General features: G+C 57.9%; 1 protein-coding gene and 9 non-coding genes across 10 annotated transcripts; 5 read left to right on the forward strand and 5 right to left on the reverse strand.

Moving 5' to 3' along the window:
- The first annotated feature begins 7,034 nt into the window (after positions 1 to 7,034).
- Positions 7,035 to 7,225, forward strand: LOC128897576 (U2 spliceosomal RNA). The gene has a single exon (XR_008462464.1). It is a non-coding gene; the product is annotated as a U2 spliceosomal RNA (small nuclear RNA).
- A 1,443-nt stretch (positions 7,226 to 8,668) lies between these two features.
- Positions 8,669 to 8,859, reverse strand: LOC128897572 (U2 spliceosomal RNA). Its single transcript, XR_008462460.1, has one exon. It is a non-coding gene; the product is annotated as a U2 spliceosomal RNA (small nuclear RNA).
- Positions 8,860 to 11,739: 2,880 nt separating this feature from the next.
- LOC128897583 (U2 spliceosomal RNA) lies at positions 11,740 to 11,930 on the forward strand. The gene has a single exon (XR_008462470.1). It is a non-coding gene; the product is annotated as a U2 spliceosomal RNA (small nuclear RNA).
- A 2,296-nt stretch (positions 11,931 to 14,226) lies between these two features.
- Positions 14,227 to 14,417, reverse strand: LOC128897594 (U2 spliceosomal RNA). The gene has a single exon (XR_008462481.1). It is a non-coding gene; the product is annotated as a U2 spliceosomal RNA (small nuclear RNA).
- Positions 14,418 to 17,074: 2,657 nt separating this feature from the next.
- On the reverse strand, positions 17,075 to 17,265 carry LOC128897575 (U2 spliceosomal RNA). Its single transcript, XR_008462463.1, has one exon. It is a non-coding gene; the product is annotated as a U2 spliceosomal RNA (small nuclear RNA).
- A 7,441-nt stretch (positions 17,266 to 24,706) lies between these two features.
- LOC128897601 (U2 spliceosomal RNA) lies at positions 24,707 to 24,897 on the forward strand. The gene has a single exon (XR_008462488.1). It is a non-coding gene; the product is annotated as a U2 spliceosomal RNA (small nuclear RNA).
- Positions 24,898 to 27,216: 2,319 nt separating this feature from the next.
- LOC128897602 (U2 spliceosomal RNA) lies at positions 27,217 to 27,407 on the reverse strand. The gene has a single exon (XR_008462489.1). It is a non-coding gene; the product is annotated as a U2 spliceosomal RNA (small nuclear RNA).
- Positions 27,408 to 29,968: 2,561 nt separating this feature from the next.
- Positions 29,969 to 30,159, forward strand: LOC128897573 (U2 spliceosomal RNA). Its single transcript, XR_008462461.1, has one exon. It is a non-coding gene; the product is annotated as a U2 spliceosomal RNA (small nuclear RNA).
- A 1,421-nt stretch (positions 30,160 to 31,580) lies between these two features.
- LOC128897574 (U2 spliceosomal RNA) lies at positions 31,581 to 31,771 on the reverse strand. The gene has a single exon (XR_008462462.1). It is a non-coding gene; the product is annotated as a U2 spliceosomal RNA (small nuclear RNA).
- Positions 31,772 to 43,284: 11,513 nt separating this feature from the next.
- Positions 43,285 to 43,610, forward strand: LOC104302711 (60S ribosomal protein L30-like). The gene is given in 2 exon segments (XM_054164991.1): positions 43,285 to 43,447; positions 43,450 to 43,610. Coding segments are annotated over 2 exon segments (324 nt in total).
- The last annotated feature ends 24,853 nt before the right edge of the window (positions 43,611 to 68,463 follow it).

The following is a 68,463-nucleotide window of genomic DNA, read 5'->3' on the forward strand; positions in this document are numbered from 1 at the left end:
TGGAACCTGGATCAGACCAGAAAGAAAGGACACACATCTGAAGGATGGCCAATACCTATTGGATCAGGATGGTATTGGATATGTGGTAAAAATGCTTCTAAGGTATTACCATGTCCTGAGTGGACAAAAAAGCCTCAAAGTTGCTCTGAACCAGACAATGAGGCAGAAGTTAGTAGATCTGGTTCTTTAGGCTTGCCTGAACATGTTTCAGAGCCAGAATGAGCCAGGTGGGCGTGCTTTCGGCCACAGCTGAAAAGAAGGCTTTCTATAGGTTGCAATACCAGGGTTTTACCCTGAGATCTGTGTTGCTACTGGCCAGTATTGCCTCGGGAAATCTGTAAGTACCAGCCCAAAGAGCCAGAGGGGCGTCTGGCAATTCTCCACGCTCTGGAAGGAAGCACAAGCTTCGCTTGGAAGCTGAACTGTGTTTACCCAGACAAGACAACAAGGACCCCTCGCTGTTGTAAAGCCCAGAGGACAGACAGGCATCTTGCCGGGCCGAGAGGCAGACCCCCAGAGGAGCTGAGTCCCCGGGGCAGTTTCGTTTGCCTGGAGCAAGGAGCAAGCACTGCTGCAAAAGGATTACAGCCGAGAAGCCTCCTCTCTACAAAGCTTTCAGCTTTCAGTTAGGAACTGGCTGGAGGGCCGAGCCCAGAGACTGGTGGTGAATGGTGCCACAGCCAGCTGGCAGCCAGTCACCAGTGGCGTCCCCCAGGGATCAGTGCTGGGCCCCATCCTCTTCAACATCTTCATTGATGATATGGATGAGGAGGTTGAGTCAGTCATCAGCAAGTTTGCAGATGACACCAAGTTGGGAACAGATGTTGGTCAGTTAGAGGGTAGAAAGGCTCTGCAGAGGGACCTCGACTGACTGGACAGATGGGCAGAGTCCAATGGCATGGCATTTAACAAGTCCAAGTGCTGGGTGCTGCACTTTGGCCACAGCAACCCCATGCAGAGCTACAGGCTGGGGTCAGAGTGGCTGGAGAGCTGCCAAACAGAGAGGGACCTGGGGGTGCTGATTGACAGCCGCCTAAACATGAGCCAGCAGTGTGCCCAGGTGGCCAAGAGGGCCAATGGCATCCTGGCCTGTATTAGGAATAGTGTGGCCAGCAGGAGCAGGGAGGTCATTGTACCCCTGGACTCTGCATTGGTTAGGCCACACCTTGAGTACTCTGTCCAGTTCTGGGCCCCTCAGTTTCAGAAGGACATCGAGACACTTGAAGGTGTCCAGAGAAGGGCAACCAGGCTGGGGAGAGGCCTTGAGCACAGCCCTGTGAGGAGAGGCTGAGGGAGCTGGGATTGTTTAGTCTGGAGAAGAGAAGGTTCAGGGGTGACCTCATTGCCCTCTACAACTACCTGAAAGGTGGTTGTAGACAGGAAGGGGTTGGTCTCTTCTCCCAGGCAAGCAGCAGCAGAACAAGAGGACACAGTCTCAAGCTGTGCCAGGGGAGGTTTAGACTCGAGGTAAGGAGAAAGTTCTTCACCGAGCGAGTCGTTCGTCATTGGGATGTGCTGCCCAGGGAGGTGGTGGAGTCGTCGTCCCTGGAGGTGTTCAAGGGGAGATTGGACGTGGCACTTGGTGCCATGGTCTAGTTGTGAGGTCTGTTGGGACAGGTTGGACTTGATGATCCTTGGGGTCTCTTCCAACCTTAGTTACTGTGATACTGTGATACTGTGTGATACAAATCCCTCGGGAGCAAATCCTGCCTCAGCAATAAGCTGCAGGCACCAACAGAAAGTGAAACGGCGCTCCTGCAGCTCCCACCCGGTCGACGCCGGTTTTGGTTTCTCTGGATCTTAACGTGTGCCAGGAGGGTACCAGGATCAGTGAGGAATTGCAGTACCTGATTTTTATAAGCATCTCTTGCAGGTCTGTTGCCCTGGGGAATGGAATGCTGGAGTTCCCCTCCCCCCCCCCCCCCCCCCCCCCCGCTGTGGGCAGTCGCCGGCTCCATTGCCGAGGTTCCTTTTCTGTCCAGTTCAAAGCGCTGTTTGTTGTTTCGGGGTTGTATTGTTTAAAGTGTTACTTGTTCCTGCTGGGGGAGGGAGCTGTTCCACCACCCAACACCTCAAACCTGGAAATAGGTTTTAATTAGTGGTAGGGGTTTTTTGGGCAGGATTTTTGTGATTCATAAAATTATTCGTATTTGTATGAATCGCTCTGCTTACTGAACATTAATATTCTCCTTTTTATAGACCTCAGCATAGCCTTAGGATAGCAAGGGAGATGTGCTGTAGGACTGGTCTGTATCCTCCTATCTTTATAGCAAATCAGCCAAGCTGGGGGCAGGAGTTGATCTGCTGGAGGGCAGAGAGGCTCTGCAGAGGGACCTCGACAGGCTGGGCAGATGGGCAGAGGCCAAGGGCAGGAGATTGAACACATCCAAGTGCCAGGGGCTGCACATTGGCCACATCAACCCCAGGCAGTGCTACAGGCTGGGGTCAGAGTGGCTGGAGAGCAGCCAGGCAGAGAGGGACCTGGGGGTGCTGGTCGATGGCAGGCTGAACATGAGCCTGCAGTGTGCCCAGGCAGCCAGGAGGGCCAATGGCATCCTGGCCTGCATCAGGAAGAGTGTGGCCAGCAGGAGCAGGGAGGTCATTCTGCCCCTGTACACTGCACTGGTTAGGCCACACCTTGAGTCCTGTGTCCAGTTCTGGGCCCCTCAGTTTAGGAAGGATGTTGACTTGCTGGAGCGTGTCCAGAGAAGGGCAACAAGGTTGGTGAGGGGTTTGGAGCACAGCCCTGTGAGGAGAGGCTGAGGGAGCTGGGGTTGCTTAGCCTGGAGAAGAGGAGACTCAGGGGTGACCTTATTGCTCTCCACAACTACCTGAAGGGAGGTTGTAGACAGGCAGAGGTTGGTCTCTTCTCCCAGGCAACCAGTACCAGAACAAGAGGACACAGTCTCAGGCTGCACCAGGGGAGGTTTAGGCTGGAGGTTAGGAGGAAGTTTTACACAGAGAGAGTGATTGCCCACTGGAATGGGCTGCCTGAGGAGGTGGTGGGGTCGCTGTCGCTGGGGGTGTTCAGGGCGAGGCTTGACAGGATGCTTGGTGCCATGGTTTAGTTGATTAGGTGGTGTTGGATGATAGGTTGGACACGATGATCTCGAAGGTCTCTTCCAACCTGGTCTATTCTATTCTATTCTATTCTATTCTATTCTATTCTATTCAGCCACAGGAATTACTCAGGAGCATTGTAAGAAGAAGTAAGAGGGGAGCCGACTCCGCTAGTAAGCAGGCATAGCAAGTTTCATGGTTCTGCTAGGCGATTTCTACCTTGGCTTGGGGTTAGGGAACTTGAAAGAGCAATGGTAATTTTGTTCTGCTACAGAACAAGAGGACACAGCCTCAGGCTGCGCCAGGGGAGGTTTAGGCTGGAAGTTAGGAAGAAGTTCTATACAGAGAGACTGGCCATTGGAATGGGCTGCCCGGGGAGGTGGTGGAGTCAGCATCACTGGAGGTGTTCAGGAGGAGACTTGATGGGGTGCTTGGTGCCATGGGTTAGTTGTTTAAGTGGGTTGGACTGGTTGAGGGGTTGGACACGACGATCTTGAAGGTCTCTTCCAACCTGGTTGATGATGATGATGATGATGATGATGATGATGATGATGACGAATGCAAGCACAGATGCAATAAAAGCTCAGCAACTTGGGAGTCAGGAGCCTCTCGAAAATATCGACACAGAATAGGTTAGCTTGAGACTGCTTATATGTTAAGGAAGGGGGAGTATGTGTAGTCATAAATGTCAGCTGTTGGAGTGGTGTCAGTCTGGGGGGCAGGGCCCTGGCAGTGCCAGTTTGGACCCGTCCTGGGTAAAGAAAACGCAGCAGGGCAACATTTTGGGAGCCTCCTGGTCTTCCCTCCCCACTCCACCTGAGGACTCCTCCACTGCCCCCCAATTTGGGGAGCCTGGGGGTGCCCCCCACCATGTCCTGGCCTCCTCTCACCAGTAGCCTTTGTCCCCATGTGGAGGCTCCTGCCCACGAGGCCACCCCAGCCCCAAGCCCTGGGCTCACAGACGAAGCCAGGCCAGGCTCCAAGGTGCCATGTGGCCAAGCCAAGCTGAGTCCAGCAGCAAGCCACTGCTGGACCCCCCTGGACTCTTTCTTGTCACCCCCCCAGCAAGGGTAGCATTCAGGGAGGTGTCCTGCAGCTTGTGCAGGGCTGAGAGCAGCTGAGGAGAGAAAGCAAAGAGAGGGCAGAGAGCAACAAGCAGAGAGCTCAGCACCACCCCAGGCTCCCATCCGGGCCGCCAAGGTGCTGGGCACCCACTAGGCTTGGCTGTGGGGGTGCCACCACTGCCAGCTGGCAGTGTCCAAAGGGCCCTGGGGTGCTGAGGGCAAGCTGGGCACACTGGGCACAGGGCTTGGGCTTCCCGAGGGCAGGGACAAAGCCAGAGCCCAGCGAGGGGACACAGAGACCCTGCCGAGAGCTGCGCCCAGCCCTGTGCCCGAGGGCAGGCAGAGGCAGCCCTGGCACAACACCTGGCACAACCAAGCCCCCACAAAGGGCTCCACCTGCACAGGGGAGGGCACCTGAGCAGAGCTCTTCTGTGCATGGGCACAGCTCTGGCAGAGGCCAGCTCAGCCTGCAGGGGCCCAGCACCAGCAGTGCCCTCTGGGGCACTGCCCCTCACCCAAAGGCAGCTGCAGTGTCCAAGGCCTGCTCTGTGCTGCCCATGCTCCTCAAGGTCCCCCAGGGACACAGTTGGCTCAGTCCTGGCACTCAAGCTGCCAAGCCTCACAGCTGCCCTTGCTTCAGCCCAGCTCAGGCTCCTGGGCCAGCCAGGCCTGCCAGGAACCACCTGCCAAGTGTGGGCACCTCTGCCCAGCCAGCCCCTGCACCCCTGGGCTGCAGCCCCAGCAGCTGCCCACTTGTGCCTCTGAGGCATCCTCCTGCCCGCTCTCAGCAGCTTCAGCTGCACTCTGCAAACACAAAGCCCCTGCAGTCCAGCCTGGGGCCTGCTCCTGCTGCCTCTGCAGCCTGCAGAGCTCTGCCACCGCCAGCCACAGCCTGCCCTGTCCTGCTGGGGCCCAGCCTGTGCCCAGCTGCCCGCCTTGGGCCTCTGCAGCCCAGCCAGGATGGCAGCGGGGAGCTCCTGCACCTTCCAGCAGCTGGGGTGCAGGCCCCAACCCCCACATTAGCCCCCCCGGGACTCCTGGCAGAGGGCTGGGGGATGCCAACCCTGGGCAGGATGGCAAAGGAGCAGCTCTGGCACCAGCCCCGGGCACCCCTAAGCTCAGGCTCAGCACAGCACCCACGCCTGGCACCCCCACGGCACCCAGGGCACAGCCTGGGCTGGGCTCTCCCCCCCGGCCTGGCCCTCAGCCCAGGCGCTGCCCTTTAGCACAGAGCTGCACAGCAGCTGCCAGCACAAAGCCTCCAAACCCCCAGAGCGCCCCCCAGCAGCCACAGCCACACAGAGGTCCCAAGGCCCGCACGGACGCCCCCAGCCCCACTCTCCTCACCCCAGGACCCCCCACTCCAGGCCTTGGCCTTTCTGCTTCACAAACCCAAGCCAGGGTTTGCTGCCCTGCACTTTGCCTGCCTGCAGTCAGGGCCTGCAGCGAGCTGCTCTAACGACTCCTCGGGGAGGCTTGGGCAGGAGCGACCCCCAGCGGGGCCAGTCCATGCTGCAAGGTCCTTCGGGCTTTGCTTCTGACTTAGACTTCGGGAGAGGTCTCCTCAGTCTCCTGGCAGTGCCTGAAGCTCATGCACTGAGCGCCAGGAGCCCTCCGCAGCCGCTTCTGTTTCTGCACTTCCCTTCAGGATGACAAAATGCAGCTGACACAGCTCAGTTTGCAGGGCAAGGGGAGAAGGGTTTATTGCTTCTCAGGTTAGACAAGAGGTGGCAGCACCATCCACTGCACAGACAGCCCCCAGACCCGCACAGATACCCCCCAGACCCTCGCCTAGACCCGCACAGACCCCCCCCAGGCCCGCACAGACCACCCCCGACCCGCACAGACACCCACACAGACCCCCCCCCAGACCCGCTCTCCTCACTCCAGGACTCCCCACTCCAAGCTTCACAGACGTTCTCCACGGCTCCCCCAAGCACCACCAACTCCTAGCACACAAACCAACCCTGCGCACCCCGCTACACCCCGCGGACGCTCCCGGTCCCCCAGCCCCGCACACCTCCCCCCGCAACCCCTCGCCCCTCCGAGCTCCAGGACACAACCCTCTGACCATCCCCCCCCGCGGATCCCCTCCTCAGCCCCACACATTCCCTCACCCCACCTGCAGCCGCCACAAAGGCGACGCGGAGCAGGAGGCCGACCAAGAGCTCAGCGCACACCGAGCTGCCGAGCACCGGCCCCGGCAGGCTCCCGGCGACCACAGGGCGCTGCAAGAGAGGCCCCGGACCGACCGCCCCCGCCTCAGGAGCACACATGGCAGCGGCAGCGGCAGCAGGGCTGCGGCCGGAGAGGAAGGCCCGCCCACAACTGGGCAGCAGCAGCCAATCAGAGCCGCGGGGAGCGCGGCAGCTCCTCCCCCTGGCCGCTGCCGAGGCGCAGCCAGGAGCTGCCCCTGCCGGCCGCGGGCGCCGTGGCTCCTGCCCCGTGGGGAGCGGCAGCGGGGGCGCAGCGCGGGAGAAGCGCCGCAGGGGCGGGCGGGCGAGCGGCAGGCGCCGGCTCCTGAGCTGCGGCGGGGCGGGAGGGGCTGAGGGGGACGGCAGGAGGCGGCTGTGAGCCCTGCCAAGCAGGAGGGTGGACCGGGGGAGGGGCGGGGCCTGCAGCGACAGGGGCGGATCGTGCGATGCCATTGGCCGGGAGGCAGGAGAAGGGCGGGGCGGGGGCGGGGCGCGGGCGGGGTTATGGTAATAAGCGGCGCTCGGCATGGCGGGGTCCCGCGCTCGGGGGCAGGCCGGCGGGGCTGGAACGGAGCTGGGTGTCCGTGAGCCCCAGCGGTGCCGTGCGGGAGCGGCGGGGAGCGGAGCGGGGAGGCGGGTGCGGGCGGCAGGGCGGTGTGCGTGAGGTAGGGGAGGCCCGCGGGGCAGGGCGGCGGTGTGGTGGGGGTGTTTGGGTATCGCTTCTCGGCCTTTTGGCTAAGATCAAGTGTAGTATCTGTTCTTATCAGTTTAATATCTGATACGTCCTCGATGAGAGGACTTTATATTAAACGGATTTTTGGGCGTGGGAGTTGGATCCGGAGCTTGCTCCCTCCGCTTCGCGCATCGTCCTGGTATTGCAGTGCCTCCGGGAACGGTGCACCCCCGAGGGGGACCTCTTTCGGGTTAACAACAGACCTCGACCTTTGCTGTCTTCGTTCTGCTCCTGCTCTGCCCTGCTCTGCTGTGCTCGCTTTCTCAGAGCCTCTGCTCGACAGCCTGCATCTGGGAAGAAGGTTTTACACCTGCTCTCTGTGCCCTGCACAGCAGACAGATTAGAAGGGATTACACGTCTTCATTACATCTCAGAGCCATGAGCCCACAGCCTGACACAGCCCTCGCTCGCTCTCTACCCAGGGCTCTGCTCCCCCCACACTTGCCTCCCTACCACGGATGCTTCCTGGCCCCAAGGTCACACTCTCCTGGCCGTGCCCTTGCTCTCCAGGGGGTAGTAGTTCACAGCTCCAAGGCTGCCCACATCGCTCCATGGCACAGGCCCTACTCTGCATTATTCTTCCAGCCCCAAGTGCTGTGCCTGGCTCTGCCCTTGCAGCTATGAAGTTGCCTGCAAGGCAATTCTCAACCAAAGCAAGGCTCCCCCTGGATCAGGTTTTCCACTACAACCACACAGCCCGTGGCTTGCTCGTAGCAGGGCCCACACCATATCTCCCTGTCTATAAAGAAGAGTTTGAGTGATGTCAAGGATTCTTTGAGAGATATAATGAAGGGTTTAAGGAGGTCTGTGAAGGACTTAAGGATTCTAAAAGGGGTTTGAGAGATTTCAAAGACTAGTTGAGCAAGCTGAAAAAGAGCTGAATGGGAATAAACCAGGCAGGGATTCAGAGCTGTCAGTGAACCAACAAAGGTCCCCGGAGGCGGTGCACCGTTCCCTGAAGGGAGGCTGTAGCCAGGTGGGGGTTGGTCTCTTTTCCCAGGCAAGCAGCACCAGAACAAGAGGACACAGTCTCAAGCTGTGCCAGGGGAGGTTTAGGCTGGAGGTGAGGAGAAAGCTCTGCCCAGAGAGAATTGTTAGCCGTTGGGATGTGCTGCCCAGGGAGGTGGTGGTCACCATCCCTGGAGGTGTTCAAGAGGGGATTGGATGTGGCCCTTGGAGCCATGGTTTGGTAGTCAGGAGGTGTTGGGTGACAGGTTGGACTCGATGATTTTGGAGGTCTTTTCCAAGCTTATTGAGTCTATGATTTATGATTTCTAGGAGGGATTAAGGAAGTTCAGGGAGGATATGAAGGATGTTAGGGAGGGTGAGAGTGATCTAGGGAGGGTTCGAGGTATCTAAGGAGGATTCGAGTGATGTAAAGGTTGTTTGAGGGAGCTAGAGGTGGTGGTGGTGGATTGAAAGGAGCGTTTAAAGGATGTAAAGGAGAGTTGGAGGAGGTCTAGGGAGGGTTCGAGAGATGTAAGGTGTGAAGAAGCTAAAGGAGGACAAAAAGAGAACTGAAGAGAGGGTTGAAAAGCAGAAAGGGCAACTTGAAGCGGAGTAGAGTGAAAGCAGAGAGAGTTGAGCTCTATCGTTACACCGAAAAAGGTCCCCCTAGGGGGTGCACCGTTCCCGGAGGCACTGCAATACCAGGACGATGCGCGGAGCGGAGGGAGCAAGCTCCGGATCCAACTCCCACGCCCAAAAATCCGTTTAATATAAAGTCCTCTCATCGAGGACGTATCAGATATTAAACTGATAAGAACAGATACTACACTTGATCTTAGCCAAAAGGCCGAGAAGCGATACCCAAACACCCACACCACACCACTGCCCTTGCCCAGCGGGCCTCCCCTACCTCACGCACACCGCCCTGCCGCCCGCACCCGCCTCCCCGCTCCGCTCCCCGCCGCTCCCGCACGGCACCGCTGGGGCTCACGGACACCCAGCTCCGTTCCAGCCCCGCCGGCCTGCCCCCGAGCGCGGGACCCCGCCATGCCGAGCGCCGCTTATTACCATAACCCCGCCCGCGCTCCGCACCCGCCCCGCCCTTCTGCTGCCTCCCGGCCAATGGCATCGCACGATCCGCCCCTGTCGCTGCAGGCCCCGCCCCTCCCCCGGCCCCCCCTCCTGCTTGGCAGGGCTCACAGCCGCCTCCTGCTGAATCCAAAACATTGCTTCTCGGGTCTCAGTCTACGAGGGTGGGTTGCAGGGGAATCCTTGCAGTGATTGCTCTCGTCATCGCAGTGTGAATGGGGTTTGTGAGAACAGCTTGCAGGAATACGAGCATGGTCAGGGCACAAGTGATGGCGCCTGTTCTAAGCAATATAACAACGGGGATGTTATAAATGACCGAGCCAATTAAAGTCAATTGAATATGGTGTTAATTGGAAAAGAGCAATGTCAAAGCCGTAAGAGACATGCGAAACAGCGCTGGGTGCTGAAATGCACAACAATGACTTTCTAACTAATATTCTACCCTTCATACTGATGAATAGAAAATTCTCATTAACAGAATAACAGAGTAGATAAGAATTTTCCTTGTTAGCTGAATGCTGGAATGCAGGGAGGGGCAGAGGAGTTGGCAGACAGCCTCTGCATAGATAAGGAATAGCAGGATTTTTCAGTGATTTACTTCTGTTAGTCTTAGACAAGAGGGTCTTTTGCATTAGATAAAGGACACCTGGGTGATATGTATACTTCTGCTGTTTTTAGATAGATAACCTTTGCATAGATAGGAGGCATCTGGACTTTTCTGTGAAGTATTGACATACCACAGATAACTTTCTGTATAAAAGTTTGCCCAAAACTCTCTGAAGACACACAGGCCTTTTGAAATGATTCTACCTGTGTCCGGCGCTGAAATAGAAGCATAATACAAGAAATTTACTGAGTCTCTTGTGTACCTTTCTCTAAGTCACAAGCTCCTGCTCTTGCTTTAATCAAAACCATCTCCTTCACACGAATTCTCATTCCATTTATCACAGGGAGTTGTAGGAAAACAGAAAGTATCTATGGAAGGTTTCAGGACAAGAAAGAACAACAGGCCACTGATACGGGAAGGATGGCTTGATGATAAAGAAGAGGTGACCCTGGTAAACAACCTGAAGTGCAAGACAGGAGGACACTTGCCTTCAACATCAAGTCCAACCTGTCACCCAACACCTCCTGACTACTAAACCATGGCTCCAAGGGCCACATCCAATCCCCTCTTGAACACCTCCAGGGATGGGGACTCCACCACCTCCCTGGGCAGCACATCCCAACGGCTAACAACTCTCTCTGGGAAGAACTTTCTCCTCACCTCCAGCCTAAACCTCCCCTGGCACAGCTTGAGGCTGTGTCCTCTTGTTCTGGTGCTGCTTGCCTGGGAGAAGAGATCAACCCCCAGCCGGCTACAGCCTCCCTTCAGGGAACGGTGCACCGCCTCCGGGGACCTTTGTTGGTTTACCGACAGCTCTGAATCCCTGCCTGGTTTATTCCCATTCAGCTCTTTTTCAGCTTTCTCAATGTGAGAAATTTTGTTGCCTTTAATATTTGGCTTTGGCAGGGACCGTGGGGTTCGGTCGTTGGGCTGATTGGTTCGTGATGGTTTGTACTGTGTGGGGCATTGGGAGAGAAAGGTGAGGCGCCAACAGGTCTAAAGACTGGCCAGGTTAAAAGTGCAGGTTTTGTCTCAGTCCTGATGCAGAGGGGTGGGAGCGTGCTGGGGAATAGATGAATATGTACGTTTTAATGTATTAGTATGTATGTTTGCCGTTTATACAAGTTCAACTCGTGTTGTTGGGGTGCGCCTCTAGCAAACTCGCCCTGCGCCCAGGGCTATGTTGCCTTTATTTTATAATAAACTGGTTATAAATTTCAGCAGTGAGTTCGTTTCTCATATCAAATAGTCTTTGAAATCTCTCAAACCCCTTTTACAATGATTAAGAGTCCGACCAAGGGCTCAGCGCACACCGAGCTGCCGAGCGCCGCTCCCGGCAGGCTCCCGGCGACCACAGGGCGCTGCAAGGGAGGCTCCGGACCGACCGCCCCCGCCTCAGGCGCACACCTGGCAGCGGCAGCGGTAGCAGGGCTGCGGCCGGAGAGGAAGGCCCGCCCACAACTGGGCAGCAGCAACCAATCAGAGCCGCGGGGAGCGCGGCAGCTCCTCCCCCTGGCCGCTGCCGAGGCGCAGCCAGGAGCTGCCCCTGCCGGCCGCGGGCGCCGTGGCTCCTGCCCCGTGGGGAGCGGCAGCGGGGGCGCAGCGCGGGAGAAGCGCCGCAGGGGCGGGCGGGCGAGCGGCAGGCGCCGGCTCCTGAGCTGCGGCGGGGCGGGAGGGGCTGAGGGGGACGGCAGGAGGCGGCTGTGAGCCCTGCCAAGCAGGAGGGGGGGCCGGGGGAGGGGCGGGGCCTGCAGCGACAGGGGCGGATCGTGCGATGCCATTGGCCGGGAGGCAGCAGAAGGGCGGGGCGGGTGCGGAGCGCGGGCGGGGTTATGGTAATAAGCGGCGCTCGGCATGGCGGGGTCCCGCGCTCGGGGGCAGGCCGGCGGGGCTGGAACGGAGCTGGGTGTCCGTGAGCCCCAGCGGTGCCGTGCGGGAGCGGCGGGGAGCGGAGCGGGGAGGCGGGTGCGGGCGGCAGGGCGGTGTGCGTGAGGTAGGGGAGGCCCGCGGGGCAGGGCGGTGGTGTGGTGGAGGAAGTTGTGTATCGCTTCTCGGCCTTTTGGCTAAGATCAAGTGTAGTATCTGTTCTTATCAGTTTAATATCTGATACGTCCTCGATGAGAGGACTTTATATTAAACGGATTTTTGGGCGTGGGAGTTGGATCCGGAGCTTGCTCCCTCCGCTCCGCGCATCGTCCTGGTATTGCAGTGCCTCCGGGAACGGTGCACCCCCTAGGGGGACCTTTTTTGGTGCAACGATAGAGCTCAAGTCTCTCTGCTTTCACTTTTCTGTGCTTCAAGTTGCGGTTTCTGCTTTTCAGCCCTCTCTTCAGTTCTCTCCCATCCTCCTTTAGCCTCTTCACACCTTACATCTCTCGAATCCTTCCTACACCTCCTCCAACTCTCCTTTACATCCTTTAAACGCTCCTTTCAATCCAACACCACCACCTCTAGCTCCCTCAAACAACCTTTACATCACTCGAATCCTCCTTAGATACCTCGAACCCTCCCTAACATCCTTCATATCCTCCCTGAACTTCCTTAATCCCTCCTAGAAATCATAAATCATAGAATCAATAAGCTTGGAAAAGACCTCAAACATCATCGAGTCCAACCTGTCACCCAACACCTCCTGACTACTAAGCCTTGGCTCCAAGGGCCACATCCAATCCCCTCTTGAACACCTCCAGGGAAGGTGACTCCACCACCTCCCTGGGCAGCACATTCCAACGGCTAACAATTCTCTCTGGGAAGAACTTTCTCCTCACCTCCAGCCTAAACCTCCCCTGGCACAGCTTGAGACTGTGTCCTCTTGTTCTGCTGCTGCTTGCCTGGGAGAAGAGACCAACCCCCACCTGGCTACAGCCTCCCTTCAGGGAACGGTGCACCGCCTCCGGGGACCTTTGTTGGTTTACCGACAGCTCTGAATCCCTGCCTGGTTTATTCCCATTCAGCTCTTTTTCAGCTTGCTCAACTAGTCTTTGAAATCTCTCAAACCCCTTTTAGAATCCTTAAGTCCTTCATAGACCTCTCCCTTCTTTATAGCTCTCAAACAATCCCTGACATCACTCAAACTCCTCTTTATGTTTACCAAACTCTCCTTTAGGTCCCTCCAACAACCCTTAGATCCCTCGAACCCTCCTTAGATGCCTCGAAGCCTCCTCGGGTCCCTCAAACCCGCCTTAGCTACTTCCAACCCTCCCAGGCCCTCTGGCGGTGTGCTGGGACGCTGGAAAGATCTTAAGAGAAGTGGAAAGAACCCTGCAACTGCCCCCCCGGAGGGACAGCAGCCAGCAAGCTGGAGGCACTGGGAGGTGCAAATTGCACGCTGCAAATAGATTTCAGTCAGCTTGAGATGGAATATTGGCCACATCTAAACGTGACATCGAGTCTTTGGTTTCCGGTGGGCCGGCAAGCACCGGTGTGGGACCCAGCCGTGTTTGTGTGCATGCCCAACACCCAGGGGGCACTTCTGCATCTGCAGGTAGTGTAACTTTAAAGATCTGCTTCTCATCACACAGTGCTGCTCCAACACCTGGGTTATGGTCTGAGCAGCTGCTGCAGATCAATGTCATTTGGGATGCCACAAGCAGTAAAGCAAAGTCACCCAGGCAAGGTTGGCAGTGGGTGACGAGAGTGGGCAAGTTGCTCTGGTCACAGCTGCCACGAAAGGTGCTGGGCATCATTCTGGGCACAGCTGAGAGCTCCCTTACATGTGCAAATGAGCCTGGCTAGGAAAGCAAGGAAAAGCCCCCAGAGCTATACACCAAGGCCGAGACCTGCAGGGCACTCACAGACCCGTGCAAGGCAAGACCAGGGAGGAAAGGACAAATGACTCCAAGGGGATCAATTGCTTGGTCCTGGCAAGGAGCCTTGAGCCAGAGGAGGATTTGAAATATTGCTGGACTCGTGGGTGACAGCTTAAGGCCATGGACTATCCACAGTGGGGTCTCCATGGCTATAGTCGACGACCTATGGTCTGGGCCCTGCTACAAGAAAGCCACGGGCTGTGTGGTTGTAGTGGAAAACCTGATCCAGGGGGAGCCTTGCTTTGGTTGAGAATTGCCTTGCAGGCTACTTCATAGCTGCAAGGGCAGAGCCAGGCACAGCACTTGGGGCTGGAAGAATAATGCAGAGTAGGGCCTGTGCCATGGAGCGATGTGGGCAGCCTTGGAGCTGTGAACTACTACCCCCTGGAGAGCAAGGGCACGGCCAGGAGAGTGTGACCTTGGGGCCAGGAAGCATCCATGGTAGGGAGGCAAGTGTGGGGGGAGCAGAGCCCTGGGTAGAGAGCGAGCGAGGGCTGTGTCAGGCTGTGGGCTCATGGCTCTGAGATGTAATGAAGACGTGTAATCCCTTCTAATCTGTCTGCTGTGCAGGGCACAGAGAGCAGGTGTAAAACCTTCTTCCCAGATGCAGGCTGTCGAGCAGAGGCTCTGAGAAAGCGAGCACAGCAGAGCAGGGCAGAGCAGGAGCAGGACGAAGACAGCAAAGGTCGAGGTCTGTTGTTAACCCGAAAGAGGTCCCCCTAGGGGGTGCACCGTTCCCGGAGGCACTGCAATACCAGGACGATGCGCGGAGCGGAGGGAGCAAGCTCCGGATCCAACTCCCACGCCCAAAAATCCGTTTAATATAAAGTCCTCTCATCGAGGACGTATCAGATATTAAACTGATAAGAACAGATACTACACTTGATCTTAGCCAAAAGGCCGAGAAGCGATACCCAAACCCCGCCACCACACCACCCCCTTGCCCCGCGGGCCTCCCCTACCTCACGCACACCGCCCTGCCGCCCGCACCCGCCTCCCCGCTCCGCTCCCCGCTGCTCCCGCACGGCACCGCTGGGGCTCACGGACACCCAGCTCCGTTCCAGCCCCGCCGGCCTGCCCCCGAGCGCGGGACCCCGCCATGCCGAGCGCCGCTTATTACCATAACCCCGCCCGCGCTCCGCACCCGCCCCGCCCTTCTCCTGCCTCCCGGCCAATGGCATCGCACGATCCGCCCCTGTCGCTGCAGGCCCCGCCCCTCCCCCGGCCCCCCCTCCTGCTTGGCAGGGCTCACAGCCGCCTCCTGCCGTCCCCCTCAGCCCCTCCCGCCCCGCCGCAGCTCAGGAGCCGGCGCCTGCCGCTCGCCCGCCCGCCCCTGCGGCGCTTCTCCCGCGCTCCGCCCCCGCTGCCGCTCCCCACGGGGCAGGAGCCACGGCGCTCGCGGCCGGCAGGGGCAGCTCCTCGCTGTCAACATCACCAGCATCTCTTTAAACCTCCTCAAGGTCCCTAAAATCTCCTTCGAATCTTTTCAAAACTCCCAGCAACTCCTAAAACCGCCCAAAGATGCATCCTGATCTCTCCTTTCCAACGTGCAGATGTTAAACCTTCTGGCACTCGAAGCTCTTTCAAATACCTGCTCAAAGATAACAAAAATCTCTTCAACAGTCACTCAAAGCTCTTTAAGACTCCTAAAAGCTAATTTTGGGGAGATACTCGTGAGGGTTCAACAGTGTTGTGAGCGTTCAGCTTCCTTCCAAACTGCTGAAAAACACAGAAAAACCATCAACATCCCTTTGCACTCTTCAGCACACCTGAAGACTCACTAAAATCTAGTGACATCTCCTGGGGTCCCCCCAGGCCACCTCATGAGGCATTACATTAAGAGTGTTGGCGAGACTTGGTGAAGTCTTTGGCTCTCCAAAATACTCAAATGCGGCTGAAAGGTCGTGCCAGTGTCTTCAAACCTCCTGGAAACATCTTCAAAAGTCATCAAATCTCTCCCAAGCTGTTCAAAAACTCTGGAAACTCCATGAAAGCAACTTCAAACCTCTTAGCAGCTGTGCTGGGTTGAAGGACCGATCCTCCCAGCACGGGCGAAAAGTGAGACATGGATTGCCAACGTGGAACTGGAAAAGCAGTGACAATTGTACAGAGACCCACAAGCACCGTGACAAAAGAGAGATCCCAAAGCATACACAAAAGCATCCCACCCCCACCTGAGGGTACACCCAGAAGCCCCAGGATTCTTTCTTCCCCACCCCTTCCTCCACTCACTGTTAGGCTAATCTCAGCTGGCTAGATCTGAGACTGCCCTTCCCCTGGCCTTGGGCCTAACCTAGCCCAAGAGGCCATGAGATGAGCCCCCCTGCCCATTACCAGATAGGGACCAATCTCCATTGGAATGGTGAGGGAAGAAAGAGGAAGTACAGGCCCCTCGCTGATGGTTTTATAAGGGAGCAGGGCAGTATGGGATGAAGTACGTAGCTTCCCCTGCCCACCCACTGGGCTGCACCCTTGGGACACCACAGGTGTGGCTTGTGTGGTGGCATCAGGGGGGGCACCCAGCCTCAACCACCACAGCAACCTTGCATCCTGTCCCCTTTTGGGGGGGGACAAGGCTTAATTCCTGCCTCACCATTTCCACTTGCCAAGAGAGGTGAACTGAGGGATAGGCTCTGGGCCTGGATGGCAGGCAGCTCTTGAAGGGATTAAGGGGGAAAAAAGAGGCTGTATCACCTCTTGTAAGAGGGGAGGCAACTCCTGAAACACTTAAGGATGGTCTTAGGCCACACCTTGAGTCCTGTGTCCAGTTCTGGTCTCCTCAATTTAAGACACTTGAACGCATCCAGAGAAGGGCAACGAGACTGGGGAGAGGTCTGGAGGAGCTTGGGGTTCCTTAGCCTGGAGAAGAGGAGGCTCAGGGGTGACCTTCTTGCTCTCTCAGGCTACCTGAAGGGAGGCTGTAGCCAGGTGGGGGTTGGTCTCTTCTCCCAGGCAAGCAGCACCAGAACAAGAGGACACAGTCTCAAGTTGCGCCAGGGGAGGTTTAGGCTGGAGGTGAGGAGAAAGTTCTTCCCAGAGAGAGTTGTTAGCCATTGGAATGTGCTGCCCAGGGAGGTGGTGGAGTCACCTTCCCTGGAGGTGTTCAAGAGGGGATTGGATGTGGCACTTGGTGCCACGGTTTAGTAGTCAGGAGGTGTTGGGTGACAGGTTGGACTCGATGATGTTTGAGGTCTTTTCCAAGCTTATTGAGTCTATGATTTATGATTTCTAGGAGGGATTACGAAAGTTCAGGGAGGATATGAAGGATGTTAGGGAGGGTGAGAGTGATCTAGGGAGGGTTCGAGGCATCTAAGGAGGATTCGAGTGATGTAAAGGTTGTTTGAGGGAGCTAGAGGTGGTGGTGTTGGATTGAAAGGAGCGTTTAAAGGATGTAAAGGAGAGCTGGAGGAGGTGTAGGGAGGATTCGAGAGATGTAAGGTGTGAAGAAGCTAAAAGAGGATGGGAGAGAACTGAAGAGAGGGTTGAAAAGCAGAAAGGGCAACTTGAAGCAGAAAAAAATGAAAGCAGAAAGAGTTGAGCCCTATCGTTACACCGAAAGAGGTCCCCCTAGGGGGTGCACCGTTTCCGGAGGCACTGCAATACCAGGACGATGCGCGGAGCGGAGGGAGCAAGCTCCGGATCCAACTCCCACGCCCAAAAATCCGTTTAATATAAAGTCCTCTCATCGAGGACGTATCAGATATTAAACTGATAAGAACAGATACTACACTTGATCTTAGCCAAAAGGCCGAGAAGCGATACCCAAACACCCCCACCACACCACCCCCTTGCCCCGCGGGCCTCCCCTACCTCACGCACACCGCCCTGCCGCCCGCACCCGCCTCCCCGCTCCGCTCCCCGCCGCTCCCGCACGGCACCGCTGGGGCTCACGGACACCCAGCTCCGTTCCAGCCCCGCCGGCCTGCCCCCGAGCGCGGGACCCCGCCATGCCGAGCGCCGCTTATTACCATAACCCCGCCCGCGCTCCGCACCCGCCCCGCCCTTCTCCTGCCTCCCGGCCAATGGCATCGCACGATCCGCCCCTGTCGCTGCAGGCCCCGCCCCTCCCCCGGCCCCCCCTCCTGATTGGCAGGGCTCACAGCCGCCTCCTGCCGTCCCCCTCAGCCCCTCCCGCCCCGCCGCAGCTCAGGAGCCGGCGCCTGCCGCTCGCCCGCCCGCCCCTGCGGCGCTTCTCCCGCGCTCCGCCCCCGCTGCCGCTCCCCACGGGGCAGGAGCCACGGCGCCCGCGGCCGGCAGGGGCAGCTCCTGGCTGCGCCTCGGCAGCGGCCAGGGGGAGGAGCTGCCGCGCTCTCCGCGGCTCTGATTGGCTGCTGCTGCCCAGTTGTGGGCGGGCCTTCCTCTCCGGCCGCAGCCCTGCTGCCGCTGCCGCTGCCAGGTGGGTGCCTGTGGCAGAGGTGTGAGTCCGGAGCCTCCCTTGCAGCGCCCTGTGGCTGCCGGGAGCCTGCCGGGGCCGGCGCTCGGCAGCGTGGTGTGCGCTGAGCTCTTGGTCGGCCTCTTAATCATTCTGAAAGGAGTTTGAGAGATTTCAAAGAGTATTTGAGCAAGCTGAAAAAGAGCTGAATGGGAATAAACCAGGCAGGGATTCAGAGCTGTCGGTAAACCAACAAAGGTCCCCGGAGGCGGTGCACCGTTCCCTGAAGGGAGGCTGTAGCCAGGTGCGGGTTGGTCTCTTCTCCCAGGCAAGCAGCACCAGAACAAGAGGACACAGTCTCAAGCTGCACCAGGGGAAGTTTAGGCTCGAGGTGAGGAGAAAGTTCTTCACTGAGAGAGTTGTTAGCCATTGGAATGTGCTGCCCAGGGAGGTGGTGGAGTCACCATTCCTGGAGGTGTTCAAGACGGGATTGGATGTGGCACTTGGAGCCATGGTTTAGTAGTCATGAGGTCTTGGGAGACGGGTTGGACTTGATGATGTTTGAGGTCTTTTCCAACCTTATTGATTCTATGATTCTATCATTCACAGAATTGTCAGGGTTGGAAAGGACCTCCAGGATCATGCAGCCCCAACCCCCCTGTCATGGGCAGGGACACCTCACCCTAGATCAGGTTGCCCACAGCTGGCGGCTGCTTAACGCTATACAGAGACTATTACAACGTGTCAGAGGCTTGAACTGCAAATGTTACGCTGCTAGGCGCAGGTGCTTTGAACTGAATGTCAGCGAGTGGAAAGCACGTGGAAGGTACACTGTGTCCTTTGTTTGTAGCGAGGTTAGGTGCTAGGCTGCGGCAGGCTGCTGGGGCTGGCTCCTGGGCTGATCCAGACAGCGACGGTGGGGGCAACCTTCTCCCTCCCGCAGCAGCGGAGAGGGGACGGAACGCAGGCTAGCCGGGAGGCAGGTTCCCTTCGCAGGACTCAGGCGGCTCCCTTCGCAGGACTCAGGCGGCTCCCTTCGCAGGACTCAGGCGGCTCCCTTCGCAGGACTCAGGCGGCTCCCTTCGCAGGACTCAGGCGGCTCCCTCCGGGCGGCAGGGAGTGGTCCTGCGGGGTCGGCCCAGTAGGGCCGACAGGGCTGGTCCCTGGATGGGGTCGGCCCTGTGATAATGGGCTTTGGGACGATGCGGACAGCCCCGGGGGACAGGCGCGGCTGCACGGAGCGTCGGCTTCCCCTTTGCTTGGCTCGAAGGAGCGGGCGGGACCCCCTCGGTGCGGTCCCGGCTGCGGAGCACAGGCACGGACGGTGTTCTGGATTCCCCTGGGGTTCACAGGGCACGGAGTGGCGGCAGTGGCAGCTCCTCTTCTCTCCCGCAGTGGCGGGGTCACGCAGGCATGCGGCTAGGCACTGCTCCTGCTTTACGTGAGCCGGTACACACGGCTGTGGCTTGGCAGTCTGCTGCTCAAGGCTGAGGCAGGCGTTTGGACTGCCGGACTCGGCTAAGTCCCTTCCCCGACAGCTGGGCAGATCTTACCCTCGGGGGTCCAGTCCTCTTGAAGACACGGCGGGCTCTTCCGACCGGTGAGACTGGCAATACAGTGCTGTAGCTTCTCAGGCTCTCAGCGAAGTTCCCTCCTCTGGAGATACCCTCAGGGCTGAGGCTGGACAGCCCTGCCCAAGATGCTGGCTTCTCCTCGTCGTGCAGAGGCCGCTAGTATGCTTGCTTGTAGGAGAGAGAAGACTTAGTAACAATGGCTCAATAGCAAAGGCTATGGCAAGCAGGCAGAGAACTTGGTAGCTCGGACAAAGAGAAAGAGGGCAACTTGTTTACGAGTTGGGGTAATACTTGCAAGTTTCTTGAGGCTAGATCTGCCCAATGGGCACTCTCATAAACAACCAGCTCCAGTCTATGGGAGGTGTGAGGCTAGTGTTGTGCCACGCTCGGTATCAGCACAAGCGTCCCATGCCATGGGTGTGTGCAGTTGCTTATGCCACCTGGCTGACGCCTGGGCCTTTGCTCCCCTCATGAAAGGAGGGGGATGTGTCCACACATGCTGGGACAAGTTTCAGTATCTGGGGACATCATTCTCAGCATAACATGCCTTCACCACACTTCCACCACCTCCCTGGGCAACCTGCTCCAGTGTCTCACCACCCTCATGGGGAAGAACTTCTTCCTAACATCCAATCTCAATCTCTCCATCCCCCCCCAGCCCCATCACCCCCTGATACCCTGAAAAGTCCCTTCCCAGCTTTCTTGTAGCCCACTTCAGATGCTGGAAGGCCACACGGAGGTCTCGTCAGAGCCTTCTCTTCTCCAGACTGCACAATCCCAACTCTCTCAGTCTGTCCTCATAGCAGAGCAGCTCCAGCCTCCTGTACATCCTCGTGGCCCTTCTGTGGACACCTTCCAGCACCTCCAGATCCTTGCTGGAACAGAGGCTTCAGAACTGGACACGGTACTCCAGGTGTGGTCTCTGTTATAAAGGACTCAACTAGCCTTCAAAATTAACAAATATGAATTTAATAATCATCAAAATAGAGCAGGGTAAGACAGCGCTGGGCGACAGGGGAATCACCGTTCCTCCAACTGCCGCAAGATAGAGCGGTTCTAGCAGTCTTCCTTTCACTTCCATAGCCGTGTCTTAGAAGACTCCTCAAGGCGCATGTCCAAGGTGTTGCTAAGGGGTCTTCTTCTGCCTTCCAGTGGTCTCTGAGGCTGAAGTTAGTAGTCTTCCTCAGGGTCTTCTTATCAGTCTTTGTCAAACTATTCTATATAAGGAGTTGTTTCGCCAGACTTCTACCAGGCGTTGCACAACGCCCCCTTTCAACATCCTCTTATGCAATGCATTGACATATAAGGGTTTACTTTAGCTTCTACTCCTACTATTGGTTACAAGTCCTAACCACAATATATCTTACACAATACGTCGGTTACAAGTCCTAACCACAATATATCTTACACAATACGTCGGTTACAAGTCCTAACCACAATATATCTTACACAATACGTCGGTTACAAGTCCTAACCACAATATATCTTATACAATATGTCGGTTACAAGTCCTAACCACAATATATCTTACACAATACGTCGGTTACAAGTCCTAACCACAATATATCTTATACAATACGTCTTATGCTAACATAGATTGCCAACTCTATTGTATAATAAAACAATGGACAAACATTTTCTATAACAGTCTCCGCAGAGTGGAGCAGAGGGGCAGAATCCCCTCCCTGCCCTGCTGGCCACACTTCTCTCGCTGCAGCCCAGGATCTGCTTGGCTCTCTGGGCTGCAAGAGCTCCCTGCTGGCTCCTGCTGAGCTTCTCCTCCCCCAGCACCTCCAAGGCATTTTCTTCAGGGCTGCTCTCAAGCCAGTCCCTGCCCAGCCTGGTGTCCCTGGTGTCTTTGCTGTCCCATGGCCCTGTGTCCCCCACTGCCACTGGAGATGGAACAGTGGAACAGAAAATGTTGTGGCTGAGGAAGCATTGAATGAACTGGGCTGGAACCAGGAGCACAGGATGAGCTGGAGGGCTGAAAGAACAGCAACAAATCAAGGCAGGGGTTACAGATGAGGGGTGGGGAGGGACCCTGCAGCCACCTTACGCAGGAAGTGATGAAGTGGGAGACAGGAGGACTGAGACCTCAGGTGACTCCGGCTATGGGGTATGGAGGCAGGGGGGAGGGTATGTGGGTAAGACCCCTGAATGCCTGTTCAGGTGGTGGTGGATGACCCAGGCAGGGGTTGGGTGTTTGAGCTTCTGGGGTCAGCTGCTGCCAGCACCACTGTAGGTAGGCAGGATCCAGCCAGAGCCACACAAATGCTGAACCAACTCCTCCCACATCTGAGAGAGTGGAGCTCTCCCTTGTACCTGTAAATTAACAAAGACAAAATCACATCTGCTCCCCAGATAGCTGCCTGGGGAGGGATGTGGCAGAAGACCCTTGCAATGTGCAACAAAGGTAGGATCATCTCTACCCATCAAGACTGCAGCTACCCTGGAAGGGGGGGATGGTGGAAAGATGCAAGAGATCACCACCTGGCCTGATCAGCCCAGGGATGTGTAATGGGGCGGGGGCCACTCTGGTGCAGACTCCCTGGAATGTGCACCAAAGCCCCTGCTGGCCTGAGAAGCAGATTGTATTGGGTTTGGCTGAGCTGGAGTTAATTCTCCTCACAGCATCTTTCTAGTGCTGTGTTTTGCAGCAGTAGTTGATAACACAGCAGAGTTTTGGCTACTGTTGAGTAAGTATCCAGGCTGTGTGCTTTCAACATTTCCCTGCCCCGAGAGTACACTGAGGGGTGGGCAAGATCTTGGGAGGGGGCACAGCGGAGCCAGCTGACCCAGGCTGGCCAGAGGGCATTCCATGCCATGTGAGGTCAGCTCAGGCAGAAGAATGAAGTGGCAGAAGGAAGTGGAAGATTGGTCCATGGTGTCTGTCCTCCTAAGGAACCACCAAGCTTAGAGAGCCCTGCTGCCCGAGACCAACCATGGTCCTGCTGATGGGCAGCAGCGACCAACATCTCTCGCTCTGCTTTCCCTTCCATGCTGTCTATTGCCTTTGCTCATTATTGTTATTAAATTGCTTCTATCTTCTTATTGGCTTTTGTTATTTTTTTTCCCTCCTCTCTCCTTGTCCATTTAAGAGGGGGAGGGACAGAGAGGCTTTGGTGGGCATCTGGCCTCCAGGCCAGGGCCAAACCACCACACAGGTGAGAAGTAGAGGGACAGGGGCTCACTCTCGCAGCACCGGACCCCTGCAGGCACAGGAGTCCTGGAGGCAACACCTGGACTAAGTGAGCAGCCAGGAGGAAGCTGCAATTAAAAGAACTGAATAAAAGACGCTGAGCATCACCACGGCTCAACCTGGCAGCAGCAGTGCAGGACGTCTCACCACCATCACCACCACCACATGAACAAGCCGTGCCCTCTGTAAGAGAGAACTCCACTGAAAGCAACACATGCTGGAGACATCACAGGACTCAGCAACTCCCTCCCCTCCTCTGGCCCAGGAGAGCACAAGGTAACCAGGACTTGGACTTTGGAAACTCTGTCTCCCTCCTCTCTTCCAAGCCAAAGTGGCAGCAGCCTTCCTCCGACCTCCTCCAGCCAAAGAAAGCATCTAGGGAGGGTGATAATATCATTTTTTTCCTGCTCTCGCCCTCTTTCTCCATTGGCTCCTCTCCCCCTCTCTCTCTTTTCCCCTTTTCTCCCTTCCCCTGTTCCATTCATTCACTTTATCCTTTAATAAGCAGCTTCACTTCTGATATTTGGCCTCGTTTGTGCCTCAGTTTCACACCACAGGAGTATTAAATAGAGAACCGAGTCTCTGTCTTCCTCTGGACTGAGACAACTTCCTTCAGCCTTGACCCTCCATCTGTCCATCTGCACTCACTTTGTGCCCCAAGGCACTCACCAAGGCCCCAGGGCTGACCTGGAACCCCAGCAAGGTGCAACACAAGCTCCTGGATGAGAGCCTGGAGGAGAATACCCTCATGTGCAGCCTTGAGGGAGAAGAAGAGGGGAAGAATGATGATGATGAACAGGACAATGAAAATGACAAGGAGGAGAAGTACGAGGAGGAAGAGGAAGAGAAAAAGAAGACTGAGTCAAGGAGAATGAATATGCAGTGGCCCTCTCGGTGCCACCTGAGGAGTCACAACAATGCCCTTGTGCAGGCAACTTCCCACCCAGTTCAAAGCCGTTGCAGCACCAGGGGCCCCACCCCGAGACCCAGCCATTTGTGTTCAAAACCATTCCAAACAGCTGGACAAGATTTAAAACCGCATGTAAAAAACCCATCAAAACCCCTTCCAAACTCATCAAAAGCTCTTAAAAATTCATTAAAATCTCTGAAAAACACTGATAGTAAAGAGATTGCAGTCAGGCTCTAGGCTTAGTTATGTTTGACACTCTTTTAAGGTGCTTAGAAGGGTTCCAAACTGCCACAAAAATCATCAGCATCTCTTCAAAACTACTAAAGGACCAAAAAAAAATCATAACGACCTTTTCAGAACTCTTAGAAGCTCCTAAAACCACCCAAGGAAGAAGTAAAAGCGCTCTCTTAAGATTGTTGGACAGATTTTAAGGAGGTTTGGAAGAGATTTTTATTATCGTTGAGCAGGTATTTGAAAGAGCTTCGAGTGCCAGAAGGTTTAACATCTGCACGTTGGAAAGGAGAGATCAGGATGCATCTTTGGGCGGTTTTAGGAGTTTCTGGGAGTTTTGAAAAGATTCGAAGGAGATTTTAGGGACCTTGAGGAGGTTTAAAGAGATGCTGGTGATGTTGACAGCGAGGAGCTGCCCCTGCCGGCCGCGGGCGCCGTGGCTCCTGCCCCGTGGGGAGCGGCAGCGGGGGCGCAGCGCGGGAGAAGCGCCGCAGGGGCGGGCGGGCGAGCGGCAGGCGCCGGCTCCTGAGCTGCGGCGGGGCGGGAGGGGCTGAGGGGGACGGCAGGAGGCGGCTGTGAGCCCTGCCAAGCAGGAGGGGGGGCCGGGGGAGGGGCGGGGCCTGCAGCGACAGGGGCGGATCGTGCGATGCCATTGGCCGGGAGGCAGGAGAAGGGCGGGGCGGGTGCGGAGCGCGGGCGGGGTTATGGTAATAAGCGGCGCTCGGCATGCCGGGGTCCCGCGCTCGGGGGCAGGCCGGCGGGGCTGGAACGGAGCTGGGTGTCCGTGAGCCCCAGCGGTGCCGTGCGGGAGCGGCGGGGAGCGGAGCGGGGAGGCGGGTGCGGGCGGCAGGGCGGTGTGCGTGAGGTAGGGGAGGCCCGCGGGGCAAGGGGGTGGTATGGTGGAGGGGTTTGGGTATCGCTTCTCGGCCTTTTGGCTAAGATCAAGTGTAGTATCTGTTCTTATCAGTTTAATATCTGATACGTCCTCGATGAGAGGACTTTATATTAAACGGATTTTTGGGCGTGGGAGTTGGATCCGGAGCTTGCTCCCTCCGCTCCGCGCATCGTCCTGGTATTGCAGTGCCTCCGGGAACGGTGCACCCCCTAGGGGGACCTCTTTCGGGTTAACAACAGACCTCGACCTTCGCTGTCTTCGTTCTGCTCCTGCTCTGCCCTGCTCTGCTGTGCTCGCTTTCTCAGAGCCTCTGCTCGACAGCCTGCATCTGGGAAGAAGGTTTTACACCTGCTCTCTGTGCCCTGCACAGCAGACAGATTAGAAGGGATTACACGTCTTCATTACATCTCAGAGCCATGAGCCCACAGCCTGACACAGCCCTTGCTCGCTCTCTACCCAGGGCTCTGCTCCCCCCACACTTGCCTCCCTACCACGGATGCTTCCTGGCCCCAAGGTCACACTCTCCTGGACGTGCCCTTGCTCTCCAGGGGGTAGTAGTTCACAGCCCCAAGGCTGCCCACATCGCTCCATGGCACAGGCCCTACTCTGCATTATTCTTCCAGCCCCAAGTGCTGTGCCTGGCTCTGCCCTTGCAGCTATGAAGTTGCCTGCAAGGCAATTCTCAACCAAAGCAAGGCTCCCCCTGGATCAGGTTTTCCACTACAACCACACAGCCCGTGGCTTTCTTGTAGCAGGGCCTAGACCATAGGTTGTCGACTATAGCCATGGAGACCCCACTGTGGATAGTCCATGGCCTTAAGCTGTCACCCACGAGTCCAGCAAGAATATTTCAAATCCTCCTCTGGCTCAAGGCTCCTTGCCAGGACCAAGCAATTGATCCCCTTGGAGTCATTTGTCCTTTCCTCCCTGGTCTTGCCTTGCACAGGTCTGTGAGTGCCCTGCAGGTCTCGGCCTTGGTGTATAGCTCTGGGGGCTTTTCCTTGCTTTCCTAGCCAGGCTCATTTGCACATGTAAGGGAACTCTCAGCTGTGCCCAGAATGATGCCCAGCACCTTTCGTGGCAGCTGTGACCAGAGCAACTTGCCCACTCTCGTCACCCACTGCCAACCTTGCCTGGGTGACTTTGCTTTACTGCTTGTGGCATCCCAAATGACATTGATCTGCAGCAGCTGCTCAGACCATAACCCAGGCGTTGGAGCAGCACTGTGTGATGAGAAGCAGATCTTTAAAGTTACACTACCTGCAGAGGCAGAAGTGCCCCCTGGGTGTTGGGCATGCACACAAACACGGCTGGGTCCCACACCGGTGCTTGCTGGCCCACCGGAAACCAAAGACTCGATGTCACGTTTAGATGTGGCCAATATTCCATCTCAAGCTGACTGAAATCTATTTGCAGCGTGCAACTTGCACCTCCCAGTGCCTCCAGCTTGCTGGCTGCTGTCCCTCCAGGGGGGCAGTTGCAGGGTTCTTTCCACTTCTCTTAAGATCTTTCCAGCGTCCCAGCACACCGCCAGAGGGCCTGGGAGGGTTGGAAGTAGCTAAGGCGGGTTTGAGGGACCCGAGGAGGCTTCGAGGCATCTAAGGAGGGTTCGAGGGATCTAAGGGTTGTTGGAGGGAGCTAAAGGAGAGTTTGGTAAACATAAAGAGGCGTTTGAGTGATGTCAGGGATTGTTTGAGAGCTATAAAGAAGGGAGAGGTCTATGAAGGACTTAAGGATTCTAAAAGGGGTTTGAGAGATTTCAAAGACTAATTGAGCAAGCTGAAAAAGAGCTGAATGGGAATAAACCAGGCAGGGATTCAGAGCTGTCGGTAAACCAACAAAGGTCCCCGGGGGGGGTGCACCGTTCCCTGAAGGGAGGCTGTAGCCAGGTGGGGGTTAGTCTCTTCTCCCAGGCAAGCAGCACCAGAACAAGAGGACACAGTCTCAAGCTGTGCCAGGGGAGGTTTAGGCTGGAGGTGAGGAGAAAGTTCTTCCCAGAGAGAATTGTTAGCAGTTGGAATGTGCTGCCCAGGGAGGTGGTGGAGCCACCTTCCCTGGAGGTGTTCAAGAGGGGATTGGATGTGGCACTTGGAGCCAAGGCTTAGTAGTCAGGAGGTGTTGGGTGACAGGTTGGACTCGATGATGTTTGAGGTCTTTTCCAAGCTTATTGATTCTACGATTTATGATTTCTAGGAGGGATTAAGGAAGTTCAGGGAGGATATGAAGGATGTTAGGGAGGGTGAGAGTGATCTAGGGAGGGTTCGAGGTATCTAAGGAGGATTCGAGTGATGTAAAGGTTGTTTGAGGGAGCTAGAGGTGGTGGTGTTGGATTGAAAGGAGCGTTTAAAGGATGTAAAGGAGAGTTGGAGGAGGTCTAGGGAGGATTCGAGAGATGTAAGGTGTGAAGAAGCTAAAGGAGGGTGGGAGAGAACTGAAGAGAGGGTTGAAAAGCAGAAAGGGCAACTTGAAGCAGAGCAGAGTGAAAGAAAGGTGAGTCCAGCTCTATCGTTACACCGAAAGAGGTCCCCCTAGGGGGTGCACCGTTCCCGGAGGCACTGCAATACCAGGACGATGCGCGGAGCGGAGGGAGCAAGCTCCGGATCCAACTCCCACGCCCAAAAATCCGTTTAATATAAAGTCCTCTCATCGAGGACGTATCAGATATTAAACTGATAAGAACAGATACTACACTTGATCTTAGCCAAAAGGCCGAGAAGCGATACCCAAACCCCTCCACCACACCACCCCCTTGCCCAGCGGGCCTCCCCTACCTCACGCACACCGCCCTGCCGCCCGCACCCGCCTCCACGCTCCGCTCCCCGCCGCTCCCGCACGGCACCGCTGGGGCTCACGGACACCCAGCTCCGTTCCAGCCCCGCCGGCCTGCCCCCGAGCGCGGGACCCCGCCATGCCGAGCGCCGCTTATTACCATAACCCCGCCCGCGCTCCGCACCCGCCCCGCCCTTCTGCTGCCTCCCGGCCAATGGCATCGCACGATCCGCCCCTGTCGCTGCAGGCCCCGCCCCTCCCCCGCCCCCCCTCCTGCTTGGCAGGGCTCACAGCCGCCTCCTGCCGTCCCCCTCAGCCCCTCCCGCCCCGCCGCAGCTCAGGAGCCGGCGCCTGCCGCTCGCCCGCCCGCCCCTGCGGCGCTTCTCCCGCGCTGCGCCCCCGCTGCCGCTCCCCACGGGGCAGGAGCCACGGCGCCCGCGGCCGGCAGGGGCAGCTCCTGGCTGCGCCTCGGCAGCGGCCAGGGGGAGGAGCTGCCGCGCTCCCCGCGGCTCTGATTGGCTGCTGCTGCCCAGTTGTGGGCGGGCCTTCCTCTCCGGCCGCAGCCCTGCTGCCGCTGCCGCTGCCAGGTGTGCGCCTGAGGCGGGGGCGGTCGGTCCGGGGCCTCCCTTGCAGCGCCCTGTGGTCGCCGGGAGCCTGCCGGGGCCGGGGCTCGGCAGCTCGGTGTGCGCTGAGCCCTTGGTCGGCCTCTTAATCATTGTAAAAGGGGTTTGAGAGATTTCAAAGACTGTTTGAGAAGCCTGAAAAAGAGCTGAATGGGAATAAACCAGGCAGGGATTCAGAGCTGTCGGTAAACCAACAAAGGTCCCCGGAGGCGGTGCACTGTTCCCTGAAGGGAGCTTGTAGCCAGGTGGGGGTTGGTCTCTTCTCCCAGGCAAGCAGCACCAGAACAAGAGGACACAGTCTCATGCTGTGCCAGGTGAGGTTTAGCCTGGAGGTGAGGAGAAAGTTCTTCCCAGAGAGAGTTGTTAGCCGTTGGGATGTGCTGCCCAGGGAGCTGGGTGAGTCACCTTCCCTGGAGGTGTTCAAGAGGGGATTGGATGTGGCCCTTGGAGCCATGTTTTAGTAGTCAGGAGGTGTTGGGTGACAGGTTGGACTTGATGTTGAAGGCAAGTGTCCTCCTGTCTCGCACTTCAGGTTGTTTACCAGGGTCAGCTCTTCTTTATCATCAAGCCATCCTTCCCATATCAGTGGCCTGTTGTTCTTTCTTGTCCTGAAACCTTCCATAGATACTTTCTGTTTTCCTACAACTCCCTGTGATAAGTGGAATGAGAATTCGTGTGAAGGAGATGGTTTTGATTAAAGCAAGAGCAGGAGCATGAATGATGAGAAACGGGATTGCTCACTGGGAACTTACATAGGTAATAAGAATGAGATTCTTTTTAGGCTTTATTATAATCAGTTGTTTATGATTAATTGGACTTGTTTTAGTACAGAGTAAACTTTTAGGGTTTATTATAACCTGTTGTTTATTAATTGTATTTGCTTTAATGTATGCCTCCTAATGCCATAGTGAAATGTTAGGAGTTAACAGCTAACAGTTGAAGTATTATGAAATAATAAGTGTTGACAGATGAGGAAGGAAGAGAAGTTGCTACAGAGGACGTGAACACAAAGGACGATTGTGGGAGTCAACAGAACGTCTGTGAAGACCCATCCCTGGGAAAGACGTTGATTGTAACACCAGAGCTAAAAGGACACAATCACAAGGACTCAGCACACAAGCCACCGGCTGTGCTGAGCAGAGGATTACATCATTGAAAGACCACCAGAAGGACAAACTGATTTAAATAAAGTCACCTTTGTATGCATGTGTATGAAGGGTAGAATATTAGTTAGAAAGTCATTGTTGTGCATTTCAGCACCCAGCGCTGTTTCGCATGTCTCTTACGGCTTTGACATTGCTCTTTTCCAATTAACACCATATTCAATTGACTTAAATTGGCTCGGTCATTTATAACATCCCCGTTGTTATATTGCTTAGAACAGGCGCCATCACTTGTGCCCTGACCATGCTCGTATTCCTACAAGCTGTTCTCACAAACCCCATTCACACTGCGATGACGAGAGCAATCACTGCAAGGATTCCCCCTGCAACCCACCCTCGTAGCCTGAGACCCGAGAAGCAATGTTTTGGATTCAGCAGGAGGCGGCTGTGAGCCCTGCCAATCAGGAGGGGGGGCCGGGGGAGGGGCGGGGCCTGCAGCGACAGGGGCGGATCGTGCGATGCCATTGGCCGGGAGGCAGGAGAAGGGCGGGGCGGGTGCGGAGCGCGGGCGGGGTTATGGTAATAAGCGGCGCTCGGCATGGCGGGGTCCCGCGCTCGGGGGCAGGCCGGCGGGGCTGGAACGGAGCTGGGTGTCCGTGAGCCCCAGCGGTGCCGTGCGGGAGCGGCGGGGAGCGGAGCGGGGAGGCGGGTGCGGGCGGCAGGGCGGTGTACGTGAGGTAGGGGAGGCCCGCGGGGCAGGGCGGTGGTGTGGTGGGGGTGTTTGGGTATCGCTTCTCGGCCTTTTGGCTAAGATCAAGTGTAGTATCTGTTCTTATCAGTTTAATATCTGATACGTCCTCGATGAGAGGACTTTATATTAAACGGATTTTTGGGCGTGGGAGTTGGATCCGGAGCTTGCTCCCTCCGCTCCGCGCATCGTCCTGGTATTGCAGTGCCTCCGGGAACGGTGCACCCCCTAGGGGGACCTTTTTCGGTGTAACGGTAGAGCTGCACTCTCCTATCTTTCGCTCTGCTCTGCTTCAAGTTGCTCTTTCTGCTTTTCAACCCTCTCTTCAGTTCTCTCCCATCCTCCTTTAGCTTCTTCACACCTTACATCTCTCGAATCCTCCCTAGACCTCCTCCAACTCTCCTTTACATCCTTTAAACGCTCCTTTCAATCCAACACCACCACCTCTAGCTCCCTCAAACAACCTTTACATCACTCGAATCCTCCTTAGATGCCTCGAACCCTCCCTAACATCCTTCATATCCTCCCTGAACTTCCTTAATCCCTCCTAGAAATCATAAATCATAGAATCAATAAGCTTGGAAAAGACCTCCAAAATCATCGAGTCCAACCTGTCACCCAACACCTCCTGACTACCAAACCATGGCTCCAAGGGCCACATCCAATCCCCTCTTGAACACCTCCAGGGATGGTGACCACCACCTCCCTGGGCAGCACATCCCAACGGCTAACAATTCTCTCTGGGCAGAGCTTTCTCCTCACCTCCAGCCTAAACCTCCCCTGGCACAGCTTGAGACTGTGTCCTCTTGTTCTGGTGCTGCTTGCCTGGGAGAAGAGACCAACCCCCAGCCGGCTACAGCCTCCCTTCAGGGAACGGTGCACCGCCTCCGGGGACCTTTGTTGGTTTACCGACAGCTCTGAATCCCTGCCTGGTTTATTCCCATTCAGCTCTTTACAGCCCTCTCAACTAGTCTTTGAAATCTCTCAAACCCCTTTTAGAATCCTTAAGTCCTTCACAGACCTCCTTAAACCCTTCATTATATCTCTCAAAGAATCCTTGACATCACTCAAACTCTTCTTTATAGACAGGGAGATATGGTGTGGGCCCTGCTACGAGCAAGCCACGGGCTGTGTGGTTGTAGTGGAAAACCTGATCCAGGGGGAGCCTTGCTTTGGTTGAGAATTGCCTTGCAGGCAACTTCATAGCTGCAAGGGCAGAGCCAGGCACAGCACTTGGGGCTGGAAGAATAATGCAGAGTAGGGCCTGTGCCATGGAGCGATGTGGGCAGCCTTGGAGCTGTGAACTACTACCCCCTGGAGAGCAAGGGCACGTCCAGGAGAGTGTGACCTTGGGGCCAGGAAGCATCCGTGGTAGGGAGGCAAGTGTGGGGGGAGCAGAGCCCTGGGTAGAGAGCGAGCGAGGGCTGTGTCAGGCTGTGGGCTCATGGCTCTGAGATGTAATGAAGACGTGTAATCCCTTCTAATCTGTCTGCTGTGCAGGGCACAGAGAGCAGGTGTAAAACCTTCTTCCCAGATGCAGGCTGTCGAGCAGAGGCTCTGAGAAAGCGAGCACAGCAGAGCAGGGCAGAGCAGGAGCAGGAGAAAGACAGCAAAGGTCGAGGTCTGTTGTTAACCCGAAAGAGGTCCCCCTAGGGGGTGCACCGTTCCCGGAGGCACTGCAATACCAGGACGATGCGCGGAGCGGAGGGAGCAAGCTCCGGATCCAACTCCCACGCCCAAAAATCCGTTTAATATAAAGTCCTCTCATCGAGGACGTATCAGATATTAAACTGATAAGAACAGATACTACACTTGATCTTAGCCAAAAGGCCGAGAAGCGATGCCCAAACACTCCCACCACACCGCTGCCCTGCCCCGCGGGCCTCCCCTACCTCACGCACACCGCCCTGCCGCCCGCACCCGCCTCCCCGCTCCGCTCCCCGCCGCTCCCGCACGGCACCGCTGGGGCTCACGGACACCCAGCTCCGTTCCAGCCCCGCCGGCCTGCCCCCGAGCGCGGCACCCCGGCATGCCGAGCGCCGCTTATTACCATAACCCCGCCCGCGCTCCGCACCCGCCCCGCCCTTCTCCTGCCTCCCGGCCAATGGCATCGCACGATCCGCCCCTGTCGCTGCAGGCCCCGCCCCTCCCCCGGCCCCCCCTCCTGCTTGGCAGGGCTCACAGCCGCCTCCTGCCGTCCCCCTCAGCCCCTCCCGGCCCGCCGCAGCTCAGGAGCCGGCGCCTGCCGCTCGCCCGCCCGCCCCTGCGGCGCTTCTCCCGCGCTGCGCCCCCGCTGCCGCTCCCCACGGGGCAGGAGCCACGGCGCCCGCGGCCGGCAGGGGCAGCTCCTGGCTGCGCCTCGGCAGCGGCCAGGGGGAGGAGCTGCCGCGCTCTCCGCGGCTCTGATTGGCTGCTGCTGCCCAGTTGTGGGCGGGCCTTCCTCTCCGGCCGCAGCCCTGCTGCCGCTGCCGCTGCCATGTGTGCTCCTGAGGCGGGGGCGGTCGGTCCGGGGCCTCTCTTGCAGCGCCCTGTGGTCGCCGGGAGCCTGCCGGGGCCGGTGCTCGGCAGCTCGGTGTGCGCTGAGCTCTTGGTCGGCCTCCTGCTCCGCGTCGCCTTTGTGGCGGCTGCAGGTGGGGTGAGGGAATGTGTGGGGCTTAGGAGGGGATCCGCGGGGGGGGATGGTCAGAGCGTTGTGTCTTGGAGCTCGGAGGGGCGAGGGGTTGCGGGGGGAGGTGTGCGGGGCTGGGGGGCCGGGAGCGTCCGCGGGGTGTAGCGGGGTGCGCAGGGTTGGTTTGTGTGCTAGGAGTTGGTGGTGCTTGGGGGAGCCGTGGAGAACGTCTGTGAAGCTTGGAGTGGGGAGTCCTGGAGTGAGGAGAGCGGGTCTGGGGGCGGGGTCTGTGTGGGTGTCTGTGCGGGTCGGGGGGTATCTGTGCGGGTCGGGGGTGGTCTGTGCGGGCCTGGGGGGGTTCTGTGCGGGTCTAGGCGACGGTCTGGGGGGTATCTGTGCGGGTCTGGGGTCTGTCTGTGCAGTGGATGGTGCTGCCACCTCTTGTCTAACCTGAGAAGCAATAAACCCTTCTCCCCTTGCCGTGCAAACTGAGCTGTGTCAGCTGCATTTTGTCATCCTGAAGGGAAGTGCAGAAACAGAAGCGGCTGCGGAGGGCTCCTGGCGCTCAGTGCATGAGCTTCAGGCACTGCCAGGAGACTGAGGAGACCTCTCCCGAAGTCTAAGTCGGAAGCAAAGCCCGAAGGACCTTGCAGCATGGACTGGCCCCGCTGGGGGTCGCTCCTGCCCAAGCCTCCCCGAGGAGTCGTTAGAGCAGCTCGCTGCAGGCCCTGACTGCAGGCAGGCAAAGTGCAGGGCAGCAAACCCTGGCTTGGGTTTGTGAAGCAGAAAGGCCAAGGCCTGGAGTGGGGGGTCCTGGGGTGAGGAGAGTGGGGCTGGGGGCGTCCGTGCGGGCCTTGGGACCTCTGTGTGGCTGTGGCTGCTGGGGGGCGCTCTGGGGGTTTGGAGGCTTTGTGCTGGCAGCTGCTGTGCAGCTCTGTGCTAAAGGGCAGCGCCTGGGCTGAGGGCCAGGCCGGGGGGGAGAGCCCAGCCCAGGCTGTGCCCTGGGTGCCGTGGGGGTGCCAGGCGTGGGTGCTGTGCTGAGCCTGAGCTTAGGGGCGCCCGGGGCTGGTGCCAGAGCTGCTCCTTTGCCATCCTGCCCAGGGTTGGCATCCCCCAGCCCTCTGCCAGGAGTCCCGGGGGGGCTAATGTGGGGGTTGGGGCCTGCACCCCAGCTGCTGGAAGGTGCAGGAGCTCCCCGCTGCCATCCTGGCTGGGCTGCAGAGGCCCAAGGCGGGCAGCTGGGCACAGGCTGGGCCCCAGCAGGACAGGGCAGGCTGTGGCTGGCGGTGGCAGAGCTCTGCAGGCTGCAGAGGCAGCAGGAGCAGGCCCCAGGCTGGACTGCAGGGGCTTTGTGTTTGCAGAGTGCAGCTGAAGCTGCTGAGAGCGGGCAGGAGGATGCCTCAGAGGCACAAGTGGGCAGCTGCTGGGGCTGCAGCCCAGGGGTGCAGGGGCTGGCTGGGCAGAGGTGCCCACACTTGGCAGGTGGTTGCTGGCAGGCCTGGCCGGCCAAGGAGCCTGAGCTGGGCTGAAGCAAGGGCAGCTGTGAGGCTTGGCAGCTTGAGTGCCAGGACTGAGCCAACTGTGTCCCTGGGGGACCTTGAGGAGCATGGGCAGCACAGAGCAGGCCTTGGGCACTGCAGCTGCCTTTGGGTGAGGGGCAGTGCCCCAGAGGGCATTGCTGGTGCTGGGCCCCTGCAGGCTGAGCTGGCCTCTGCCAGAGCTGTGCCCATGCACAGAAGAGCTCTGCTCAGGCGCCCTCCCCTGTCACAGGTTGCCTGGGAGAAGAGACCAACCCCCACCTGGCCACAACCTTCCTTCAGGTAGTTGTAGACAGCAGTAAGGCCTTCCCCGAGCCTCCTCTTCTCCAGGCTAAACAATCCCAGCTCCCTCAGCCTCTCCCCATAGGGCAAAGCATCAAAGCAAGCTGCAAACTACAGGGTGGAAGCCTCATGTTAAATCCTGTGCAACGTCCAGCACAGCCTGGGTAGGTCCAACCATGCCACACCAATCCTGCCACACCTCTGAGGTGGAAGCCACAGGTGTAACTAGTGTAAAGGGGGCAGGGATGTAGCTGGCCTTGCCACTGAGAGCCCTGGGTGTAATAAATAGCCCCAGGCTTGTGGAGCAGTGTGTTGTCATCTAAGATAACCAGAAGGTTGAAAACTATGCACTCCCTGAAACCTTTATACACCAATGCACACAGCATGGGCAATAAACAGGAGGAGCTGGAGGCCACTGTGCTTCAGGGAAACTGTGACCTAGCAGCCATCAGGGAAACCTGGTGGGATGGCTGCCACAGCTGGAGTGCTGCAATCCATGGGCACAAACTTTTCAGAAGGGATAGGCAAGGAAGAAGAGGTGGTGGAGTGGCCTCTGTGTCAGGGAGACACTTGAAACCCTGCAGGTGATGATAGGCTTGAGTCCTTATGGGTGAGAATCAGGAGTGAGGCCAGCAAGAGAGATACCATGGTGGGAATCTGTTCCAGATCACCCACCCAGGATAGAGAGAGAGGTGACATTTTTTATAAGCAGTTGAGGCAGGTCTCACAATGCCTGCCCCTTGTTCTCCTGGGAGACTTCAGCTTCCTGGATGTCTGCTGGGAATACAATACAGCAGGGAGAGAACAGTCCTGGAGGTTCTTGGAGTGTGTGGAGGATAACTTCTTGACACACGTGGTGAGGAACCCAACCGGGGGAGGTGCCCTCCTGGACCTGCTTCTTGCAAACAGGGAAGAACTTGTGGAGCAAGTAAAGGTTGGAGACTGTCCAGGGCTCAGTGGTCAGGAGAAGGCTGAGTTCTCTGTCCTTGGGGAAACGAGGAGAGGGGGCAGTAAAACTGACACCTTGGGCTTCCAGAGGGCAAACCTTGGCCTGTTCAGGAGACTGATTGACAAAGTCCCTCGGGAGGCTGCCCTGAAGGATACAGGAGTCCAGGAGGGCAGCACACACTTCAGGAGGGAAGTCTCAAAGGCACAGGAGTAGCTGTCCCTGTGTTGACAAACAAGTCAGCGGGGAAGGCATCTGGCCTGGCTGGACAGGGACCTTGGGCTGGACCTCAAGGACAAAAGGAGAGCCTATGGCCTTTGGAAGAGGGGACAGGTTTCTCATGAGGCCTATAAAGATGTAGTGAAACTATGCAGGGATAAAATTAGGAGAGCCAAAGCGCAGCTAGAGCTCAACCTGGCTAAAACTACTCCAGGCTGTAGGTCACAGCAGTTAAGGAGAATAAAAAATGATTCTATAAATTCATTAACAACAAAAGGAGGACTGGGGGAAAATCTCCATCCTTTGTTGGATGCAGAGGGAAGCATAGTGACTGAGGATGAGAAGGCTGAGATGCCTAATGCCTGCTTTGCCTCAGTCTTTAACAGCTCCCTGGACACCCAACCTCATGAAGCAGTAGTCAGGGAGGGGAATCAGAATGAGGTCATCACAATAAATGAGGCAGTGGTCACTGACCTGCTATGCCACCTAGACATGCACAAGTCTATGGGGCCGGATGGGCTACACCCAAGGGTGCTGAGGGAGTTGGCAGATGTGCTCCCCAAGGCACTTTCCATTATTTGCCTGAAGTCCTGGGGAGGTCCCAATGGACTGGAGAGTAGCAAATGTAACACTCATCTACAGGAGAGGGGAAAAATAAGGATCTGGAAAGCTATAGAGCTGTCAGTCTGACCTCAGTACCAGGGAAGGTCCTGGAGCAGGGCATCAAGCACCATTACACACCACAGAAGGAACAACCAGGGGATCAGGCCCAGTCAGCATGGGTTTATGAAGGGCAGGTCCTGCCTGACCAACCTGATCTCTTCTATGATTGGATGACTGACCATTGGATGAGGGAAGGGCTGTGGATATTGTCAGCCTAGACTTTAGAAAAGCCTTTGGCACAACTCTCATGGCCAACATGCCTCCTGGTGGCTTGGCTGAGCAGTGCCCTGCTGGCTGGCTGAAAGGGCCCAAAGAGTGGTGCTCAATGGAGTTAAATCCAGCTGGTCACAAGTGGTGTTCCTCAGGGCTCAGTGTTGGGACCACTTCTGTTTAACATCTTTATTGATGACCTTGCTGAAGACACAGAGAGTGTCAGCAGCAAGTCTGCAGATGACACCAAGTTAGGTGGCAGTGTTGATCTGCACAGGGTAGGGAGGCTCTGCAGAGGGACTTGGATAGATTGGATCCATGGCCAGCATTACTAGGAGGAACTTCAAAGAGGCCTAGTGCCAGGGCCTGCACCTGGGTCACAATAACCCCAAGCAATGCTCCAGGCCTGGGGCAGTGTGGCTGGAAAGCTGCTGGCAGAAAGGGACTTGGGGGTGCTAATGGCAAGCAGCTGAATAGGAGCCAGCACTGTGCCCAGGTGGCCAAGAAAGCCAAAGGCCTCCTGGCTGGGATCAGCAATGCTGTGTCCAGCAGGAGCAGGGAGGGGATTGTCCCCTGGGACTCAGCTCTGGTGAGGCCACACCTTGAGTATTGTATTCAGTTTTGGGCGCCTCAATACAAGAGAGATGTGGAGGTGCTGGAGCCAGGGCAGAGGAGGGCAAGGAAGCTGGGAAGGGCCTGGAGAATAAATCTGATGAAGAGCAACTGAAGGAGCTGAGGATGGTTAGTGTGAAACAGAAGAGGCTGAGGGGAGACCTCATTGCTGTCTACAACTACCTGAAAGGACCTTGTGGAGAGGCTGCTGCTGGTCTCTTTCCACAGGTGATTAGTGACAGAACAAGAGGGAACAGCCTCAAGCTGCCACTGGATAGGCTTAGACTGGACAGTAGGAGAAACATTTTCCCAGCAAGAGTGGTCAGGCACTAGAACAAGCTGCTCAGGGAGGTGGTGGAGTCACCAACCCTGGATGTGTTTAAAGGCCATTTGGATGTGGTGCTTGAGGATATGGCTTAGGGGTGAACTTTGTAGAGTAGGGTTCTGGGTTGGACTTGGTGATCCTGAGGGTCTGTTCCAACCTGAATGTTTCTGTGATTCTGTAATCTGTAAACTTCCCCACTCCCATCTGTAAGCCCCCTTGGCTTGTTGCCCATCTATAAACCCTCTTGGCATCCTGGCCTTTAGTCTCAGTGACCTTTCATTCTTGTTCTCCTGCTTTCATCCCACTTCATTAGACCACATTTTCCTCCACTCCACTCATCCAGCTCCAGTGGCAGTGGAAGTGGGGGACACAGGGCCATGGAACAGCAAAGACACCAGGCACATTGATGAGGTGGGAGTGAAGGAAGGGCCTTGGCCCTCCAAAAAAGTGGAGGGCATCAAGGGTCCAGCTGAAAAATGTGTGTGCAGGAGATGCCAGAATCTGGCAGCATTTCAGGAGCTGAAAGGAGTGAATTCTGCTGCACCTCTGCATGTGGCAGCTGGGAGATCACCAACAGTCCATGGGCACTGTGCCATCACATCAAACCTCATTCTCAGTTGGGGAAATGGAATGGCAACTCCAGGAGAACTCTAAAGAGAAAGCTGAGAGAAAGGGGCAGGGAGAGAAGTCTGCCTGTGTGTGAATGGTGCTGGACACGTCAGGTTTGCTCAGGAGAGACTTGTCCAGCATCAGAGTGAGGGCTGAAGAGGTTTTGCAAGAAGCTGACCAAGTCCCTTCCCCTTTTCCTGCAGCTGCAGAAAGCATGAACATCCCTTTCTTTGTGCCTTCAGGGCTGCTCTGATCTTTTCCTGAGGAGTGCCCAGCACAGAGATAGCCCTGGGCTGTCTCTGAGAAACCAGCAGGGCAGAGCTGAGCACAGACTGGGTGGGGTCTGTGATCAGGGTCAGGGAGGAGACCTGTGGCCAGAGCAGCAGCTTCTGGCAAATGCAGCTGCAGACAGCAGAGCCCTGGGCAGGCAGTGGGAGTAAGCTGCAGCCAAGGCCTGGGAGAGGCTGGCTGGAGGCAACTGTCTTATGGTGCTGCCCTGCAGCTGTGTGCTGGGGGTTGTGTGCTGGGCCAGGAGCTGAGTCCACACTTCTTCAGACCTCCCGTCTTCAGCAGCCCTGGCTGTGTGCTGTGCCTGTGCTGTTGGGCTTGGGAGCTGCCCTGAGTGTGGGCAGATCTTCCTGCCTGTCTCAGAACCAGTGAAACACCACTGCCCCCATTCTGAGACCTGGCCCTTCATCTGTGGTGACTGCGGGAAGAGCTTCAGGCAGAGTTGGCGTCCCATCCAGCACCGCCGCACCTACACCGGTGAGAAGCCATACAGCAGCACCGCCTCCGGCAAGAGCTTCAGCCTCATACAGCACTACTTCATCCACACTGGGGAGAAGTCCTTCACCTGTGCTGACTGCAGCATGAGCTTCAGCGGCAGGAGTCATCTCATCCTTCACTGTCACACTCACATTGGTGAGAAATCCTTCAGCTGGATGAGGGAGGTCCTTTGAAACACTCAGAAAGTTTCTGTCAGCTTTCTACTAAGGGGTTCTGCTGCTTTCCGTCAGTCCTGGGACTTCCAAAGGCCTTCCCCCTAGCTCAGCAGTGTTCCTGATGGATTGCTGCTGACCCAGGGATTCCAGCAAGCTTTCCACCCACCCAGAATTGCAAGATTTGAGTGTTGAGAAGTTTTTAGGAGCTCTGAGAGTTGCATTGGGTTTGCGTGAGCTGGAGCTAATTCTGCTCAGAGCATCTTTCTAGTGCTGTGGTTTGCATTGCTGGAGCTGATAATACAGCAGTGTTTCAGCTACTGCTGAACAAGGATCCAGGCTGTGCTTTCCCAGCATTTCCCTGCCCCAGGAGTACACTGAGGGGTGGGCAGGATCTTGGGAGTGGGACACAGAATTACAGAATCAAAGAATGTTAGGGGCTGGTAGTGACTATGACATGTTAGAGTTTAATATCACTAGACAAAGAAGCAGGCTGATAAGCAAAACTTCAGCCCTGGAGTTTAAGAGGGATAACCTTGCCCTCTTCAAAACTCTACTTAGAAGTATCCAGTGGGTTAGGGCTCTAGAAGGAAGGGGGGGCCCAGGAAAGCTGGTTAATATGCAAACATTACCTCCTCCATGCTCAAGAAAAATGTAGTCCCTTGGAAAAAAAAGCAAAAAAAAAAAAGCCAAGTAAGGGAGTCAGGAGAGCAGCATGGATAAGCAGGGAACTCTTGGAAAGACTTAAAGGAGGTTTACACTATGTGGGAAAAAGGTTAATTGGGAGGATTAGAGAAATAGAGCCAGAGAATGTAGAGATGTGGCAAGAAAAGCCAAGGAACTGAGTCCTGCCAGGGAGGTGAAAGAAGACAAGAGGAAGGCCAGTCAGCCTGACCTCAGTGCCAGGGAAAGTGATGGAGCAGATTATCCTGGAGGCAATAACTGCACCTGAAGGATGGCCAAGGGCTCAGGTCCAGCCAACATGGATTTAGGAAGGGCAGGTCCTGCCTCTCCAACCTGATCTCCTTCTATGATCAGGTGACCCGTCTGGTGGATGTGGGGAGGCTGTGGATGTGGTCTACCTGTACTTCAGCAAGGCCTTTGACACCGTCCCCCACAGTAAACTGCTGGCTAAGCTGTCAGCTCGTGGTTTGGGCCGCAACACTCTGTGCTGGGTTAGGAACTGGCTGGAGGCCCAGAGAGTGGTGGTGAATGGTGCCACATCCAGCTGGCGGCCAGGCACCAGTGGCGTCCCCCAGGGATCAGTGCTGGGCCCCATCCTCTTCAACATCTTCACTGATGATCTGGATGAGGGGGTTGAGTCAGTCATCAGCAAGTTTGCAGATGACACCAAGTTGGGAACAGATGTTGGTCAGTTAGAGGGTAGAAAGGCTCTGCAGAGGGACCTCGACTGACTGGACAGATGGGCAGAGTCCAATGGCATGGCATTTAACAAGTCCAAGTGCCAGGTGCTGCACTTTGGCCACGGCAACCCCATGCAGAGCTACAGGCTGGGGTCAGAGTGGCTGGAGAGCTGCCAAACAGAGAGGGACCTGGGGGTGCTGATTGACAGCCACCTAAACATGAGCCAGCAGTGTGCCCAGGTGGCCAAGAGGGCCAATGGCATCCTGGCCTGTATTAGGAATAGTGTGGCCAGCAGGAGCAGGGAGGTCATTGTGCCCCTGGACTCTGCATTGGTTAGGCCGCACCTTGAGTCCTGTGTCCAGTTCTGGGCCCCTCAGTTTAAGAAGGACATCGAGACTCTTGAAGGTGTCCAGAGAAGGGCAACAAGGCTGGGGAGAGGCCTTGAGCACAGCCCTGTGAGGAGAGGCTGAGGGAGCTGGGATTGTTTAGCCTGGAGAAGAGAAGGATCAGGGGTGACCTCATTGCACTCTACAACTACCTGAAAGGTGGTTGTAGACAGGAAGGGGTCGGTCTCTTCTCCCAGGCAACCAGCACCAGAACAAGGGGACACAGTCTCAAGCTGCGCCAGGGGAGGTTTAGACTTGAGGTGAGGAGAAAGTTCTTCACCGAGCGAGTCGTTCGTCATTGGAATGTGCTGCCCAGGGAGGTGGTGGAGTCACCGTCCCTGGAGGTGTTCAAGGGGAGATTGGACGTGGCACTTGGTGCCATGGTCTAGTTGTGAGGTCTGTTGGGACAGGTTGGACTTGATGATCCTTGGGGTCTCTTCCAACCTTGGTTATACTGTGAGACTGTGATACTGTAACTTGTTCAAATACACCAATGACAAAAAGAGGAAGGAAAAGGTGGCCCCACTACAGAATGATGTGGCAGATATGGTAACAGAGCATGCAGAGAGGGCAGAGTTGCTGAATGCTGCCTTTGCCTCAGTCTTTACTCCTAAGACCAGCCCTCAGGAACCCCAGTCTCTGGAAGCAAGGGAACAGAACTGGAGGGAGGAGGACACTCCACTAGTCAGTCTTAGGTGAATCCCCCTTGCTGCCCTTGGGGTGTCCCAGTGCTTCATCCTTGGCTTGCCTCAAGGCAACAAGTGGAGAGCCCTTGCTAGCATCCATCCCTCTGTCTCTGGTGAGCTGCCTCAATGTTTGTCACAGGCAAGCATGAGATTCACAACCCCTTCCCCTTTCCAATGTAGTTTAAAGCCCTATCAGTGAGCCCTGCCAACTTCTGCCCTAGAATCCTTTTGCGCCTCTGGGCCAGATGCATCCCATCGGTTGCCTGGAGCTCTGGTGCCCTGTAAGATGAGCTGTGATCACAAAATCCAAACCCCTGTCAATGACAGCAGTCCCAGAGCCATGAATTGATCTCTTGGCTCTTCCTAAATGTTCCCTCATCCATTGCTGATGTCAGAGGGATGGAGGAGAACACAGCTGGAGGTCCTGATCCCTTTAGCAGTTGCCCCAAGGTCCTGAAGACTCTTTTAATTGACTGTGAGCCTCTCACTGCTGCATTAGCCTGGAGAAGAGAAGGCTCAGGGGTGACCTCATTGCCCTCTACAACTACCTGAAGGGTGGTTGTAGACAGGCTCTTCTCCCAGGCAACCAGCACCAGAACAAGGGGACACAGTCTCAAGCTGTGCCAGGGGAAGTTCAGGCTGGAGGTGAGGAGAAAGTTCTTCACTGAGCGAGTCGTTCGTCATTGGAATGTGCTGCCCAGGGAGGTGGTGGAGTCCCCATCCCTGGAGGTGTTCAAGAGGGGATTGGATGTGGCACTTGGTGCCATGGTCTAGTTGTGAGGTCTATTGAGACAGGTTGGACTTAATGATCCTTGGGGTCTCTTCCAACCTTGGTTATACTGTGATACTGTGATACTGTAATCATCACTACCCACCTGAAAAACTATCAGTGGGTAATAGTCTGAAGGACTCACAATGGTGGGAAGTTTACCTACAACATCTTTTACCCGGGTTCTAGGGATCTCTCTAGGAAGTGGGTTTAGTCTGCATGGCCAGCCCCTGGGTGGATCTACTTGTGCCTCCCCCACGGTGTGGCCTGCTCCCCGGTGTGGGTGCGGCGGTGCCTGGTGAGGTTGGAGCTCTGCCTGAAGCGCTTACCGCAGCCGGCGCACCTGTAGGGCTGCTCACGGCTGTGGATGAGTGGTGGATGAGTGTAGTGCTCAGGGTGAAGCTCTAACCACACAGCACAGGGGAACCGATTCTCTCCGGTGTGGATGCGGCGGTGGTTGCTGAGAGTGTCGCTGTGGTACTGGGAAAAGTTCAATTTCCCCCTCTCCCCCTCCCCAACCCACAGCTAACTCAGTCGGAGAAGCAAATGGAAAAGGCTATATTATTACAAGCAGGGAATTAATTGTCTTGGGGCAGTGGCAATTGGACTTGTCCTCACCCAGACAGACACAAGAGCCAAATGCTGCCACAGGTGCAGCTGAAAAGCCTTCCCTAGCAGGCAAACCACACCTGGGCCTTGCACCTGGACCCAGGCAACCAATGCTCCAAAAGCCCTGTGCTGGAGGCAGAAAGGGGAAAAGCCCTGAGAGGAACAAATGCCAGAAGAGCTGCACTGCTCCAGCCTGGGAACTGTGCACAAGAGAGTACCTTAGCCCTCTCTGAGCCAAGGACAAGCTCCAGAGCACAAACTGTGCACAAGAGGAGAGAGGACCTTAGCCCTCTCCAAGCCAAGAGCTGCTTGCATTATAGTTACAGGATCTGGGAGGATACCAGACCATGGAGCCAGCTGTGAGTCCCTGGCTGATTTGCTATAGGATCCCTTGGTGGGACACCAGAGAGCACAGCACCAGAATTCCCAATGGGAATTGCTGGATTGGAAATGCTCAGATTTGGAACTGCTCAGTCCTTGAACTGTCTTCAGGTGTGGAATATGAACATGGAACATGTGGCCCCTTCCTGCTGCCCGTCCCTCTTGGCAGAGAGTCTATGTTACCACCTGAGCCGACACCAGGCGGCGATATGGTGGCCAAGAAGAAGACAAACAAGTCCCTAGAGGCCATAAACCACAGGCTGCAGCTGGTTACGAAAAGTGGTAACTATGTGCTGGGTTGCAAACAGCCTCTGCAAAAGATCAGGCAGGGCAAAGCCAACTGTCTTGCTTTGAGGGAGTCAGGGATTGAGTACTGCTGGCCATAGCCAGCATCCAACACTACAGCAGCAACAACCTCCAGCTGGGCACAGCCTGGGGCAAGGTCTACAGGGTCTGCACACTGGCTGTCATTGGCCCAGGTGACTCTGACATCATCAGAAGCCTGCCAGAACAAACAAGGGAGAAGTTCTCCTAGGTTAAGCCCAGCCCATGAGGGGGTGGGCAGGCTGGAAATAAACTAGCCTCAGATGGACAAAGAAACCTGACCCAGGTGGGCAGAGAGACCTGGCCCCTTCCAGGGGGAGAGGTCCCCATGTCAAGTCTGTTCCACTCCCACTGCCTGTCCACAACTCTTTTTAAGGGAGGGACATTTCCTGCCTCACTCTCTTCTCCTGCCCCTTAGCTTGCTGACATCCTCCTGCTGCTGTGGTTAGCCACGTGGTGGGACCTGTTTCATGCTGCTCCAGACTCCTAAGGGAACTGCATCTAAAGAGAATCCATCTTGCACCCATCTTGCACCCATCTTGCCTCATTGTCTGGTTCAGAGCAACTTTGAGGCTTTTTTGTCCACTCAGGACAATTACCACACCCCTCACCCCCCCAAGACAGTTTGAGTCTGTGGAGGAAAGGTGCTGCAGGAGATGCTGGGTCTGTAGAGAAACGGTGCTGGGGCTTTGGCTGGAGAAGAGATGTGGTCCTCTGGGCAGCCTCTTCAGCTCCATGAGTTGCAGCAGGTGGATCTTAGGACACAGAGAGAGGGTTCAGTCTGCTTCTTCCAGGCTCCACGGCCTCTCTTCTCCGGAGCAGCATTGTCCCAGGCTTTTCCTTCTCTCCTGCTTTCCTTCTCAGCGGCATTGTCCTTCTCCTGTGTTTTCCTTCATCTGTGTTTTCGGTTCTCCGTTTTTCTTCTCCCAAGCCAGTAGTGGCTCAAGTCTTTTGTACAGTTTTTAGTCCTTAGGTATGTGTCCAAGTATTGTCCCTCAGGAATTCAGGGGCCAGGAAATCATCCTCAGGTAAATATCCAGGTATCGTTCCCCAGGAAATCTTTCTGTGCATTCCTCTGTGTTTGGGCAGGGGTCTGGATGGGGGGGGAGGGGGCTCCACCTCCTCCTTCCCCATCTACATGCCCCCACACTCATTACACATCAGGAAACAGGTGGGGAATCCATTGTCTCACCCTTTCCAGGGTACTTTCCAGCTCCCTCTGCTGCTGCTCCCTGGGGCTGTGCTCCTGTGCCAGGGGCTCAGCTCCCTCTGCTGCTGCTCCCTGGGGCTGTGCTCCTGTGCCAGGGGCTCAGCTCCCTCTGCTGCTGCTGCCCTGGGGCTGTGCTCCTGTGCCAAGGGCTCAGCTCCCTCTGCTGCTGCTCCCTGGGGCTGTGCTCCTGTGCCAAGGGCTCAGCTCCCTCTGCTGCTGCTGCCCTGGGGCTGTGCTCCTGTGCCAGGGGCTCAGCTCCCTCTGCTGCTGCTGCCCTGGGGCTGTGCTCCTGTGCCAGGGGCTCAGCTCCCCCTGCTGCTGCTGCCCTGGGGCTGTGCTCCTGTGCCAGGGGCTCAGCTTCCCCTGCTGCTGCTGCCCTGGGGCTGTGCTCCTGTGCCAGGGGCTCAGCTCCCCCTGCTGCTGCTGCCCTGGGGCTGTGCTCCTGTGCCAGGGGCTCAGCTCCCTCTGCTGCTGCTGCCCTGGGGCTGTGCTCCTGTGCCAGGGGCTCAGCTCCCTCTGCTGCTGCCATGCAGAGCTTGCTGCCCACCAGCACCCCGGGGGGAACCGGGGTGTTGTCTGCAGGAACTGGAAGCATCTTGGGGGAAACTGGGAGGAAATTGGGGGGGAACTGGGAGAGAGCTGGCAGAGAATGGGAGGAACTAGGAGGGAGCTGGGAGTGAACAGGGATGAACTGGGAGGGAAGTAGGAGGGAACTGGCTGGAAACTGGAAGGGAACTGGCAGAAAACTAGGAGGGAACTAACAGGAAACTGGGAAGGAACTGACAGGAAACAGGGAGGAGTTGGAGGGAACTGGGAGGAACTGGGTGGAGTTGGAGGGAACTGGGAGGCTCCTGTCTACCCTGTCCCACCCCTGCTCTTCCTCCCCCTTCCTTCCCCTTTCTTCCTTCCCCACCCTTGTGACAGCTCCCAGTTCCTGCTTGACACTGTGCTGGTTGTAACTGGTCTGTTACTGGGAGGTGAGTGAGGCACCCGGGGTGGGGGGGAGGGAGGGGATCTGGTCTCAGTTACCTGCCTTAACTGGGACCAGTTTGTTACTGGGAGAAGGTCCCAGCAGTGCCCCCTCCCCCTTCCAGCCCCATACTGGGACCAGTTTGTTACTGGGAGAAGGTCCCAGCAGTGCCCCCCACCCTTCCCAGCCCCTTACTGGGACCAGTTTGTTACTGGGAGCAGGTCCCAGCAGTGCCCCCTCCCCCTCCCAGCCCCTTACTGGGACCAGTTTGTCACTGTGAGAAGGTCCCAGCAGTGCCCCCTCCCCCTCCCAGCCCCTTACTGGGACCAGTTTGTTACTGGGAGCAGGTCCCAGCAGTGCCCCCTCCCCCTCCCAGCCCCTTACTGGGACCAGTTTGTTACTGGGAGCAGGTCCCAGCAGTGCCCCCTCCCCCTCCCAGCCCCTTACTGGGACCAGTTTGTCACTGTGAGAAGGTCCCAGCAGTGCCCCCTCCCCCTCCCAGCCCCTTACTGGGACCAGTTTGTCACTGTGAGAAGGTCCCAGCAGTGCCCCCTTCCCCTCCCAGCCCCTTACTGGGACCAGTTTGTTACTGGGAGCAGGTCCCAGCAGTGCCCCCTCCCCCTCCCAGCCCCTTACTGGGACCAGTTTGTCACTGGGAGCAGGTCCCAGACTGGGCACAGGGCTTGGGGTCACTGAGGGCAGGGATGGAGCCAGAGCCCAGCTGGGAGCAGTTTGTTCTCCTGAGGAAGATCTTCCGCTGCCTTCATCCTCTGTGGCTCTGAGCTGGACTCTCTCCAGCAGCTCCCTGAGCTCCTTCCTGAGCTGAGGGCCCAGAGCTGGGCACTGGGCTACAGCTGCGGCCTCGGCAGGGCAGAGCAGAGGGGCAGGAGAACCTCCCTGGCCCTGCTCCCCACAGCCCTCCTGCCCAACCCAGGCTGCCCTTGGCCCTTCCTGGCCTCCAGAGCTCATTGCTGGCTCCTGGGCAGCCTCCCACCCGTGGGCACTGCACCAGGGCCGGGAGCTTCAGACCTCCCTGCCTGGTGCCTTTGGGCACCGCCGGGCACACAGCTGGCACACAGCAGGCACACATCTGGCACACAGCAGGCACACATCTGGCACACAGCACACATCTGGCACACATCTGGCACACAGCAGGCACAGCCTGGGTGGCAGCCAGAGCACAGCAGAGAGTAAGGCAGAGAGGAGTCCAAATGCCCCTGCGGTGCCTTTGCCCTGGCAGCAGGGCAGGGCTGCAGCAGCAGCTCTCAGGGAGGGCTCTGGGGGACTCTGAGGCACCCCTCAGCCTCTCAGCCAGGTGCTGGTCACTGCCTGCCACTCCCAGCAGGCAGAGCTGAGTCACAAACTGCCAGAGAGGTTGCCAGGAGCTGCTGGCAGGGAGCAGGCAAGGAACTGGGAGCAATCCGGGGGAACTGGGAAGGAAGTGGAAGAGAACTGGGAGGAACTGGGAAGTAACTTGGAGGGAGCTGGGGGGGAACTGAGAGGAAACTGGGATGAACTGGGAGGGAAGTGGGAGGAAACTAGGGGGGAAGTGGGAGGAACTGGGTGAGAACTAACAGGGTGAGAACTAACAGGAGACTGGGAAGGAACTGGCAGGGAACTGGGAGGCACTGGGTGAGAACAGGAGACTGGGAAGGAACTGGCAGGGAACTGGGAGGCACTGGGTGAGAACAGGAGACTGGGAGGGAACTGGCAGGGAACTGGGAGGCACTGGGTGAGAACAGGAGACTGGGAGGGAACTGGGAGGCACTGGGTGAGAACAGGAGACTGGGAAGGAACTGGCAGGGAACTGGGAGGCACTGGGTGAGAACAGGAGACTGGGAAGGAACTGGCAGGGAACTGGGAGGCACTGGGTGAGAACAGGAGACTGGGAGGGAACTGGGAGGCACTGGGTGAGAACAGGAGACTGGGAGGGAACTGGGAGGCACTGGGTGAGAACAGGAGACTGGGAAGGAACTGGCAGGGAACTGGGAGGCACTGGGTGAGAACAGGAGACTGGGAGGGAACTGGCAGGGAACTGGGAGGCACTGGGTGAGAACAGGAGACTGGGAGGGAACTGGGAGGCACTGGGTGAGAACAGGAGACTGGGAGGGAACTGGGAGGCACTGGGTGAGAACAGGAGACTGGGAGGGAACTGGGAGGGGCTGGGTGGAGTTGAAGGGAATTGGGAGGGGACTGGGAGGAACTGGGTGAATTTGGACGGAACTCAAGAGGAACTGGTAAGCTCCTGTCCCGCCTCCCCCCCCTTCCACAGCCTCCCCTCCACAGCCTCCCCTTCCCCCTCTCCTTCCTTCCCCTCCCGCCCACAGCTCCCACTTCCTGCCTGGCTGCTTACTGGTTGCTACTGGTGTGTTACTGGGAGGCGAGGGGGGCACCAGGTGCGGGGAGGGGAGGGAGGGGACACTGGATCCAGTTATCTGCCTTAACTGGGAGCAGTCTGACACTGGGATGAGAAGCCAGCAGTGCCCCCTGCCAGCCCCCTACTGGGACCAGTTTGTTACTGAGAGCAGGTCTCAGCAGTGCCCTCCCCAGCCCCTTACCAGAACCAGTTTGAAACTGATTTCAGCCATCCCTGCCTGGCGCCATGGGGCCACATCTGGCACACAGCAGGCACAGCCTGGGTGGCAGCCAGAGCACAGCAGAGAGTAAAGCAGAGAGGAGTCCAGATGCCCCAGCGGTGCCTTTGCCCTGGCAGCAGGGCAGGGCTGCAGCAGCAGCTCTCAGGGAAGGCCCTGGGGGACTCTGTGTTAGGGTTTATGACCACAGTGATCAGCAGGGAACCTGATAGAACAGGAATCTGATCGATTAAGTAGCAAACACCCTTGCCCCAAGCTGGTCTGACCAGCAAGGTTTGCCTGGTGGGTGACAGGCAAGGGGAGTCCACACCAGAGGAGAAGAACAAACCACAGAGCAGCAGCCCAGGAAGATCAGGGCCTGGGAATGAAGAGGAACAAGCAGGAGAACCTCAGAAGTGTAAAACCAAACTGCACTGCTGAGCTGGGTGGTGAGATGGCCTCCTCCTGGGAGCAGGAACAGAGCCAAGCTGCAGGGAAAGCTCTGAGCTCTTAGGAACAATCAGGGGAATTAGCTGAAGGTACTCCCAGAGCCCTGAGCTGCTGATCAGCAGAACCTTGCCTGGGTGGAGCACTGCCAGGAGCTGGCATCTGGGATCCAAGAGACAAGGAAAATCCAAATGGCAGATCCCAAAGAGCAGAGGATCACAGAGCAGAGGATGCTAGGGGTTGGAAGGGACCTCTGGAACTCATTGAGTCCAACCCCCTGCCAGAGCAGGACCACAGAATGCAGCACAGGGCACACAGAGCACATCCAGATGGGGCTGGGAAGGCTCCAGACAAGGAGACTCCACAAGCTCTGTGGGCAGCCTGCTCCAGGCCTCTGGGACACTCCCAGTGCAGAGCTTCCTCCTCACGCTGAGCTGGAACCTCCTGTGCTGCACTTTCCATCCATTGCCCCTTGGCCTACCCCAGGGTGCAGCTGAGCAGAGCCTGGCCCTGGCCCCTGCCTCCTGCCCCCCAGCCCTCAGCTCTTGATAGACATTGATCAGATCCCTCTCAGCCTTCTCCTCTCCAGTCTGAGCAGCCCCAGGCAGAGCTGCAGTCCCAGCCTTGTAGCCCTCCCCTGGGCTCTCTCCAGCAGATCCCTGTCCCTCCCCAACTGGGCAGCCCAGAGCTGGATGCAATGCTCCAGGTGAGGTCTCAGCAGGGCAGAGTAGAGGGGGAGGAGAAGCTCCCTGGCCCTGCTGGCCACACTCCTGCTCATGTGAGCCAGAGCAAGCTGCTGGGGTGGAGCTTTGTGGCTCAAAGGCTGCTGCTGGAGCAAAGAGCAACTTGCCCTGAGGACAGGAGCACAGCACAGGTCCTGGCCACAGCCCCAGGCAGGCCAAAGGCTTCTCCAACTCATCCCTAGCAATTCCTTTTGGAAACAGAATGGCCAAGGGCAGAGAGCATCACAGAACTGTCAGGCTTGGAAGGGACCTCAAGGACCATTCACTTCCAACCCCCCTGCCATGGCCAGGGACACCTCACACCACAGCAGGTTGCTCACAGCCACCTCCAGCCTGGCCTTGAATCCCTCCAGGCAGGAGGCTTCCACCACCCCCCTGGGCAACCTGTGCCAGGCTCTCACCACCCTCCTGGGGAACAACTTCTTCCTAACATCTGCTCTGAATCTCCCCATTTCTAGCTTTGCTCCATCCCCCCCAGTCCTATCCCTCCCTGACACCCTCAAAAGTCCCTCCCCAGCTTTCTTGGAGCCCCCAGCAGATGCTGGAAGGCCACAAGAAGGTCTCCTGGGAGCCTTCTCCTCTTCTCCTCTCCAGCCTGCACAGCCCCAACTCCCTCAGTCTGTCTCCAGAGCAGAGCAGCTCCAGCCCTCTGCTCCAACTCCTGGCCCTTCTCTGGACACCTTCCAGCCCCTCCAGATCCCTCCTGGCACAGAGGCTGCAGACCTGGCCCCAGAGCTGCAGCTGTGGGCTCAGCAGAGTGGAACAGAGAGGCAGAATCCCCTCCCTGGCCCTGCTGGCCACACTTCTCTTGCTGCAGCCCAGGCTCTGCTTGGCTCTCTGGGCTGCAAGTGCTCCCTGCTGGCTCCTGCTGAGCTTCTCCTGCCCCAGCACCCCCAAGGCCTTTTCTGCCCAGCCTCTGTCCTCTCCAAGCAGAGCCAATCAGCCCCGGGTGCTGCCCAGCACACACTGCAGAGGCATTCTGGGCCAGGCAGCTGCAGGTGTCAGAGGCTATGTGGCAGGGGAGGCACAGAGCTCAGCTCTCACTGCCCCCAGGCCGCCGGAACGGTGCCTGCCTCCTGGCGGCTCCTGCACCTCACCCTGGAGCCTGTGAGGGGGAGGGAGGAGAGAGGGCAGCGGCCAAGGAGGTTGAGCCGCTTGGGCACTGCCTCTCCCAAGACCTGCCGAGGGCTGCCCCGGGCCCCTGGGGCAATGTGCTGGGCGCTGCCTGCCGCTCTCAGCAGGCAGAGCTGAGACACAAAGGGACAGAGAGGCTGCCGGGAGGCGACTGCGGCCCCGGCCGTGCCGCGCGGCCTCCACCTGCCCTGCCGCTGGCTGCTCCCTGGGGACTTGCTGCAGGCTGCAGTTCACCTCCCCACAGCCTGCCCTGCTGGAGCTGATTTTCACGGGTGGCCTCCTGCCCAGCTGCCTTAGCTTTGCTCCCATCCTTCCTTGCACCATTCACTTCTCGCCCCCCAGGGCTCCTGCACAGACGCGGAGGACATCGACTCATTTGGTTCCTGCTCCCTTCTGGGGCTCCCCCAGCACACCTGCCGAGGAACTAGCGGTGATCGAAGCAGCCTCTCCTCAGCCAAGTGTCACAGAGCTCTCTGCAGCCCAGGGAGCAGGGGAGCTCTTGACTCTCTGCACTGAAGGATTCCCAGCTGCTGGCTGCCCTTGGGCCCACTCTGAAGGAAGGTTAAGAGGTATTCCAACATGAAACCGCTTGAGGTGCTCCTGCCCTGGAAATCTGCTGAGCTTCCAGCCCAGTCCCAGAGGAAGAAGGCCTGGGGCCATGTCCTGCTGATTCTTATTCTGTTCTTTATCATCAGTTCTGCTCTGCAGGTTCAGCTCTCCCAGGCTCAACGCTCCCATATTCACCTCTCCCATGTTCACCTCTCCCGTGATCTTAACCTCTCCCATGGTCAACTCTCCCATGTTCACCTCTCCCATGTTCACCTCTCCCATGTTCACTTCTCCCATGTCAAACTCTCCCATGTTCACCTCTCTCATGTCCATCTCTCCCATATTCACCTCTCCAACGTTCAGCTCTCCCATGTTTACCTCTCCCATGTCCAACTCTCCCATGATGTTCACCTCTCCCACGTTCACCTCTCCCATGGTCACCTCTCCCATGTTCACCTCTCCCATGATGTTAACCTCTCCCATGTTTACCTCTCCCATGGTCACCTCTCCCATGTTCACATCTCCCAGGACCAGCTCGCCCAACTGCACCTCTCCCATGTTCATCTCTCCCATGTCCAACCAGCCCCAAACCTTCCCAACCTTTCTCCTGAAAGGAGGCTGAGCCCAAGCCAACCCTGAGCCTGCTCAGCCCTGTGTGGAGATCCTGCAGTGCCTCTGCTGAAGACGACAGTCCCTGAATCTTGGAGCCTGCTCTTCACACAGGAAGGGGCAGCAGATTGGTTCCTTCCACACAGAGAATGCAGTCCTGGCTCCACTGCCTGCTCCACACAGGCTTCAGAATGCAGTCAAGAGCTGCACATGGCAAGGCTCTGATGAGAACAGGCAAAAGAAACATAGAATCATAGAACCTTAGAAGCATAGAAACAGAATCATAGAACCATAAGAGACACAGAGTCATAGAAACATAGAATCATAGAAACATAGAAACATTGAATCATAGAAACATAGAATCATAGAACCATAGAATCATAGAACCATAGAACCATACAATCATAGAAACATAGAGATACAGAATCAGAATCATAGAACCATAGAATCATAGAACTATAGAACCATAGAATCATAGAACCACAGAACCATAGAGATACAGAATCAGAATCATAGAAACATAGAATCATAGAAGCATAGAGACATAGAAGCACAGAATCACAGAATGGTCCAGGCCAGGAGGGACCTCCAAAGGTCATCCAGTCCAACCTCCCTGCAGTCAGCAGAGACATCCCCAACTAGATCAGGCTGCCCAGGGCCTCATTGATCCTCACCTTGAATATCTCCAGGGAAGGAGCCTCAACCACCTCCCTGGGCAACCTGTTCCAGTGTTCCACCACCCTCATAGTGAAGAACATCTTCCTGATGTCCAATCTGAATCTGTTCTGCTCTAGTTCGAAGCCCTTCCTCCTGGTCCTGTGCCTGCAGGCCTTTGCAAACAGTCTTTCTGCAGCCTTCCTGGAGTCCCCCCTCAGGTACTGGGAGGCTGCTCTAAGGTCTCCCTGGAGCCTTCTCTTCTCCAGGCTGAACACCCTCAGCTCCCTCAGCCTGTCCCTGTAGCAGAGCTGCTCCAACCCCTGAGCATTTCTGTGGCCCTCCCCTGGATCCTCTCCATCAGGTCCAGGTCCTTTCTGCGTTGAGGGCTCCAGACCTGTGCACAGCACTGCAGGTTTGGTCTCAGCAGAGCAGAGCCAAGTGTCAGAATCACCTCTCTGCCTCTCTGGCAATGCTGCTTTGGATGCAGCCCAGGCTGCCCTTGGCCTTCTGCGCTGCAAGCTCACACTGCCTGCTCCTGGCCAGCTTCTCCCCCACGTCCTGCTCAGGGTGCTTTCTAATAGGTTGTTTATAAGCCACAGGTCAAAATAGTTCTTTTCTAGGTGGAAGGATCCAGGCTTTTGTGTGTGTGCTGTGGCATTTCAGAGCAGCTACAGACCATGGAATCTTCTTGGGTTGGTCTTTCAAAGGTTGATTCAGTGGTTTGATTTTAACACAGTGGTTTGTTTGGTTTGGCACAGATGTCTGTACAGGCTCAGTACAGGGAAGTCACAGAAGGTTTGGGTCTCTCCTTTATGTTCCTGATAGCGCTGCAAGATAAGGGCTATGCCCAGGTATAAAAAGAAGAAGAAAGGGGAATGTTCTGTCACATCACAGAGAGAGCTCCAGCCTGGGAAGGGCAATGGGTTTGTTGGTGTAGGACAGGACTGTGCCTGTGCTCTGCCACCCACAGGTCCTCAGGGATACCAGCAAGGAGAGGCAGGGCCATGCCCTGATCCTCTCCCCAGAGAGCTTGTGGAGTCTCGTTCTCTGGAGCCTTTCCAGCCCCATCTGGTTGTGTTCCTGTGTGACCTGTGCTGGAGTCTATGGTCCTGCTCTGGCAGAGGGGTTGGACTGGACGAGCTCCGGAGGTCCCTTCCAACCCCTAACATCCTGTGAGCTGTGATCAGTTCTGCAACTCAGTGCTGGAAACATCTCGGCTGACAAGGCAGGAATCAGCACAGGGAACACCACAGCCAAGTGAAGGCTTACTGCATGAGGGCAGTGCCCACAGAGCCCAAGGCCAACTGCCCTGAGCCTGCTCCCAGTGACTGCCAAGCTGAGATGTGGCCAACGGCAGCTGTCTGAGGCTGACTGCACCTGAACCACACCAGAGGACATCTGGACCTGGAGTGACTGCCAGGAGTGCTTAATTGTGGCGGGACTGGGAACATGTTCACGGGACTGTGCTAGGCTACACCAGTCTCTGGAGGGGCTGAAAGGAACCCAGCCCTCAGGTGGACAAAGAAACCTGACCTAGGTGGGTTCTGTGGGACTGTGGGGTCCTGGGGGACTCTGTCCCCCCTCCCAGGGGGAGGGGTCCCTGGAGTCAAGGTCTGTTCCACTCCCCCTTCCTGTCCAGCAAGGCCTATCTAAGGGGAGCCATCTCCTTGGCTCGCTCTCCTGCCATGTGCCCTGCCTCCATGCTGCAGCCACACTTCTAGGGACTGCATCCAAACAGAATCCACGTCACATCAGGGATTCCAATGCCAGCTGGGCCCAGTTTTGTGTGTTTTTCTATTTACCCTTTTCTTACACCTTTGTAACCTTCCCTGTTACTCAAGTGCCTTTTGCATTTTGTTAAACTTAACCTTTTTTAGCTTCCAAACCGATTCCAGACCATTTATTTTGTGATTCTACCTCTCCTTTCTCCTGCCTGATTTGCTTTTACCCTGCCAGGAAAAAAAAAAGGTTGAGGGGAGGCAAATCTAAATCTGTTCCATTTGGGCTTTTGGACCCTGGGAAAAGCTTGAACCACAGGCAGGGGTTTGTGTGGCAGCTCACCAGAGTGTCACATCTGGGTGATAGTCTCCAATGGTTGCATCTGAACAAGTGGTTTAGTGTCTCAGATTGCAGAGGGTGATTTTCACAGCTGTAGGGATAGCAACAGCTTTGTAGCTTGTGTCTGTATTGTGAAGGTTGTGCTAAAGCACAAAGGGAGGGGAGGTGCTGCAGCCACTGCGCTGAGGGCAGCTGCTGGGTGCCTGCAGAGTGCAGGAGACCTCAGCTGACCGATTGCACGCTGCAAAAAGCAAACCAATCGCATTCCACGTGTGCTGCTGCCGTGGGCTCGGTGCTATCTGAGTGCCAGCTCCTGGAAACAAAGCCAATGGTGTCCCAAGGTGACAGGCAGGGATGGTTGAGCCTCACTGACCTGGTGCAATGGGTTGGGGCAGACCCCCTCCCCACCACGCGCAGAAATAACGACTCAGACAAACTGATTGCAAAGGTAGTGGAGAGTTTAACTAGAGAACAGTGAGTGTGCACAAAAGGAAACATGGGGACAAGGAAGGAACCAAAGTAAACCCAGAAAGACCCCAAACCCCACCTGAGGGTGCATCCAAAACCCCCAGGGCTCCTCCTTACCCCCCCCCTACTATTAGGCTAGTCTCAGCTGGCCAGATCTGAGCCTGCCCATCCCCCAGTGGCCTTGGGCCCAATCAGGCCCATGGCTGGGAGATCTCTCCCCCAGTTACCAAGTCTCGGAGAGGGAAGGAAAGAGGAAGTGCCAGACCCCACTGCAAAATTTATAGTGGTGCAAGGGATTATGGTAGAAATACCTAATTTCCTGTGCCCACCCACTGGGATGGACTGCTGGACACAGGAAACACCCCTGTAGCAGAGGGCACCCAGCCCAAACTACGACAGGAGCCACCCCTTATTTCATACCACAATCCCTGCACCCAAACACATCATCAGATCAGAAAGCTTCTGCTGCCATGTCCGGCGGAGTCCATACCTTCATCTGGGCGTGCACCCCAAGAGTCTCTCATTCAGGCTCAAGTGTCTGTCCCTTCCAGTTCTTCTTCCTTCATCCAGTGGAACCTCCCAGCGATGCAGAGTTCACTCTTCTGCGGTGCAAGCTCTCCATGGATTCGTTGGGCATCCTGCTCACCTGGAAAAGCCTCACAACTTCTCAGCCGAGCCTTTATTCTCATACTCAGCAGCAAATTCTCCACCCCTGGGGCAGGCCAGTCGGCCAGATCTCCTGGCCATGGGCCTGATTGGGCCCAAGGCCACTGGGGGATGGGCAGGCTCAGGTCTGGCCAGCTGAGACCAGCCTAACAGTAGGGGGGTGGTAAGGAGGAGCCCTGGGGGTTTTGGATGCACCCTCAGGTGGGGTTTGGGGTCTTTCTGGGTTTACTTTGGTTCCTTCCTTGTCCCCATGTTTCCTTTTGTGCACACTCACTGTTCTCTAGTTAAACTCTCCACTACCTTTGCAATCAGTTTGTCTGAGTCGTTATTTCTGTGCATGGTGGGGAGGGGGTCTGCCCCAACCCATTACACCTGGACGAGTGAGCATGGGTGGGAGGTGCTCTGGTGGCCAAGAAGGCCAAGGGCACACTGGGGTGGATTGGAAGGGTTGTGGTGAGTAGGTCCAGAGAGATCCTCCTCCCCCTCTCCTCTGCCCTGCTGAGGCCACATCTGTTGTGTTCCGTTCTGGGCCACTCAGTTCAGGAAGGACCTCAGGGAACTGCTTGAAAGAGTCCAGCACAGAGCCACAAAGATGCTGAAGGCAGTGGAAGATCTTCCTCATGAGGAGAGCCTGAGAGAGCTGAGGGCTCTGTAGCTTGGAGAGGAGGAGCCTGAGAGGTGACCTCATTGCTGTTGATCAAGATGTGCAGGGTGAGTGCCCAGAGGCTGGAGCCAGGCTCTGCTGGGTGCTGCCCAATGCCAGCACAAGGGGCAGTGGTGGAAGCTGAGGCAGAGGAAGCTCCATGGAGGAAGAACTTTTTCATTGTGAGGGTGACAAAATCCTGGAGCAGGCTGCCCAGGGGGGTTGTGGAGTCTCCCTCTCTGGAGATATTCAAAACCTACTTAGATGAGTTCCTGTGTGAGCTGCTCTGGGTGATCCTGCTCTGGCAGGGGGTTGGACTGGATGAGCTCTCAAGGTCCTTTCCAGCCCCTAACATTCTGTGACTCTGCAGTCCACTTCCTGCAGCTGCACATTGGCCACTTTCCAAGACAGGAGCCCCAGCTTCTCAAAGCTCCACTTCCCTCCTTCTCCTTTTCCATTGACCCACCCAGGGGCAGGGTTTGGTGCTGCTCTCCCTCTGCCCTCCATCACAGAACCATTCAGAGCCAAAACATTTTCTTCCTGCAGACCATGAAATGGCAACTCACAAGCAGCTGCAAACTGTGGCAGAACTGAGTACTGCACAACTGCACAGAAGGTCTCTCCTTGCCTTTTAACCATCATGGTTCAACATTTGTCATGGATCCAGCTCAGATATTCCCAAGACATTGTCCTCCTCTGAACCTGAAATGTTTGCTGGGCCCTACCCTCTCCAGGCTCAGTTTCTAGTCTGGATCCTATTGATAAACTGCAGCAGTACAGGTTGGGAGGTGATCTGCTGGAGAGCAGCCCCAAGGAGAAGGACCTAGGAGTGCTGGTGGGCAGCAAGTTCTGCATGGCACAGCAATAAAGATGTTCAACAGAAGTGGTCCCAACACTGAGCCCTGAGGAGCACCACAGGCGCCTGGCTGCCAGCTGGGTTTACCTCCATCGACTACAACATTAGGGCATTTGTGGTGGTAGGGCCAAAGAGACCTCACACAAACCTAACACAAACACAGGCACAATTCCCCTATCCCCCTCCCTCCTTCTGGGGCCTGGGGGGAGAAGGCTGGAAGAAGACAAAGGAGCAGAGTCCAGGAAGTCTGATAAAGAAGGGATAAGTCCTCCCTGTATGGTAAGCACCAGGCACCTGCCCTGCCCAGGCTTTGCCTGGGGTAGGCTTAGATCTCTGCCTCATAGCCTCTGACACCTGCAGCTGCCTGGCCCAGAATGCCTCTGCAGTGTGTGCTGGGCAGCACCCGGGGCTGATTGGCTCTGCTTGGAGAGGACAGAGGCTGGGCAGAAAAGGCCTTGGGGGTGCTGGGGCAGGAGAAGCTCAGCAGGAGCCAGCAGGGAGCACTTGCAGCCCAGAGAGCCAAGCAGAGCCTGGGCTGCAGCAAGAGAAGTGTGGCCAGCAGGGCAGGGAGGGGATTCTGCCTCTCTGCTCCACTCTGCTGAGCCCACAGCTGCAGCTCTGGGGCCAGGTCTGCAGCCTGTGTGCCAGGAGGGATCTGGAGGGGCTGGAAGGTGTCCAGAGAAGGGCCAGGAGTTGGAGCAGAGGGCTGGAGCTGCTCTGCTCTGGAGACAGACTGAGGGAGTTGGGGCTGTGCAGGCTGGAGAGGAGAAGAGGAGAAGGCTCCCAGGAGACCTTCTTGTGGCCTTCCAGCATCTGCTGGGGGCTCCAAGAAAGCTGGGGAGGGACTTTTGAGGGTGTCAGGGAGGGATAGGACTGGGGGGGATGGAGCAAAGCTAGAAATGGGGAGATTCAGAGCAGATGTTAGGAAGAAGTTGGTCCCCAGGAGGGTGGTGAGAGCCTGGCACAGGTTGCCCAGGGGGGTGGTGGAAGCCTCCTGCCTGGAGGGATTCAAGGCCAGGCTGGAGGTGGCTGTGAGCAACCTGCGGTGGTGTGAGGTGTCCCTGGCCATGGCAGGGGGGTTGGAAGTGAATGGTCCTTGAGGTCCCTTCCAAGCCTGACAGCTCTGTGATGCTCTCTGCCCTTGGCCATTCTGTTTCCAAAAGGAATTGCTAGGGATGAGTTGGAGAAGCCTTTGGCCTGCCTGGGGCTGTGGCCAGGACCTGTGCTGTGCTCCTGTCCTCAGGGCAAGTTGCTCTTTGCTCCAGCAGCAGCCTTTGAGCCACAAAGCTCCATCCCAGCAGCTTGCTCTGGCTCACATGAGCAGGAGTGTGGCCAGCAGGGCCAGGGAGCTTCTCCTCCCCCTCTACTCTGCCCTGCTGAGACCTCACCTGGAGCATTGCATCCAGCTCTGGGCTGCCCAGTTGGGGAGGGACAGGGATCTGCTGGAGAGAGCCCAGGGGAGGGCTACAAGGCTGGGACTGCAGCTCTGCCTGGGGCTGCTCAGACTGGAGAGGAGAAGGCTGAGAGGGATCTGATCAATGTCTATCAAGAGCTGAGGGCTGGGGGGCAGGAGGCAGGGGCCAGGGCCAGGCTCTGCTCAGCTGCACCCTGGGGTAGGCCAAGGGGCAATGGATGGAAAGTGCAGCACAGGAGGTTCCAGCTCAGCGTGAGGAGGAAGCTCTGCACTGGGAGTGTCCCAGAGGCCTGGAGCAGGCTGCCCACAGAGCTTGTGGAGTCTCCTTGTCTGGAGCCTTCCCAGCCCCATCTGGATGTGCTCTGTGTGCCCTGTGCTGCATTCTGTGGTCCTGCTCTGGCAGGGGGTTGGACTCAATGAGTTCCAGAGGTCCCTTCCAACCCCTAGCATCCTCTGCTCTGTGATCCTCTGCTCTTTGGGATCTGCCATTTGGATTTTCCTTGTCTCTTGGATCCCAGATGCCAGCTCCTGGCAGTGCTCCACCCAGGCAAGGTTCTGCTGATCAGCAGCTCAGGGCTCTGGGAGTACCTTCAGCTAATTCCCCTGATTGTTCCTAAGAGCTCAGAGCTTTCCCTGCAGCTTGGCTCTGTTCCTGCTCCCAGGAGGAGGCCATCTCACCACCCAGCTCAGCAGTGCAGTTTGGTGGGTGCTACTGGGTGTTACTGGTGAGCAGCACTGGGAGGCGCAGGTGGGTGGCACTGGTGGGGGTACTGGGTGTCCCTGGGTGCCACCTGTGGGTGCTGGGTGGCACCTGGGTGGCACCCTGTGGGAGGTGGCCCCAAGGTGCTGGAGATGTCTCCAGGGTGGTGCAGATGTGCCCAAGGCCATGGGAGATATCCCCAGGGTGATGGGAGGTGGCCCCAAGGCTGTGGGAAGTGGCCCCAAGGTGCTGGAGATGTGCCCAACATGGCCCCAGAAGTCTTTATTGAGGAGCAGTTGTGGTTGGGGACAGAGCAGGCCCCAGGGGACAGCTCCCTGGGCCACAGCCAGCTCTGGGTTGTCCTCTTCTGGCTGCCCCTCAGTGGCCTCACCCCCAGAGGTGACAACTCAGGGCCCCAGGGGGAGCCCTGGAAGGCGTGGGAGACCCAGGGGCAGCCCCAGGGGCAGCCCCAGGGGCAGCCCCAGGAGCCCCCCAGGGACCACCAGCTGGGGACCTCCCAGGGGCAGTGACCCCAGCAGCTGGCCTGGAGGGGACAATAGGGGGCAGGAGGTCTTCTCCAGATCCTCTCCACCTCCATGTCCCTTCCACCATCTCCATGTCCCCTCCACCACCTTTATCTCCATGTCCCCTGCATCTGCATATCCCCTCCACCACCTCCACCTCCATCTCCCCTCCACCACCACCTCCATCTCCACGTCCCCTGCACCATCTCCATGCCCCCTCCTATTCAACCTCCACCTCCACGTCCCCTCCACCACCACCTCCATCTCCCCTCCACCACCACCACCACCTCCACGTCCCCTCCACCACCACCTCCATCTCCCCTCCACCACCACCACCACCTCCATCTCCCCTCCACCACCACCTCCATCTCCCCTCCACCACCACCTCCACCTCCATGTCCCCTGCACCATCTCCATGCCCCCTCCTATTCAACCTCCACCTCCACGTCCCCTCCACCACCACCTCCATTTCCCCTCCACCACCACCTCCACCTCCATCTCCCCTCCACCACCACCTCCATCTCCCCTCCACCACCACCTCCATCTCCATGTCCCCTGCACCATCTCCATGCCCCCTCCTATTCAACCTCCACCTCCATGTCCCCTCCATCTCCATGTCCCACGGTGGCCTCCTCACCTGTCAGGTCCCTCAGCTTCCGTGGAGGGTCACAGCTGGCTCCTGGCTGGCAGTCTGGGTCCTCCTCTGGGCACCATGGTGCTGTTGGGTGGGGACAAGGGGACAGGAGACAGGTCAGAGGTGGGTGGAGAGGTGGAGAATATCAAGGGTGGACACCTAGAGGTCATCCTGGCCTCATAGTAGGGTCATGGATGGACAAGGAGGGTGGAGGCCAGCCCCAGCCCACCCAGCAGGTCCCAGCAGCAGCAGCTCCCACCCACCCCTTCCCCAGGGCCCTCCACTCACGGCAGCCACTGGGGAGGCTCCAAGGTGCCACTTTCGCCCCAGCCTGGTGGCAGGCGGCCTGGTAGTCCTCCAGGACCTGCCTGAGGACCTCTTTGTCCCCAGGGGTCTCACAGAGGTCCCTCAGGCAGATGTGGTAGAAGGCGCCAGGGTGGACCAGGGGGTGGCAAGCTCCGAAGGGGCCTCCGGGAGCCGCCAGGAGGCCGCAGAGCTCCGCGTGCAGGGAGGAGCTCCGGGGCGGCTGGCGGCAGGGGGGGCAGGCGGGGCCCAGGCAGGGCCGGGAGCAGCCCCCGGGGGGGACCTGGGGCAGGTCCTTGGGGGGCAGGTCGCTGCGGGGGAGGTCGTTGTGGGGGAGGTCGTCGAAGTTGCCGCAGAGGCCGCAGGTGAGGTTGCGATGGGAGGAGGCCAGGGAGATGCCCAGGGAGGTGCCGGGGCCCAGGCGCAGGTGGAGCCCCAGGGCAGGCAGCAGCAGGTCGGTGCCAGAGCCGCCGGAGGTGGCGCAGAAGCTGCCGGCGGCAGGGCAGAGGGGGAGGGGCAGCAGCAGGCCATCCACCTGCGGGGGAGGGGTGTGGGCAAGGGCCATCTCCTGCCCCCCCCAATCTTCTCCAGCCAACCATCTCCAACCTTCTCCATCCATCTCCAACCTTCTCCATCTCCATCCCCATCTCCATCCCCATCTCCATCTCCATCCCCATCCATCTCCATCTCCATCCCCATCCATCTCCAACCTTCTCCATCCAACCTCCTCCATCCATCTCCATCTCCATCTCCATCTCCATCTCCATCTCCAACCTTCTCCATCTCCATCCCCATCTCCATCTCCATCCCCATCCATCTCCATCTCCATCCCCATTCATCTCCAACCTTCTCCATCCAACCTCCTCCATCCATCTCCATCTCCAACCATCTCCAACCTTCTCCATCCATCTCCAACCTTCTCCATCTCCGTCTCCATCTCCATCTCCAACCTTCTCCATCTCCATCTCCAACCTTCTCCATCTCCATCTCCACCTCCAACCTCCTCCAGCCAACCATCTCCACCCATCCCCACCCTTCTCCACCGCATCCCACCCTACCCAGGCCACTTCCTAACCTCCACCTCTCCTGGGCGTCCTGCCCACAGCACCCAACGCTGCTTCTCCAGCCTGACCATCACCCTCCTGCCACTGGGGTCACCTCTGGGGGGATCCTCCACAGTCACCTCGAAGCCAGGGTGGCCACCACCGGCTGGCCCACAGCTCCTGGCCACCACGTAGGAGCAGTTGTGCCCTGCCACGGCCACAGTGGCACCGTCGAAGCTCAGGAAGTGCCTGGGCCCCACTGCCCGGCAGGTGCCCGGCCTGCTGCTGCCACCTGGTGGCATCTCCGGGCACCCCTGGGGGCCACCAGGCTGGGGGAGGTGGTGGTGGTTGGTCACACAACCTTCTCGGCACCCCTGGGTGCAGGCAGGGATGCAGGTGGAGTAATGGCTGCCCAGGGGACACCTGGGGGCTGCAAGGGGTGGGGGAGGAGAGAGAGGAGAGGACATGGGCAGGAGGTCACCCAGGGGGAGTCCAGAGCCTGCTTGGGTGCTCCATGGGGTTGGTGTCCTCCAGCTACACCTCTGGGGCCTGCTTGGTGGGGTTCCAGTGGCATTCTGGTGAGGTTCTGAAGAGATTCTGGAGAGGTTCTAGTGGGGTTCTAGCGGGGCTCAGGTGGGGCTCTGGTGGCATTCTGGTGGGGCTCAAGTGGGGTTCAGGTGGGGCTCTGGTGGGGTTCTGGTGGGGCTCAGGTGGGGCACAGGTGGGGTTCAGGTGGGGCACAGGTGGGGCACAGGTAGGGCACAGGTGGGGTTCAGGTGGGGTTCAGGTGGGGCTCAGGTAGGGTTCTGGTGGGGTTCTGGTGGGGCTCAGGTGGGTTCTGGTGGGGTTCAGGTGGGGCACAGGTGGGGTTCAGGTGGGGTTCTGGTGGGGCTCAGGTGGGTTCTGGTGGGGCACAGGTGGGGCACAGGTGGGGCACAGGTGGGGTTCTGGTGGGGCTCAGGTGGGGCACAGGTGGGGCTCAGGTGGGGCACAGGTGGGGCACAGGTGGGGCTCAGGTGGGTTCTGGTGGGGTTCAGGTGGGGCAAAGGTGGGGCTCAGGTGGGGTTCTGGTGGGGCTCAGGTGGGGCTCTGGTGGGGTTCTGGTGGTACTTACGACAGAAGCCTTCTGTCCTCCAGCCCAGCACCTCCTGCCCAGCTTCCTGGCAGGCAGCCACGTAGGCCGCCAGGACCCTGCAGACCGCCTCGGGGTGGTGGCAGCGATCGGCGACACAGTCCTGGTAGTAGCTCCAGGGGTCCACCAGGCGATGGCAGCGGTGGAAAGGTCCTTCCTGCCTCAGCACCATCCCACAGCCCCCAGCCCCTCCCTCTCCCCTCTCCCCACACTCCCTCACCTCCCCGCACCCTTTAGCCCCCTCCGGGCCCGCAGCCTCGCCGTCGTTCCCGGGGTCTCCGTCGGCATCGCCACAGAGGCCGCAGAGCCTGGGGGCGCCGCCCCTGCCCCCCGCCCCGGGCAGCCGGACGCTCACCCGCCCGTGGCGCCCGTCCAGGGTCACCACCACCCCCTGGGGGGTCCTCAGGGTCACCTCCCAGCCTCGCTTCTCCCAGGTGAGCCCCGAGGCGTGGGGTGGGTGGGCATGGGCCCCATTGACCTGCGGGGGAGGAAGGGGAGAGGCTGGGGTGAAACCAGGGGGGGACTGGGACCTGTGGGGGGGCTCTGGGGGGGCGGGAGTGGATTGAGGGGAGCCTGGAGAGCATTTGGGTGCTACTCAGGGGTTACTCAGGGGTTACTCTCCAGTTCCTATGTCCTCCCAGCTTGCTCAGCTACTCATGTGTTACTCAGTACTCACTACAAGATCCAAACCCTCCTCCCATCTGACTCGCCACTTACTCACCACTTACTCACCACTTACTCACCACTTACTCACCCTACTTGCTACCAGCAGGGCAACAAGGTTCTACTCAAGGCCCAAGACTCCACTCAAGGTCCAAGACCTCCTCAGAGGTTACTCACCACTTACTCCACCCTCCCAACACCCTCTTTGTGTCTCTCTGACCCCCTCCCACCACCCTCCTCACACCTTCCTCCCTCTTTCCTCAGTGCACCCCTGGCACCTACTCACCATCACCTTCCCAGGCTCCAGCCCCACACGAGAGCCTCGGATCAGGACCTCAATGGCCTCGACACCACCAGGGCCACCATGGAGAAAGACCTGGAAGGGCTCCAGCCCCTGCCAGGTGCTCCTGGGACAGGAACCAGCCAGGAGTTGGGTGCAGGAGATGGGGACATGGAGGTGGAGGTGGTCAAAGGTCCGGAGGTGGCCCAGGCCCAGGACAGAGCAGGTGGCGGGGCTGGGGACATGGACAGGGCTGGGGGTAGGAGAGGGACCCATGGTGGTGCAAGCCTCCTGGGGACCTCCAAGGAAGCAGGAGGGACCTGTGGGGCAGGAGGAGAATAGGTGAGGACAGGGCAGTTTCTGGAAGGGCCAGCAGGCAGCCATGGCCATGGCCAGCTCCAGCTTCATCCATCCAACTTTCTCCAGCCACCTCCATGTCCTCCTCCATCATTTCCATCCGTCTCCCTCCATCCATCTCCACCCAAGCCCTCCTCCACCCACCTCTTCCTCCCTTCCCTCCTTCCTGCCCCCGGGCCCGCACTCACCGCACTGCAGCTGCTGCCCCCTGCCGTCGGCCGCCCGGTGCCAGGCGCAGGCCCCGCAGAGCCGGTCCCGGAGCTCCGCCGGCGCCGTCACCGTCACCGCTCCGTCGCCGCCCAGGCTGACCCTGAGCCCCGCGGCCGCCGTGGCCCTGCGCTGCCCCCCGCTGCGCTGCAGCCGCAGCCGGCCCCCGCCCAGCGCCAGCGGCAGCCGCAGCTGCTGCCCAGACACCTGCGCGGGGAGAGGGCAAAGGCTGTCTGGGGCTGGCCAGGGGCTGGGGGGCTGCCACCAACACCCGGAGGTGAGCTCCGTGGGGCTGGGGGGGTGCTGGAGGCCCGGCTCCACCACCCAGCTGCGGCACCTGTGGGGCTGGGCAGGGGCTGGGGGTCCTCACCCTGGCCAGGTTCTCCTCTCCTTGCCGCAGCTCTACCTCGTAGCTGTCCCCTCTGAGGGTGAGGTGCCCGAAGGTGGTGCCCAGGCCTCTGCCCACCTGGCCCCCGACCGTCACCTGCAGCGGGGCCAGCCCAGGCCCACAGGTGGCCACCAGGGTGTGGCTGCAGGCGCCGGAGGGCAGCTCATGGTGCTGCCCATCAAAGGCTCGGTAGCGCCGGGGGCCCTGCACGTGGCACACCAGGGGCGGCTCTGGCATGGCGGAGGGGAGGCACCTCGGGGTGGTGCCCTCCATCTGGCACCTGGTGCCCTTGGGACAAGCCAGGTCCTGGCAGCTTGGCTTGGTGGAGACACATCTGGGACTGGTGCCCTCCATCTGGCATCTGGATCCTGCTGGGCACTGGAGGTCATCACAGCTTGGCTTGGTGGAGACACATCTGGGGCTGGTGCCCTCCATCTGGCATCTGCTTCCTGCTGGGCACTGGAGGTCATCACAGGTTGGGTTGATGGAGACACATCTGGGGCTGGTGCCCTCCATCTGGCACCTGGTTCCTGCTGGGCACTGGAGGTCATCACAGGTTGGGTTGATGGAGAAACATCTGGGGCTGGTGCCCTCCATCTGGCATCTGCTTCCTGCTGGGCACTGGAGGTCATCACAGGTTGGGTTGATGGAGACACATCTGGGGCTGGTGCCCTCCATCTGGCACCTGGTTCCTGCTGGGCACTGGAGGTCATCACAGGTTGGGTTGATGGAGAAACATCTGGGGCTGGTGCCCTCCATCTGGCACCTGGTGCCCTTGGGACAAGCCAGGTCCTGGCAGCCTGGCTTGGTGGAGACACATCTGGGGCTGGTGCCCTCCATCTGGCATCTGGATTCTGCTGGGCACTGGATGCCCTCCATCTGGCACCTGGTGCCCTTGGGACAAGCCAGGTCCTGGCAGCCTGGCTTGGTGGAGACACATCTGGGGCTGGTGCCCTCCATCTGGCATCTGGATTCTGCTGGGCACTGGAGGTCATCACAGCTTGGCTTGGTGGAGACACATCTGGGGCTGGTGCCCTCCATCTGGCATCTGCTTCCTGCTGGGCACTGGAGGTCATCACAGCTTGGCTTGGTGGAGACACATCTGGGGCTGGTGCCCTCCATCTGGCATCTGCTTCCTGCTGGGCACTGGAGGTCATCACAGGTTGGGTTGATGGAGACACATCTGGGGCTGGTGCCCTCCATCTGGCACCTGGTTCCTGCTGGGCACTGGAGGTCATCACAGGTTGGGTTGATGGAGAAACATCTGGGGCTGGTGCCCTCCATCTGGCACCTGGTGCCCTTGGGACAAGCCAGGTCCTGGCAGCCTGGCTTGGTGGAGACACATCTGGGGCTGGTGCCCTCCATCTGGCATCTGGATTCTGCTGGGCACTGGATGTCATCACAGCTTGGCTTGGTGGAGACACATCTGGGGCTGGTGCCCTCCATCTGGCACCTAGTTTCTGCTGGGCACTGGAGGTCATCACAGGAAGGCTTCTTGCTGCCCACACACCTGGGCCACCCCTCTACCACCTGGCAGGTGGTGCCCTGGGAGCAGAGGAGGTCCTGGCAGGAGGCCTTGGTGAGGACACACCTGGGCCAGGTGCCCACCATCTGGCACCTGCTGCCCGCTGGGCACCGCACGTCCTGGCAGGAGGCCTCCCCGGGCACGCAGCTCGGCCAAGCCCCCAGCAGCCGGCAGGAGGTCTGGGGCGGGCACCCGACCCGGGAGCAGGGCACTGGGTGAGGCAGGCAGGTTGGCACCCCTCCCAGCAGCCGGCAGCTGGCACCGCCCGAGCAGGCCACGCTGGAGCAGCTGGGGGGCAGCGGCAGGCAGCGGGCACCGCCCGGCTCCTCCCGGCAGGTGGCGCCAGGCCCGCAGGACACCTGGGCGCAGGAGGCGCCGCGCTTGGCCCTGGTGGTCCGCAGGCACCTCGGCCACCCCCGCAGCAGCTGGCACCTGGTGCCCCGCGGGCAGCGCACGTCCCCGCAGGAGGCTTGGGAGACACAGGAGGGGTGGCCCTGGGCGGCGGAGCAGAAGGTGCCAGGGGGGCAGAAGACCTCCTGGCAGTACAGGGCAGGGGTGGGGGCGGTGCAGAGGCCGTGGGGGCAGGGGGGGGAAGGTTGGGAGGTGCCAGGAGCGGAGTGGGGGAGGGAGAGGAGGTGACCCCAAGGGCTGGAGCCCAGCAGGACAGGGCTGGGAAGACAACGAGGCCAAGGGGGCAGCGAGGAGCAGAAGGTGCCCAGGGGGCACTGGAGGTCCTCACAGGAGGGGAGGTGGTTGTGGACACAGATTGGTTGAGCATCCAGCAGCTCACAGGAGGTCCCTGGAGGGCAATGGAGGTCCTGGCAAGAAGGTCTCCTTGAGGACATCTTAGCTTGGACACATCTTGGCCAACCATCAACCACCTGGCAGAGGGAACCCTTCTGGCACTGGATCTCCTCACAGGTTGGTCTTTGGTGCACACACTGAGGCCACCCAGAGGTCATCTTGCATGAGGTCCCTTGAGGACAGTGGAGGTCCTTGCATGAAGGTCTCCTTGAGGACATCTTAGCTTGGACACATCTTGGCCAACCATCAACCACCTGGCAGAGGGAACCCTTCTGGCACTGGATCTCCTCACAGGTTGGTCTTTGGTGCACACACTGAGGCCACCCAGAGGTCATCTTGCATGAGGTCCCTTGAGGACAGTGGAGGTCCTTGCATGAAGGTCTCCTTGAGGACATCTTAGCTTGGACACATCTTGGCCAACCATCAACCACCTGGCAGAGGGAACCCTTCTGGCACTGGATCTCCTCACAGGTTGGTCTTTGGTGCACACACTGAGGCCACCCAGAGGTCATCTTGCATGAGGTCCCTTGAGGACAGTGGAGGTCTTTGCATGAAGGTCTCCTTGAGGACATCTTAGCTTGGACACATCTTGGCCAACCATCAACCACCTGGCAGAGGGAACCCTTCTGGCACTGGATCTCCTCACAGGTTGGTCTTTGGTGCACACACTGAGGCCACCCAGAGGTCATCTTGCATGAGGTCCCTTGAGGACAGTGGAGATCCTTGCATGAAGGTCTCCTTGAGGACATCTTGGATTGGACACATCTTGGCCAACCATCAACCACCTGGCAGAGGGAACCCTTCTGGCACTGGATCTCCTCACAGGTTGGTCTTTGGTGCACACACTGAGGCCACCCAGAGGTCATCTTGCATGAGGTCCCTTGAGGACAGTGGAGGTCCTTGCATGAAGGTCTTCTGATGGAGGTCTTGTGTTGGACACATCTTGGCCAACCATCAACCACCTGGCAGAGGGAACCCTTCTGGCACTGGATCTCCTCACAGGTTGGTTTTTGGTGCACACACTGAGGCCACCCAGAGGTCATCTTGCAGATGGTTCCTTGAGGACAGTGGAGGTCTTTGCATGAAGGTCTCCTTGAGGACATCTTGGATTGGACACATCTTGGCCAACCATCAACCACCTGGCAGGTGGTCTCCTTGGGACAAGGATGATGGTGGCAGGATGGTGACTGCTGGAGAGCTGAAGGTGGAACATCCCTCTGGAAGACCTTCTTGCCCACACACTTGGGCCACCCTTCCACCATTTTGCACTGGGTTCCTTCTCCACACCTGAAGGTCCTGCAGGAGGGCTGAGGAACACACCTGGGCCACCCTTCCACCATCTTGCACTGGGTTCCTTCTCCACACCTGAAGGTCCTGCAGGAGGGCTGAGGAACACATCTGGGCCACCCTTGGACCATCTTGCATTGGGTTCCTTCTCCACACCTGAAGGTCTGGCAGGAGGGTCGCGGAACACACTTGGGCCTCCCTTCCACCATCTTGCACTGGG

Source organism: Dryobates pubescens, chromosome 11, assembly GCF_014839835.1.
Source record: "Dryobates pubescens isolate bDryPub1 chromosome 11, bDryPub1.pri, whole genome shotgun sequence".
NCBI classification, from domain to species: Eukaryota; Metazoa; Chordata; class Aves; order Piciformes; family Picidae; genus Dryobates; species Dryobates pubescens.